At 43.5% G+C, this 72,089-nt stretch overlaps 1 protein-coding gene and 1 long non-coding RNA gene across 2 annotated transcripts; one reads left to right on the forward strand and one right to left on the reverse strand.

Moving 5' to 3' along the window:
* Positions 1 to 23,821: 23,821 nt before the first annotated feature.
* Positions 23,822 to 42,109, reverse strand: LOC136586809 (cathelicidin-related antimicrobial peptide Na_CRAMP-like). The gene is made up of 5 exons (XM_066585044.1): positions 41,947 to 42,109; positions 34,531 to 34,946; positions 33,913 to 34,008; positions 27,661 to 27,732; positions 23,822 to 24,128 (listed from the first exon to the last, which is right to left on the reverse strand). Exons 2-5 carry the CDS (start codon positions 34,717 to 34,719, stop codon positions 24,030 to 24,032), a joined length of 456 nt encoding a protein of 151 aa, XP_066441141.1. The 5' UTR covers positions 34,720 to 34,946; positions 41,947 to 42,109; the 3' UTR covers positions 23,822 to 24,029.
* A 149-nt stretch (positions 42,110 to 42,258) lies between these two features.
* Positions 42,259 to 48,194, forward strand: LOC136586810 (uncharacterized). Its single transcript, XR_010787338.1, has 3 exons — positions 42,259 to 42,273; positions 42,506 to 42,805; positions 47,370 to 48,194. It is a non-coding gene; the product is annotated as an uncharacterized lncRNA (long non-coding RNA).
* Positions 48,195 to 72,089: the final 23,895 nt, after the last annotated feature.

The following is a 72,089-nucleotide window of genomic DNA, read 5'->3' on the forward strand; positions in this document are numbered from 1 at the left end:
GGAAGAGAAAAAGTATATCCTCTCTTGTTGCCTTGCATCTCCCTCCAGCTATCCGCCAACGCCAATAGGGATAATTTGTTTCCCCAATCCCTCCTCTGAAGAGCCGAGAATCTGTCTTGATTATTATTTGACCTGTCGAGGGTCGCCGGGAAAGGGAAATTAAAGTCGCCTGCCCATACGATTTTATATTGCAAGAGTTTAAGGAGCTTTTGGGAAATCACCTGTATGGCGGAAGGAGGATTTTCTGAGGGAGCATAGCCATTGACTATGGCCATCGGTTGGGTGTATAGTTTGCCTAGCAAGATACAGAGTCTTCCTTCTTGATCAATATCCGTCTCTTCTACTTGAAAGGGGAAAGAGTTATGTAGCAGGGTAAGAACTCCTCTATGCTTTTTTGGTGCGGTGGCTGTATAATATCTGGCGTAGTGTTGGTGAAAATATCTGGGAACAGAGGTGTGAGAAAAATGGGTCTCCTGTATACAAACTGTATCAGGTTTATGTTTTAAGTACGACAGGAGAGCCATTTTTCTTTTGTTGGGAGAGTTGAATCCCCACACATTTTTGGAGATTATACATGCTATTGGATGTCTTGAGTATAACGCTCTACCTCTCTCTCTCCCTGAACCCCCGATTTAGCAGGGCTAGTTTGTCTACCATACTCCTTGCGAAATTGAAGACCTAGAATTCTAGAAAAATAAACAAAACAAACAAACATGCAAAAATTTGATGCTCCCCCATGAGGGGACATCATGTATAGGACAAAATATAAACCAGAAAAGGTCCTAGAACCAAATTCGTCAAGATTAAAGACAACTCTCCTTAAAGGCGAGCCACCCATCCTTGAACAATCAGGGCAGTTATCTGTCCCTCTCGGACTCGCATCTCTAATCTTATAGCTTACTTAGTTTTACGACCTATATCTAATACCAAACAGTCCTCGTACACTGGAAGGCTGTCATTTGCATGAGGGGCAGCAGGTGGCAGCAGAGTTCAATAAATCTGGATTGGAAGCTGTAGCTTGCTACAGCTCGCTACCCTTGCTCGCTTTGTAGAGCACTGCTCGCAGGGCTGAACTGCTAACACTCCTCCTCTCCGACCACGACTTGCTGCAGACGCCTTTCTCCTCCGACTGCTCTCCTCATTCTCCTTGCTCACTCACCTAACTCACTCTCCTAACTCCTCCTTCCCTTCCTCTGTCTCTTCCTCCACTTTTTCTTCTCTTCCTCCACTCTGCATAGGGACTCATGTTAAGGTTTCCCGCCCTGGACTCAATCACCAATCAGTGGAGGGGTGACAAACAGCTAATTGGCAACCAGATATTGTCAGCACTAAGCTCTGAGCTTAGGAAGGGGAGAAACAGGGTTTCTCTGATGTGCAGCACCTTCTATGCGTAAGAGAAGCGCATAGACAAGTGGGACAAGACAAAAGTTGATGTGACTATTGTGGAGGATCCTCCGGGCAGTTACAACTGTACTGGCATTAGGAATGAGGATACGCATGCCATATGAACTATAGTGTGGTTATCTCCATAGCATTCCATTCATTGCCAAAATGGGGACAATCGAGTCTAGAGGAGGAGACATAGGAGACTGGAATGTGCAGAAGAGTCTGGAAAGACATGTTTGTAGATGAAAGAGGAGTCAGTAGGAAAATAGAGAAATTTGAAAACGACAGGGTGGTTTGGAGGGTAACATAGTATGAATAAATACATATGTCCATATAGCTGAGCCTATTACTGCCCAGTGTTGATCCATAGGAAGGCAAACCCTCCCCACCCATACCCACCCCCCTCCCAATAAGGTAGAAGCCAATTTTTCCCATTTACGTGGAAAAAAATTCAGTCCTGGGTATAATTAGATGATGGGAGAGATCTCTGTATTGTCCCCTGATATATTTATACAGTTAGTAGGTCGCCCCTCAGCATTCTTTAACCCCTTAAGGACCAGGTCGTTTTGTACCTTAAAGACCAGACACTTTTCAGGGATTTTACCCATGTGGCAGTTTTACTGCTCCATTTTTTTTCCTTTAGCTACCAAAATTATTTTTGCTGCGTTTTTTCCCCCGTGACATATAGGCCTTTTTTAAAAATATCTTTTACACTGACTTTTTTTTCCCGTTTTTTAGTTTTATTGTGGGTAAAATGCTAAAAAAAAATGATTTTTTTTTAACATTTATAGTTTTTTTAAATATTATTTTTATATTTACACTAAAATAAAGTATAGGAATAGGTTCCTCTATTTGTTGTGGACGTTTTAATATATAGTATGTATGGTTTTGGTTTACAGGGCGCATACGGCGACGGTTTTTCTTGGCGTCTGCTTTGTGTTATTCTCTTTCTTCTGTATGTATTGTTGTTTTATTCTGTTGTTTTGTTTTACTGATGTATGTAATTGTGTATTTTACTATCTATGTCCCCCATGATGTCATATAAGACCTTTGGGGGACATTCACATATTTTTTTTTTTAACTTTATTTGACACTTTCCACTATAGCTGGGGCGTCCATAGGAGCCCTTATTATATGGGAAAGCAACCCCTGTGGTGACATTAGTCACCTGCAGAGCTGCCAGGGTCTAAGTCTGACCCTCCAGCTCTGCATAGCAGGGAATCCCGGGAGGTCACATGACCCCCCGAGGCTCCCGTAGTGAAAGTACATGTTACTTTCACTTCGCCCCGACAGTGCTCATTGAGCACTGTATATCGGGGTAGCAGAAGGCAGGAAGGGTTAAAAACCCCTCCTGCCTTCTGCTCCGGGTTATCAGCTGTCACTAACAGCTGATAACCCGTTCCTGCCTCTGACTGATTGCAGAGCCAGGAGGCTTAGAGCACCGCCGTATTTTTACTATCGGCGGTCCTCTAAGCCCAGTACCAGCCGCCGTATATATACAGTGGCTGGTCCTAAATGGGTTAAGCTAAACTTAATAATTAAACTTTTGCTAACCTCTCTGGGTATTGTAGTCAGCCAATTCTGATTATTATCTTATTTGCCAGCTTGGAACCCGCTATATATATATATATATATGGCCCAATACTGCCACCTGTGGTACCCCACTAGTAACAATGACCCAATCAGAGTATGTACCATTTATAAACACCCCCTACTTTCTATCATTGAGCCAGTTACTTACCCACTTCCACACATTCTCACCCAGACCAAGGGTTCTCATTTTATATACCAACCTTATAGACGGCACAGTATCAAATGCTTTGGAAAACTCCAGATACACAAGATCCAGTGACTCTCCCTGTCTAGAACTTACCTCCTTGTACTGAGTTATACAGCTATTTTTATTGAGGTCCTCCAGGATAGCATCTCTAAGAAACCCTTCAAACATTTTACTCACAATAGAAGTAAGACTTACTGGTCCTTTTTGAATATTGGCACCACATTAGCTATGTGCCAATCTAGTGGAACAGACCCCTTCACTATTAATTCCCTAAATATAAGGAACAATAGTCTGTCTATCACATTGCTTAATTCCCTTAGAACCCAGGAGTGTATGCCATCAGGACTCAGAGATCTGTCTATTTTATTCTTTTTAAGGCAGCTTTGTACTGCTTCCTGGGTTAAACTGGTTATATTTAGTGGAGAATTTACTTTATCACTTTGCATCTCATCTGACATTTCATTTTTCTCTGTTAATACACTGGAGAAAAAATATTTAACCCCTGGCACGTCTGGAAATTTTCCGGGACAAGCTCCACTGCCCATAGTGATATAGCCCGAAATTTCTGGGCTATGTTTTACTATGGGACCTGTAAAGCACAATGCCATAAGCTGTGGCATTAAGCTCTGCCTGCACAGTCCCACAGAGAACAGTGCAGGACTTTCAAAAAAGAAGCAGGAAGATAGAACCGATCTGCCGGCAACTTTCCGCTTCTATTTTTAAACTCCTGCACTGCTATGTTTACAGGTTGCCACTGAGACCGTCAGCTTGTCAGAAGCCGGAGGATGGTCCCTGTGGCAGGGAGAGCTGGTGCTTGGCTGTCAGAGGGAAGCCGGGCACCAGCTCTTACACAGTAGAGAATGGAGAAAACCTCCTATCTCTGCGGTTATCCCTTTACATGCCGTGGTCTATGGAATGTGATCAGGGGGTCCTGATGGGTCTCTGTGGAAGTCCCCTAAAGGGACCAAAAATTCAAAAAAGTAAAAAAAAAAATGCTAAAAAAATTATAAAAAATAAAAATAAAAAGACCTTTCTCCCTTTACTTGGAAAAAGAAATAAAAATTAAACACAAAATTACATTTGTAATATCCCTGCGTTCATAATGACCCAGAGAAGGAAGTTAGTACATTATTTAACCCCTTAATAACACGGCGCCCTTTTTTTCCTCTTTTCGTTTTTTCCTCCCTCTTTTAAAAAATCATAATTCCTTTATTTATCGACGTCGCTGTAAGAGGGCTTGTTTTTTGTGGAACGAGCTGTATTTTTTCAATGGTGCTATTCAAAGTACCATATAATGTACTACAAAACTTTTAAAACTTTATGCATTAAATAAAAATGAAGAAAGCAGGAACAGCACGACAGACTTTGTTTGATGTAGATAAAAAGTTGTGTCTTTATACAGTTTCACAAGGGTTTCAAAACATACTGTGAATCATATGAGGTTCTGGAGCACGATGAACTTTCGTCTCTTCTTGGGAACTGCATCTTCAGACTATTTTATTACAAAAGAGCCTGAGGAAGGACATTGTGTTTGCAAAAAAACCCTCCGCCAGATATACCCTGAGTGATATAGGCTTGCATCCCCAGCGAATACTGAGGAAGAGGTTCACATACCTCGAAACGCGTATTCAAGCTGGGTTTGATAATAAACTGAGTACTTTTTAGCAATACCAAATTTTAGTACATTATAATATGACTTAAGGATGCTCCACTTTCAAAAGAGAGTTTTCCTTCACTCATTTGTGGTTCTCCATAAATTGAGGGGAACATACCCACGATGAAGTCCCACCAATTTACCACCAACTCCAATGACCCTAACCTGCCAACAGCTGTCATAACACAATACATCAGACTTGCCCCACTCCCATTCACAATGTGCGAAGCAGACCCCAGTAAAATATCGTGACTGGCCTCGGGGGAAAGACAGAAACAGCAAAGCACGGAGAAGAAGGGGAAGACTTCTATCTATCATGTCCCTGTACTGAATGCTTTTCCCATTTGATATATACTGGGTCTAAAGTAACAACTCCCATTCTTTCCTCACCCGTCCTCCCTAATACTAGACTTACTCTACAATCCCAGTCATGCAGGCCTTTGCCCACAGCTTTTAGCCTGGGATCTAGCCTTTCTGTACAGAGTGATCATTCTGGCCTAGCAGGAGGAAATGAAGCAGTGGTGTGCTGCCAATGTAAGTAGACATGTGACTTCTTTGAGGCTCATGGTGCAGGGGTTCTGGGTCTGAATGGCCCTGTATCCTGATCTATCGCTGTCTCACCTCCTTCTCCTGAATATCTGGTCAGCTGGCACAGCACGAGTCTCAGAGTATTTTACATTCCTTCTGGTCTGGATGCTGCTCCTTCAGTCAGTGCAGGCCACCTTCTCCTGCAGTACTACAGTGAGAGCAGGAAGAAGAGGAAGGAGGCGGCCTGCACTGACTGAGAGAGCTACATCCAGCACAGCTACACCGTACATTACTGGGAGATTTGTGTTGTGCTGCTGGCTGGACATTCAGGACAAGGGGAGCCACAGAGGGGGGACACTAATACCTTGTGGGGCCACAGAGGGGACACTAGCATTTTATGGGGCTTCAGAAGTTTGTAGGGAAACACAGGGGATACTAGTACTGTGGGGGAGCACAGAAGGAACAGTAGTACTAAGGGGGAGTTACTGAGAGGTTCATTAAGGGAGTGACAGGATGAGGAGAATAGGCAGAGACGAGTCATTACTAGAGGATGTCTTGATGATCCTCTAGGCCCAGATAACAAAAACAAAAATGGACATCACCAATCAGAGAAGGCGTCACTAGAGGTCTCTGCACTGTAATAACTATAACTGTGTAGAGCTTGTCTCTAACTATTATATGGTGACTGCCTTATTTAGAGCTATATTAGAGCTGAGCCGCTGAATCTGAACCTACAGCATTATAAATATACTGCTTCTTATATCTTTTTTGTGGGGGAGGGGAAAGCAATTTTAGGTCTTGCGATAGGCTCATGGCTTCTATGTATGCCACTGATATAAAGAAATACAATACAAGGGCCAGGGATCCTGCGGTGGGACAGTCTAGCAGTAACGTATCTTACATAGATTACAGTCCATGCTGGGAAACCCAGCTGGTTCGTTTATTAACTCGGGTTCGCCAGTTCCCGGTTCCCCGGGGCTATAATTCATAGTGTCTTCAGATGTTCCTGGTGTCCCAGTGGTATGATCTGGAGCATCTTCAGAAGTCTTCGGTTGTGTTTCGCTATAACCGCAATAGCCATTTTCCGGTTTCCTTAAAGTCTCGAACCCCTCCAGTGAGACCTGAAGAAAGATGAAGAAGTTAAAATATTAAATGATGTTTTCCTCTTGGGTTGACATTCCATCTTAAATTTCAGATGTCACCCAAATACCGACAATGTAAACAATGTTGAGGTGCTTTCTTTGGAGTTTCAGTATTTGTTATTATTGGTCAATAGAATGAGGCAGGGGGTTAGCATTTCTTAACAGAATTGAGATTAATAATAAAGCGAAGAATCAAAATTAATAAGAAATCATAAGAAAAATGTCGCCCCCTCTTTGCCTCCTCTTCGCCCCTCTGCGCTATTTGCAATAGGGAGAGGCGGGGCGGGGCTTCTAGGAACTTAGCCCCGCCCTGTCCCACCTCCTTTCATTGCAAATAATGCGGAGGGGCGGAGAGGAGGCAGAGAGGGGGCGGTAGCTCAGTTCCTGCTCCTGGCTCTTCCATCCTCCCCCCCCCACCCCCCCGCAGATGAGGACACCGTATATCGGCTCGGTGTGAAAACCGGTCGTCTGAATGCACCCTCATACTGTACACTTCCCAAATAAAACCAGTATGACATCAATAATGCCTACACATTATACCACTACACAATGGGCAAATATTTCAGCCTTACGGCATTCAGTAACAGCAGTATTATTTTAGCAAAGCATAAAGATAAGTTGTGATATAACAAAACTGCCACAAAGTATTCAAAAATACCAAAAAATGCTGCTATAAGAGGTATTAAAATGTTACCACAAACATCTAAACGCATGCGCAGATATGGGCCCTTATTTATTAATGTTTTTCCAACAGATTTGTGTCTAAAACCTTGCCAGAATTAAGGATACATTTACAAGTAGTTTGCAACAAAAATAAGAAAAAGATCCAACTATTTGCCAATTTATTTTTCCCCGAAAGTGGGCGTGGCAAGCTTCTGTCTATCTTTCTGACGCATTTATGAAGCATTACTACAAGAAAGTGAAAAACTGGCGCCAATAAAACCTAATGAATGTTGATACAAATGAAGAGGCATTTGGTGCAAATTTTTGGTGCACACTCGTTTTGTGGTGCAAATTCAACTACATGGATAGTATTTTATTCTTGATTTTGCCTCGATTTTTTTGTTTTATCGTCATTATTTTGAGTGTTGACTAATTATTTTATATTATGGTAGTAGATGATGTAGGATAACCTGACCAAATAGACAAGGTGCATGCTGATTGTAGAAGGGTTTGGTGGGTGGGTGGGGGGTTGGCTATAGAGTTGTGATCAACAGTAGACCATGTCAGTATGGTATAATCCTCTTTACCCCTTTTCTCAAAAGGAGGCATGGTTCAGTCTGACATTATCCAATGGTTGGGCTTCCCCCGTAGTCCTCTCCTCTTTGATTGTTATATACCCTTGCCTTGCCTTGCTCTTCCTCTTCCTAGGACCTGGAGCCAAGATTTCTCACCAACCCTCCCTAAAGATATGGTAAATTAGTGGGATCTAAATTTGCAATTGTTCCAATTCATTTTTTTTCTGGTGGCTCTAGAGATTATTTTATAAAGAAGTTATGTCACGGTTGTCGGTTTTTGAAAATGGTGGAAAATGTGGCGTTGTGCAGACCAACTTGCCCGCTACTGGGTTTTGGCCTGTCTACAATCCCAGCAAAGCTGATATGCACAGGAGCTTAAAGTTGCAATGGAGTTGTGATTTTGTCAAAATTTTCTGCAAGTTTTGGATAGTCATGGCAAAAATTATATGGTTTGGTTGTGATTTTTTGCAAAACTCATGCTTTTTTCCATAATTCATAACAGCAATTTGTAGATACACCCAAATTACAGTATATACTGAGCTGGTGATTTTATCCAGCAACTCCAGGTTTCCCCATCAACAACTGCAGCACTGAGCCTCTTCATTAACTCGAATCAACCACTTCTCTTTGCAAGAAGGGAGAGCACTGATTAGTTAAGCAGCCATCTGCCGCACAGTAATAGGCTACTCATAAGTGATGGCCACTGACCACTTCGCTTAGATGTATAGAAAGTGCTCACTGGAACGCTGCTGCATAAACAGCTATAGACCCACACCTGTTCTGCCCCCTCCCATTGCAAACAGCCAACAATGGGCAGAGAGGGGGAAATAAGGGGGAGGGAGTTGAGCAGTCATGCTGCTAAACTCCCTCCCACCTCCCTTCGCTGTCAGCTGTCATAGGCTCCCATAGGAGTTTATGCAGCCGCTGCCATATTCTGGCAAGAAAGATAGTTCCAGGACTATCTTTCCTTCCCGGCGTAAAAGTGCCCGGCACGAAATTGGCCGGCTGGGCGCTTTTACACTGCAGGAATACGCCCATTTGATATGATGCATTGGAATCCAATGCATTGGATGGTAGAGTATATCGGCCAGCCGTGAAAACGGCCAGCCAATATATGCTTGTGTGAATCAGCTATAGTCACAGCGCCAGGAGGATTGACTGTAGTATTGAAGAGTACTCAGTACGCCCAACCCCACAACTCAAAAAAGCTAACACCCCGTCAAAAACACCCCAACCCACTCCCTATGTCCATATAAGACTCGGAGACTTCAGATTGGATTAAATTGGCCACAGCAGCCATTTTATTATACAGATCATTAAGATAAACATAAACTTGTTATGAAGCAAATGCAACCTTTATACCAACCAACCGTCCAGAAATTCCTGGACGATCCATAAAGCTAGGGTGTTTTTATCTAGTATGCACGAAAAAGAAATAGATGCGGCCATGATTTTTTTGAGACTGGTGGTACTTGAGGCGGTTATTATGACTGTAATTACTGGGAGTTGCCAAATGACAGTAAATGCTGGTTAGGAGTCCATATCGATTTCTGACCTATTTCTAACATTGAGCAATATTACACATCTTACACATCATGGTGATAAAACCCCGTGAATTAAGTGGAGCGTCTATTGAATTTTCTTCCGAAGTTCCTGATGTCCCACTGGTATTATCTGGAGAATCTTCAGAAGTCTTCTCTGCTTTGGCACTTAAATATAAAACTTCTTTCTCTAGTTGTTTCCATAAAGTCTCTTCCTCCTCCGGTGAGAGCTGAAGAAAGATGAAGAAGGTAAAATATCAAATCATGTCTTCATTTCGGTTTACAAATAGTGTCAAGGTGAAATTTTTTTTTTCTTAGTAATTTTTGCATTTGTCATCATTATTGGTCCATAGGACGAGGCAGAGGGTTAGCATTTCTTACCAGATCTGAAAGTGAATAAATGAAATTAACCCTTTTCCAATCCACTGTCTGACATCTGAAGACATTATGAGTTAAGGCTATACAGCTCCGATGTTGGAAGACATCTGTCGGGGTTCTTTTACTCTATATTGCCAGCCTCTCTGCTGTCAGAGCCTATCTAATGTGTCACCTCATGCAGTACTGGCTTTAGCCAGCAGATAGCGTCGTTGTATAACGGCAGAAAAAGAGTAAGCCCCCTAGGAAAACCAGGATACAAATTGGATTGGAAAGGGTTAAAGAAAACATTAAAAAAACTGTCCTAATCTAACCGATGTGAGTAGAGATGAGCGAACGTGCTCGTTTAGAGCAATTACTCGATCGAGCATCGCTTTTTTTCGATTAACTGCCCAATCGGGCGAAAAGATTCGGGGGGCGCCGGGGGTGAGCGGGGGAAAGAGAGAGAGCTCCCCCCTGCTACCCCGGCTCCACCCCGCCACCCACTGCCCCCTCCCCTGCACCCCCCGAATCTTTTCGCCCAAGTAGGCAGTTACTCGAAAAAAGCGATGCTTGATCAAGTAATTGTCCTAAACTACAGTCTACAGTGGATTGGAGAGGGTTAAAGTGCTTTTAGTTGTAACAATTATTGTTAAGAAAAAATCATTAAAAGTGAACAATAATTGTTCAGCCTAAAGGCGAGGCAACGACTGAACGACAAATTAAATCGTTTGCTTTTCATTCGTGGTTTCTTTTATGCAGGCATAAAAATCATTGTTGGCTCATTCACTTATCATTCAGGTTAAACAGCGCTCATTCAGTCCCTTTTTCGCCTATACAGGGACTGAACGTTTGAACGAACCAACAATGCATTTGCCTGTCGAAACAGGCTGCACAAGTGCAAACAAATTAGCGGTGATGTCACTCACTCATTCGCGCTTTCAAACAAGAATTGGCTCGTCTAAAAGGACCATTAGTCCTTCCCAATCTTCGATGAACCAACTGAGTAAAGCCAGCTTGTGAGAACATACGGTCACTGTTGGTTGAACAGCTGATTAGCTCAGTAGCCTTGCGGGTATACTGATGAGTTCAACACGATTCAATCTGTCGGAGACAACATGGGGCTGTGGTTCTCATGACTGCACACACTTACGAAATGTAGCTGTTCTGAGAGTTGCTACAATGTCTTCCTTACCGCTTCCGTTCCTTTATCCTGTTGAAATCTCGAAGCCTGCTGTTGGTGACCGCAATTAGGCAACTGAAGTCTCCTCCGGCACCGGCTGGATCTGTTCTCGAAGCCCGGAATGTACTTCTTGTCAAACGCTGCTTCAACCACCTGAGTCTTCCTCTCTCTTTCGGCTACACACGTCCATCTGTAGGTCAGCTCTGCTGCTGCTATCACTGGCTGAGTCTCTCTCTTTCCTGCATTCTCGGAGACTGCCGAGTTACACCAGAGACGGGGAACAGGACCCCTTTTTTAAACCCAGTCTTCAGCAACGTAACATAACATGTTAGGCTGAAAAAAGACACATGTCCATCCAGTTCATCCTATGACCACCAATGTTGATCCAGAGAAAGGCAGAGAAACCTAATGAGGTAGAAGCCAATTTTCCTCATTTAAGGGAAATAAAAATTCCTTCCAGACTCCAATCCGGCAATCGGATTAATCCCTGGGTCACTGACCCGTCTGAAGTATTTAGTGACTATAACATATAATATTGTATCACTCATGAAAGGCATCCAGGCGCCTCTTAAACCTTTTTATAGAATTTGTCATCACCACGTCCTCAGCAGAGAGTTCCTTACGCTAAATGCTCTTACAGTAAAGAACCCCCTTCTATGTTGATGTAGAAACCTTCTTTCCTCTAGACATAGAGGGTGCCCCCGTGTTACAGTCATATTCCTGGGTACAGATTGTGGGTTAAAGGGATTGTCAGAGTTGTAATATTTCAGTACGACCCCTTCCACATGAAATAGTAATATACCTCTCCCCATTCTTGCTGTGTCCCGCTCTGGTGCTCAGTTCCCTGTTCTGGGTCTGGGTTTACAGCTGCAGCCCTGTCCGGTTTAGGGTACATCACAAGCCCTGTGGGGGTTTTTTGTTGACTACAGGGCAACCTGTGAATAAACACTTCTGATGTGCCAGAAGAAGGTGATGGTTTTTACAGCTACTGACACAAAAGTTATAGTAGAACCACATTGCAAACTTTCATAATATTTGATTAGCATTCAGCAGCAACTTTGCACAACCTGAACTCCTTCACACTCCAGCATACGAATAAGGACTCTTTCACATGAGCATTTTATTGCGCCTATTTTGCTGGAATACGCAGCCGATTCCCATAGACTCTCATGAGAGCTGTCAGAAAAGGGGAGAGGGAGGTAAGTGGGAGGGAGTTTAGGTGTGGCTTGCGTTGCTAAAGTCCTTCCCCAAGCTCCCATAGGCTGGCGAGAGAGAGGAGGGAAATTAGTAAGGCAAGCGCTGCTAAAGTCCCTCCCCCTTCCTTTGCCAGCAGCTCACATAGGCTTCTATGGGAGCTTCTATTGCCACAATCAGCTGGCAAAAGAAGGTTGAAGGAGGGGAATTGAGAGGAGAGACACGATCCGGGCAGAAGAAAATCGCACCGCCCATGTAAAAGAGCTCTAAATTAATTCAATAAGTAGTTCTTCTTGTGAAATAAGGTGCGAGGTAGGAATACAATAAAGCAAACAATAAAAATAGTCCTACAAAGTAGAAGCCTGTAGATTTCAGGCACTAATATATCATCTTGCCATACCTACGGGTGTGTCTTACATGCTATAGTTAACCCTTTCCAATCCAATTTGTATTCTGGTTTTCCTAGGCGGCTTACTCTTTTTCTGCCGTTGTACAACGGCGCTATATGCTGGCTAAAGCCAGTACTGCAGAAGGTGACAAATTGGATAGGCTCCAACAGCAGAGAGGCTGGCAATATACAGTAAGAGAACCTTGACATCCTTCTAACATCGGAGCTGTAGAGCCTTAAATCATAATGTCTTCAGACGTCAGACAGTGGATTGGAAAGGGTTAAAGCTTTTGCTGTAAGTAACTTTTTATTTTTTATTTTTAATGAAGAAGTCAACCATTCAGGAAATAGTTTGTGGGAAATGCAAGAACAATCCAGATGTATTCTGCTATATATGCGGTTGTTTTCCGACACCCAGACGAAGGACAAATATATTGGAATATGTTCAAAAGATTTAGGAAGAGCATTTTAGGGTGAAATTGAGTGACCAGCACAAACCTTAAGATCCATTTACACGGAGCGATGATTTACATGGAGCTAAAAAGCGATCGTTTGAGCGATAATCATTACATCTAAACGCGCGACCATCGTGCACTTTTCGTGCACTACTAGCTGATTGTTAAATTCAGTTCCACCTAAAAATCGTCCTTCAGCCTTATCAGCAGTTCTCCGCAGGTAGTGCTGATAGCATTGTTTCCCGATGGAGAGCAAAAGAACTGAAAGCAGATAAGAGCCCTGCATTCAGGGAAGGCTTCATTTGCACACTAGATTGCTCTTAAGCAGCTGAGTAGCTAATTAATAGTTTATACAAAATGATCGCTCAAAGCTGTCAGTCAAACTGTCGCTTGAGCAATCTTTGAGCGATCATCGCTCCGTGTAAATGGGCCTTTAGCATCACATAAGGTGTAGAGGACGTGTGTAGATAGTCTCAGACAGAGGACAAAAGCTCAGCGAGAAGGTCTTCAGCTTATCTTTTTGTACTAGACCAATATTATGTGTTATTGTGTTCTTCACAAGTTTGGTAATTCCTTGATTTAAACTGAACAATGTATAAACAAACATTTCTCATTTGTAAGTTTTGATGCGTCATTTCTGACTTCATAATTGGAATCAACACTTTCAAGTTGTATGAGATCAGTACAAAAAGTTAGGTCAGCACTAAAAACATTTCATAAGCAACCAGTGTTATAGATTGTCAAGCCTCTAACTGGTGTAACCGGGGGGGTGGGGGGGGGCTGATGTATCCAAATGGACTCATGACTAGAGATGAGTGAGTATACTCTCTAAGGCACATTACTCGAGCGAGTAGTGCCTTAGCCGAGTATCTCCCCGCTCATCTCTAAAGATTCGGGGGCCGGCGGGGGGCGGGGAGCGACAGAGGGGAGATCTCTCTCTCCCTCTCTCCCCCCCCCCGCAACTCACCTGTCACCCGCGCCGGCCCCCGAATCTTTAGAGACGAGCGGGCAGATACTCGGCTAAGGCACTACTTGCTCGAGTAATGTGCCTTAGGGAGTATACTCGCTCATCTCTAATCCTGACGCATTTTATTTTCTGAAGCAATGCTTTTCATCTGCACTGATATTAGTTCCACCTGCTATCACTAAGCCAATCATTGTAGAGGTGGATGATTCAGAAATTGTGGATGTTTTTTACCTACTGACATCTGAGTGTTTTTTCAGTGTATTCCTTGTGCTTACATTGGCCTCTATACTGGGTCGGCCTGTTTTTCTAGTTGGAGTTAATCTTTTATGTTTCAAGCTTTGTCCTTGTGTAATTTATTTGTCTATGCTGTCTTGACCTGTCCTTTTATGTTTTCTTAGGCCGCCTGCAGACGGCCGGGTCGGATCCGGCTGCGAGAATTCTCACAGCAGGAAGCGACCCGAGCGTCTGCAGAGAGCAACATGACACTCACCTGCTCCCGCGGCCCCGGCTCTTTTATGTGCCAGCTGCCGGGCAGCCGATGCATGCGCAGAGCGGAGCCGGCGGCCAGTGAGTGACGTAAATAGGACATGCCGCGATTTGTTTGCCGTGCGAGATTTCGCGCGGCCAAATTGCGTCTGTCTGCATTGGATTGCATTTGTTAACGCAATCCTATGGCAGCTTCCAGGGGCGGAAATTCCACTGGAAATCCCGCCGCGGAATTTCTGCCCGTCTGCAGGCAGCCTTAGTCCATATAACAGCCAGGGACATTTAGGATTTCTATATAGGTTCCAGTCGTGGGGTTGCCTTTTTCAGGGTGGGTGTTCTTCTTTATTGACAAGATCAGTCAAGGTCTATCTATTGTTTTGCACTTCTAGCTACTTAGGCAATCCTTGTGTAACACTTCATTCAGCCTGTCCCTGATGTCTGTATCAGTATTTGTCTGAAAATTATGTTGACTGATCTGATTAGAAGTGGGAGATATTACATATAACTAAGGGCAAAGGAAGCATTGTTACTAGGAAGAAATAAGCCATAGCTGCATCAAAAAAACAAAAAAAACCCACATACATCATGTAAGAAGCGCTGTCCGGTTCCAACACGTCTTCTCCTATATTTGTCCTCTCTTTTGCAGGAATACGCCAGCCATTCCCATAGACTCTTATGGGAGCCCATGAGAGCCATCAAAATAAGGAAGGGGGAGGGAGGTTAGCAGCGACTTGCGTTGCTAAAGTCCCTCCCCTCCCCTTGTCAGCAGCTTCCATAGGCTGGGAAGGAAGGGGAAGGGAGTTTAGCATGACTAGCTCTGCTAAGTTCCTGCCCCGCCCCCTCCTCTTGCAGCCCGCAAGGGGCGAAGACGTGGAGGGAAGGGGGAGGGAGTTTAGCAGAGCTGAACTCTCTCCTCCCTGGCCTTTGGTATTCTAGGCTGCGACATATATGCACCGCAGCCTGGCCGTGTGAATGGGCAAAAAAACGGGAGAGGTAGCTGCGACTTGGTCATGCCTGCCTCTCATTCATGCGATTTATGGCTGTGATGCAGGCCGCTTAAAATTCCAGCGCCCATGTGAAGGAAACCTCACTGACAGAGTCTCTTCCAAGTAAATCGTTGTGCTGGTTGTGTCACAGTAAAGGGAAAAAGAAGAAGTCAGTTAAACTCTTATGGCCGCGGAACATCATTTAAAGGGGAAATCATAAACCGTATGTACACTACGCCGTATGCTGCGCAATCTTGTCCTCAAATCTGAATGCAATCCCAATACAATAATGTTAATGACACCATAATTCATAATTCACATTACTGTCAATAAGAAAAGATAGGGAAGAGTTAAAAGATCAGCTTGTTTTATATGTGGGGAGGGGGTGTGAATGCGGAATAGGTTAACCCTTTCCAATCCGCTCTCTGACTTCTTCCAACATTCTGATTGAAGCCTATCAGAAGACGTCCGACAAGGTATTCTTACTGTATATTACTGGCTGCTCTGTTGTCGGGGGCCTCTTCGGCATGTCACATACTGCAGTACTGGCTCTAGCCAGCAGGTGGCACCATTGCAATATGGCAGAAAGAGAAAGCCCTCTCAAACACTGAATGCAAAATTGTATTGCAAAGGGTTAATACCTACTAGGAGTTAAGAAGGCTCCTAACACTGTCTTCCTCATGGAGCCCAGACTGAGTCCAGGTGGAGTTCAGCGCCCCACAGGACATACCTAAGACAAACATAAAGGACGTGGATGGTTGACTACTTACCGATCTAGGTCACACCAGCCATACAGTAAGGAGGGTTCTGTGACCCATGCTCAGATATGGCCACAGTACGGTACAGTCAATATTTCTACCACTGGGTGTCACTATAGAACACAGCACTAAACATACCTGAATATAAATGTTTTGGGCTCTGTGTTTCTCAAAGACAGCACACCGTGTGGTCACATATGATATTGCAAGTAAAATATTTTTTAAAGGAAATCGATAGCAGAAGTTGATAGGGTTTCTTCACACAAGCGTATTTGCACGCACAATAAGGCCTCCTTCCCACGGGTGATGAAGTCGCGCGATTTTGTAGCGTTGCTACAATGTTATAAATCACATGTATGAGAAGCCCATGTTTTCCTATGGGTTACTTCACACAAGTGATGTTTTGTAGCATGCTACAAAACAACACAAAAACCTCACGGGTCCGGCGATATGCCCGTGACACGCAAGGTTTTGTAGCCCATGTTTCCCTATGGAACCTTCCTCTCTGTTGCATTGCATCGCACGAAAACACGGTTTTCGTGTGGTGAAATGCAACTTTGACAGTAGAAAATGCTACTGTCAAAGCTATAATCTAAGCTCTAACTGCAGGAAAAAAAATACACATCACCTTAGACGAGCTGTCAGCCCGGCCACAGTCTTTTCCCTAGGTCCTGGCACTGATCTTCTTCTCTTCTGGCCGGGGATTCAAAAATCCCCGCCTCCTGGAAGCACTAGCTGTGATTGGCTGACACTTAGTGCTCGATGACACAAGTGCTCGATGAATGGCACTGATTGAACCAACCACAGCCATTCTTTGAGCACAAGCTGTGATTGACTAAGCGGCAGCCAATCACAGCCAGCGCTTCCAGCAGCCGGGAATTTTTCAATTCCCGACCAGAAGATGAAGAAGATCAGTGCCGGGACCTGCGGAGAAGCTGTGGCAGGGCTGACAGCGCGTCTAGTTACAGATTATTTTCGGGGTAGGGCTTATACTTCAAGCCCCCCCCCCCCCCCCTCCGAAAATCTTTGCATGTGATGCTACAAAGTTACGCGACTTTGTAGCATCACATGCAACTTTGTGGCGCTACAAAATTGCGGTATGGCCGCGAGAAGACGCAGCGATATCGCACAGACCAGCGATGCGATATTGCTGCGTGTCACCCGTGTGAAGGAGGCCTAAACAGAGAATAGAACCCATCGATTTCAATGGGTTATCTCACATTATGAAACACATTCTACTTTAGGCCAGTTTCATAGGGCAATAAAATAGCCCGTTTTTTTGTGCAACGCGAGAGTGGATGAAAGCGCAGAATTACGAAACCCATGCGATATTGCATGAAAAATAAAACGCAGCAAGTCCTATCTTTCTGCGCTTTGCTCTTTTTTATCGCCCATGTTTCCCTATGGAGTCTTCGTTTCATCGCAAAGCACGAACTTGCAATTTTCATGTCACGTAATGCGTTTTTAACTTTAGAAACTCGGATATCTCATGAGCAAAATGGCAATATTTCTGGCCAAAAAACACAATGCCCGTGTGAATGGGGTCTAAGGGCTAGCAAAAAGTAGGGAATAAGTTTAGCACCACTTATAAACTTTTACAACAGGTCCCTTATACTGAGTTATTGCTCTTGAATGTTCCATATGTTCGTATTACAGGCTGCTGCTCACTCATAAGACTCACCTTCTTTGCTCTGCAGCGACATCCTGGGCACCCGTCTTTCTGGCAGCACATGTCCTGACTCCTCACCAACGAGGGAAGAGCTGATGCAGCAATCAGCAGAATTATAGGAAAACTTTTCATGGCTTCACAGCGGTAAATGTCCGTCTAGCAGCTGCCGGATAATGTACAGCTCTGCTACATCACTGAGTGATCGCAGCATACAGAGCCTCAAGTCACGCCCCAATGGGGAATTATGCAACTATGCTGCCTGGGAAGTGTGAGGACATAAATGTATAAGGTTGTGTAATCACAAGTATCAACTTCTAAGAAACTTTCACACGGACGGACTATTCAGCACCAGTGCTGCAGAATATGCCATGCTAACTGCAGATATTAATGCACAATTCTGTTATTTTCAATTCCGCATCAAAATCTGCACATTAGCAGTGCGGATTCTGGAGCCCAATATTCCGCAGGAGGGTATATTGCGCGACGCCGTTGTGGAGTAATCTGTGTGAAAGGTCCCTCAGGAGTCAGAGTATTCCACAGAGAGATTAAAATCTGCTTCTAATTAGTGAAATGAATGCACTGATAATAGGAGTGGTACATTGAGTATTGTGCCCATGATCATTGGTACATTGATTATATGGTCCCTGGCCATCGGTGGTACAGTGAATATCTATACCTTGCTGGGCAGTATTTGATCCCTGGCACTCAGTGGCACAGTCGGAATCTGTTCTCTAGTTTTTGGTACCGCAGTATACTGTAGTTAGCTTCTGATCCCTCGTAGTCAGTGGTACAATTAAGATTAATTTACTTGGGCCAGTGCTAAGGTTAGCTACTAGAGATGAGCGAGCATGCTTGGATAAGTCAGTTACTTGAGCTGCCCCACCCCCCCAGCACGCTCGGACAAGAATGCAGTTACTCAAGAAGAGGCTCGCTCGAGTAACTGACTTATCCGAGCGTGCTCGCTCATCTCTATTAGTTACTGATTCCTAGTAGTCAGTTGCACACTTGGCATTTAGTCCCTGGTGGCCAGTGGTGAAGTCAGAATCTTGTCCCTGGTGGTCAGTAGTACAATGAGCATCAGATTTTTGTAGGTCAGCATCCCATCTCTGCTCAGTGGTACAGCCAAGATCTGATCCCTGGTGGTTAGTGGCACAGTCTGCATTTTATCCCTTATGCAGTCAACATCTGGTCCCTGGTGGTCAGTGGTATAGTTATCCTATCATCCTTGGTGTCTTCTACCTTTGAAGCCTACACAGACTACACTAGGACTTAATTACAGAGAAGCAATTGTTTAAAAACATCTTCTAGCATTATCTGCTTGTTCAGTGTCTGTGCAGATCTTGACTTGTTCTTTGCATTCTAGGAAGTGTCAGCTCTATACCAAATATTGTGAAATCATCTGATGTTCAAAAAAGAATCAACCGAATAGTGAGTGCAGCTCTGGAGTATAATACAGGATGTAACTCAGGATCAATACTGGATAAGTAATGTAATGTATGTATAAAGTGACTCCACCAGCAGAATAGTGAGTGCAGCTCTGGAGTATAATACAGGATGTAACTCAGGATCAGTATAGGATAAGTAATGTAATGTATGTACACAGTGACTCTACCAGCAGAATAGTGAGTGCAGCTCTAGAGTATAATACAGGATGTAACTCAGGATCAGTACAGGATAAGTAATGTAATGTATGTACACAGTGACTCTACCAGCAGAATAGTGAGTGCAGCTCTGGAGTATAATACAGGATGTAACTTAGGATCAGTACAGGATAAGGTATGTAATGTATGTATGCAGTGACTCCACCAGCAGAATAGTGAGTGCAGCTCTGGAGTATAATACAGGATGTAACTCAGGATCAGTATAGGATAAGTAATGTAATGTATGTACACAGTGACTCCACCAGCAGAATAGTGAGTGCAGCTCTGGAGTATAATACAGGATGTAACTCAGGATCAGTACAGGATAAGTAATGTAATGTATGTATGCACTGGAGGAGGAGCAGGAGCATTACAGATAAGAGTTATATAAAGCAACATAAGTGTGTGTTGTATTCTAATGTATAGGCTCGGTTCACACAGGGCGGATTTGCCGCGGAAATTCCGTGTGGAATTTCGCCGCGGCAAATCCGCATGCGGCCGCTAATCCCGGGATTAGCCAGCCATGTGGACGAGATTTCCCAGAAATCTCGTCCACACGGGACGGCAAATTTGCTGCGGCTAAGCTGGCAGAAGCCGCCGCTGCGGTGCGGATTTACTGACTGCAGCATGTTTATTTATTTTTTTTCTGCTGTGCCCGCGCTCTCCTCTATGGTAGTGCCGGCCGCAGCGGAAGAGCGAGCGTCCGGGCCGCTTCAAAACCGCCGCGGGTTTTAAAGCAGCAGTTCTCCCGGCGGAAATCTCGCGGTTTTTCGCTGCGGCCAAACCACGAGATTTCTATTGGGAATCCGCCCCGTGTGGACCCAGCCTTACTGTTTCTTAAGTGCTTCTTAAGTGTTTCTTTACTGCTTATCAATTTAACTTTATATATATATATATATATATTACTTTTATCTAATCTCTCTGTATGATCCCCATTTAGAATGTGCTCCATGATTGACAATGCCATCCAGTGTACATCTTGTGCCATGTATACAGTCCTTGAAGGCCATTGGAGGGTACATATTGTTGTACAAGATGTGAGTGTGTTATGCATTTGGAAGCCCAGATCCTGGGTCTAAATAAGCAGCTTGTAACACTGAGATCCATTGGCACCATTGAAAGGACTTTGCTGCACACTGAGCGGGCACTCGCTTGAGTAGATGTGGGGGTGAATGATAGTTCGGGAAAGCAGGATGATTAGGCAGCTAGCTGGGTGACAGTTAGAAATAAGGGTAGATGGAAGGGAACCAGGGAGGCTAGTCCTGAACTGGCACACCTCAGCAAATTTGCAAAGTTGGCAGATGAGGAGATTGCCATTACAGGGTCAGCATCCTGTACAACTGGGCCACATAAATTCAGGCCAAATTCAATCCACAAGCCTTGTGTTTGGCACATGTGCCTTATAGCATTACATGGTGTGTCTGGTTTCAAGTTACAATGGTTCAGGAAAGATCATTCTATGTTGAAAATATTGTATCTTGAGGCCATTGTCAGTAGAAGGATCACTATAATGTACACACTGACTCTGCAACAGGCGACAAGTGGGAAGAGGCCTGCACTCTCTGAGTGGTTACTAAGATGGGGCTGAGGAGCCGTGTCACGGTGGCAATGAGTGCAGAACGCTCTTTGTAATCTTGTGCACCGTTGAAGGTATATAACAGGATCTGGACAACTTACGGAATTTGGTGATTGTGACGCCAGTGCCTGGATTAATAGTGCTTGGTAGCTAAATAAGACTAACACACGTATGTAGATAAATGACAGGCACACCATTTACTTTCAGACCCGTGTCTGTATTAATTAAACTGATTTACGATGGTGCCTAAACAACCTTACTACTTTAGTTTTCTGACTCTCTCTTCTCATTAAATGAAATTCAGCCTAACTACACTTTGTTAAATGAACTGGTAGTTAGAACAGTTTCTCTTTACTTGCAGGTTAAGTACTTTTATCCTGTAGTGCCAGTCCACTACAACTACACCAGCAGAATATTGAGTTCAGCTGAGGAGTTATTATACAGGATGTAACTCAGGATCAGTGTAGTGTACTGAATAAACAAAGTGATAATAGAGATTAATCCTATACGGAGCCTGGTGATGAGCAGAGGATGGGGCTTTGGGCTCAGACCTTTAGAATTAGGATGTTGTCATTTTTTATTCTGCAGTGGGAATTAATTTTATGTGGAAAGAAGGGAAATATCTGAGAATACTGAAGGGTTTGGATGAGGAAATCCCTGCATTACTACAACTGATTTATGGGTCTGATAACTTAACAGGAAATACATTACAGAAACTTAAGGCCCATTTAGACGGGACGAATGCTGGGCAAACGATGCCCGACACTCATACCTACATAAACTCGCTCACGTGCTGTTGCACTGTAGCTAATATCGTTGGCTTGCTCACAGAGCGGCCAGCAGGGGGCGGGGAGGCTGCAGGAGATTTCTCTCCCCGCTCTCTCCTGTCCCTCTCCATTGACTGTTGTACCACCTCTAGCTTGTACACAAGATGTGATACGGGCGGGAATGGAGGCACTAGTACCCTGTTGTACCGCCTCTAGTTTGAATACAAGATGTGATACGGGTGGGCATGGAGGCTCTAGTACCCTGTTGTACCGCCTCTAGCTTCGATACAAGATGTGATACAGGCGGGCATGGAGGCTCTAGTACCCTGTTGTACCACCTCTAGCTTGGATACAAGGTATAATATGGGCAACCATTAGAGATGAGCGAGCATACTCACTAAGGGCAATTGCTCGAGTGAGTATTGCCCTTAGCGAGTACCTGCCCGCTCGAGAGAAAAGGTTCGGCTGCCGGCGGCGGGCAGGGAGCGACGGGGGAGAGCGGGGAGGAATGGAGGGAGATCTCTCTCTCCCTCTTTCCCCCCGCTCCTCCTGCTCAATGCCGCAATTTACCTGTCACCCGCACGGGCAGTCGAACCTTTTCTTTCAAGCGGGCAGGTACTCGCTAAGGACAATGCTCGCTCGAGGCAGGCATGGACGCATACAGGTATGCAGCATATCATTCCACATTTGCTATAACTGAGCCTCTAAAATCATGCAAACTCATAGATTGTAGAACTTGGCATCCCAGATGGTCCCATAAATGTTCTATTGGTGATAAACCTGGCGACTGGGCAGCTACAGAAGTGTGGTAATATTGTGGAGACATTTCTGTGACCCCTTTGGTGCCGCCTGATGTAACTGCTTTTGACTATAACACTTTGTAAAAAAAAAAATTCAAGCACCACCAGAAGGTTCTAACCAGACTGTTAGGAGGTGTTGGATCAGTGGATGCATGAGGGCACACAAGGTGACCAGGCCACTAGTAGAGATCTGATCATTCGTTGCCCACCATCCAGAGACAGGTGGCACCATCGTTACATCCCTGAGTCTGTCGGAACCATTTTCAAGTGCTTGGCTGAAGGATATTTGGTCTCGCGGTGCCCATTACATGTATTACCTATGACACTGACCCACCATCATCTTCATTTGCAGAGATGTTGTGAATGATGATACTGGATGCTACAGAGCGGAATCAGGTTGTCTTCAAAGACAAATCCAGGTTTAGTCTAGGCACTGCTCGTATGATGGTTTTGGGGGCCAGCGCATACAACAGTCGGTCACCCCTAGTAGGGGTACGAGGGACAATGACAGTTCAGCGATATATTCAGGGCATCCTGCAGCCACATGTGAAAGAGAGCGCAGCGTGTCCTACGTTGGTACAAATTATGCATGTAATACGCCCATTATAGGCAATGTCTGCATTAAATATGCAATAAATGCATGTTATATGTATATTTGCAGCGTACTGCATATTATAAAATACGCACACAACATACACCTGTGTGAGTGAGCCCCCAGGATGCTAGCACATGCAGTGTTTCTCTTGGCACGTTATATTGCTTGAAATGACAAGTCCAGGTGCGGAGTCTGCCTTTACCCTTCCTGACCCACATCATAGACCTCTCACTAGCCAAGCCAGGATTCTACTGCACACTGATGAGGGGCAAAAACCCTGAAACAGCTGTCTGTGTATGGATTCTCACTTGGTTTTCAATTCCCAATCATTGCTCTACAGACTAGTATAAATGGTCAAGCATTGATTTGGATGAATGTTGCCATCCAATAGGGGGCGCTGCAGAGGTATTGTTCCATTTTCCTTATTTGCATTGGAGAAACACTGCATGTATCAGCATTCCAATCCCCATTATCATAAAATTGTTATTGAGAATCATCACCAATCATCATCAACCATCAATCATTATCATTTTCATCGACCTTTCTCATCACCATTATTGTTAAAAGCTTCCTTCATCATCAATCATCATCATCCACCATCATCTTCATCACCAGTTACCATTGGCTATAATTATCAGTCCTCATCATTCTCATCATGCTCACCAACACCATCATCATCAACCATCATTCTCCTCACCATTCCTCACAGAGATAACCCAATATGCTGTGTAAACTTTGATGCGAACATTAGATTTTAATTTGCAGATCTCCGTCAGAGTTGTGGATTTCAGGCTGATGTCATCATTTAGCCATAAGTTGTAGGACTGTCATAACTTGTTGGACTGTAGCGGAGGGAAATTCTTGAGGCGAGTTCTGCTAGATCTCCAGTTCTGGTACACAGGGACTGTAAACCAAGCAGCTTCAGCCCCACACCCAATCAGCCTAGCCTAAAAGATTGTAAGCAATTACTAGTCCAGTGATTAATTTTCTATGCTTCTTAAACCAACTTTTCCCTTTTATGCTCCTTTTGGCACGTTTTTCCTGAAAGAAACAATAAATCAAAATGTTCATTGTAAAGAATTCATAGAGAAAAGTTACTACCGTGCTTTCCCCAAAATAAGACACTGTCTTATATTATTTTTTCCCTTAAAGAGGCACAGTGTCTTATTTTCAGGGGTGAGGGCAGGGGGTTATACTCACCTGGTCCGTGGCATCCCGCTGCCTCGTGCTGCCAGTCTCCGGTGGCTATGCGGCAGTCTGCAGTGTCCTCCGCGCTGAGATATCTTCTTTTTTCTGGTGACCAGGCTTTGAATATCCCACCTGCAGAAGTGTTGTGATTGGGTCGAGCGCCAGTCAATCAGTGCCGGCGCTTGATGAACCACTCACAGCCATTCAGTGATGTCATTGAGTGCTGGCTCTGAGTGAATCACAGCGCTCGCTTTTCTGTAGGCGAGGTATTCAAAGTCCTGTCACCAGAAGGAAGAGGATATCTCAGCGCGAAAGACATGGCAGCTTGCCGCAGTGCCGGAGACCATCGCGAGGGACTCAGACACCGCTGGCTGGGTGAGTATTGCTTTTTTTGTGTCTTTTTTTTCAAGTAATTTATCTAGGGCTTATTTTTGAGGGAGGGCTTATATTTCAAGCCTCCCCTGAAAACCAGGGTAGGACTTACTTTAAGGATAGGTCTTACTTTCAGGGAAAATGGTAGTAACATTTACAAGTCATCAGAGTTGAGAGACCATGAAAAGGTGCCAAAACCCAAGGTAAATAAGCATTATCTCATCTAAACTGGTGAAGCATGATGGAATCTGGAAGAAGCCTCCCTAATGAAAACAAAGATCTGGTACCGTGTTAGCCAGTAGAGCAAAATGTGATTGTTCTCAGCAAGAGAAACGACGTAATCTTGTAGATATGATACCTTTTAATGGCTAACAAAAATACATGATGTAATAATAGCGAGCTTTCGTACCAACGCAGGGGTACTTCTTCCGGCTTAAATGGATTGGATCTGAAGAGGCATGCATATTTATACACACTTACAACATACATACTTATGACAAGGCACAGATATGGATGTGATTGTTTCGCACTTAAAAGGAATTCTGCAAACCAGAAAACAAACTTTTTTTGTCTAGGCACTGATAGCGGAGTGAAAGTTTTATGGTCCCTAAATTACTGTTGGAGGGGGGGGGGGAAGGTCAACAGGCTCGAATTGTTATAAGAGATACACAAACATTTTTAGCTAAATACTGATAAGGGAGTGAAAGTTTATGGTCCCTGAATTACTGTTGATGGGGGTCTTATCTGTGCAATCAAGTCTCACACTTCCCATTCAGGCATAAATCCTGGGGAATAGTTTAACCCCGTATTCAGCGTGTCAAAGGTTGTTATCAATTTATATTCCCAAATTCTTCTGTGGTTTTGTGACTTGAAACCACCCTTCAATATCAAAACTCTCATATCTCCTATGTTATGTCCATGGTTAGAGAAGTGTTCGGCCACAGGTAATTCTCTTCTTCTGTGTTCAATCGTGTGGCGATGAGATCTCATCCTGGCTCTCAGTTTCTGTCCTGTTTCCCCAACATAAAGACCCCCAACAGGACATTTACTGCACATGATCAGGTACACAACATCAGACGAGGAACATGTGAATGTCCCCTGGATCTTATAGTCCTGCTGTGTGTTGGGGATCCGTATCCTGTCCGCAGTCAGTACATGTGAGCAGGTCTTACAGCTCCTTACATTACAGGGATAAGTTCCTTTTTGTGTGTCAGAGGGTAATGCACTCCTGATTATAAAGTTCCTCAAGTTAGGAGGTTGCCTGTAACACAGAAGCGGAGGGTCCAGGAATATGGTTTTCAGACGGTCATCCTTGTGCAGGGTATGGTGGAGTTTTCTTGCGGTTTTCCTTAGTACCTCTAGTTGCGGATTGTAGGTCACTACTAGAGGCACACGATTGTTTCTTTCGAGCCTGTTGACCTTTCCCCCCCCCTCCAACAGTAATTTAGGGACCATAAAACTTTCACTCCGCTATCAGTGCCTAGACAAAAAAAGTTTGTTTTCTGGTTTGCAGAATTCCTTTTAAGTGCGAACCAATCACATCCATATCTGTGCCTTGTCATAAGTATGTATGTTATAAGTGTGTATAAATATGCATGCCTCTTCAGATCCAATCCATTTAAGCCGGAAGAAGTACCCTGCGTTGGTACGAAAGCTCGCTATTATTACATCATGTATTTTTGTTAGCCATTAAAAGGTATCATATCTACAAGATTACGTCGTTTCTCTTGCTGAGAACAATCACAAGCCTCCCTAAGGAACATTAGACAGATTTCATCTACACTGGGGGAGCAGACTAGAGCCTGTAAGAGGCAGAGGAAGTGGAAAAAAGGGGGCAGAACCCCTATAATTTGCGTGACTCAAGGACGGAAAAAGAGGCCGGTGGAAAAAATGCGTATAAAAGTAATCAGCAAATGATTAGATGCTTTCAAGCTAGTATGCTGGCTGACCATGATTCATATTAACACAACGATATGGAACGAGAGGTGAAAACGAACTAAGACTTTTGTGTGATCTGTAGATATACATCAACTGTAGGAGGAAATCAAGTTGATGGAATGGATCCTTTCAAAGTATGATTCATTCAAAACCAGTAGGTAACATGTTTCGAGGTCCACAAACCTCTTCATCAGACAGCTGGATTATATATTAGTTTGAAGGTAATACAAAATCCTTAGGGTTCAGTTTGTGTGAATATGACCATTCGTGGCCAGCGGTATCACGCAGAACCAGCCAGGAGTGCTGAGACAAGAAGCTGTATGCAAAGCTGTACTGTAATATATAGAAATGTCTATATAAATACACTGACATCTTTTAGGGCAGACCTGCGGTATGACAGAGGCTTATACTGGACAGCTTTAAAGACATTTGTTACACCTTATGCTGACTGTATAAGGTCATCCTTAGACCCAGTGATCACAATCAGCAGAGGGGTAATTTGAAGGTCCTGGACCCCAGTGCAAAGCATGGAACAGGTGACTGCAATCTTTGCACCCCCTCTAGATATATCCCTGGAGATAAGTGGAAAAGAGAAAGGCAACAAGATGGATGGAGGCAACCTGAGATTTTATGAAGACACATCTTGGAGAAATTCTAAATAGAAGACAGGATTTTCATAGCTTTGTGTGGCGCAGAGTGCGAAGAGAGCAGAAATGCTGAAGGTTGCGAGTTCAATCCCCGCTTGTTTCAGGTAGCCGCCTCAAGGTTGACTCAGGCTTCCATCCTTCTGAGGTCAGTAAAATGAGTACCCAGCTTGGAATAAGTTGGCACTATACAAATAACAAGATATTTTTTTGCTAGATGAACAGTAGTCACAGGGTTGTCAGGAAGTAACTAGAAATCTAGATCCATCTTCACCAACATGAGCACTATAAGGAATGGGGGGCATAAAAAGGGAGGAGCCTCTCAGTAGTATTGATACTTTTCAGCAGCTGATACATTGTATACTTCTCCATCCAAAGAGTAGCATTGCTCCACATTACAGGAGGTGAATGAGTTTCTATGGTTGTCTTACCTTGGGCACTCTGGCGCACATCATGTTCTCAGGATCCTCGTCCTTAAGATCACAATCACAAAGTGTTATATCCTGCAAAATCCAAAAACATGAATTATCAACTACTGGAATGAGAAACCAATAATCATCTCATAACCTGAGTCCACATATGAATGACCCACCACAAGAAGATGAATGACTCATCACAAGAAGATGAATGATGATATCACACAACTCTTAAACGGATGACGCAGAAGAAAGTGTTGTATATAAGGTGCTTATATATGACACATGAGGGCTGAAGCTGAAAAGTGCCATAGATATGACCGACTCAAATACCACCATAATCACACTCCTTTACTGCCCCCTACTGGCTTCACACCTTGGAGAACATTGACCAGAGCCTACAAAAAACTACTAGTATTGCAAAAGCCAAACCAATGATCACCTAGAGATATTAAAGTCCTATGAATACATAATTCACGACAATTGAAGGTGGTATTAACCCATTCACGACAAGCCTATTTTGGGCCTTATGGACCACAGTAATTGTTTTTATTGCAATACCGCATTCATTTGTATGTGGGCTGCTTTTTGAGAGCTCCGTTTTATTTTCAATGTCACCATTGTGGGAATTTTCCCTTATCAACGCGATAGGAGATAACATGCTTATCGGTGGGAATCTGACTCCACATGCATGCTACCTCCTTCCTTTACGATGGGTGTGCAGAACATAGACGAGTATGAGAATTCTCTCTGTACCCCTGTACTACCATACATAGAGTTGAGCTGCTGTAAGCAGGCTCTAAGCCATAGGGGGCAGTAATACACTAGTTATATTCTTGTACATAGGGGGCAGTATTATAGTAGTTATATTCTTCTACATAGGGGCAGTATTATAGTAGTTATATTAGTGTACATAGGGGGCAGTATTATAGTAGTTATATTCTTGTACATAGGGGGCAGTATTATAGTAGTTATATTCTTGTACATAGGGGGCAGTATTATAGTAGTTATATTCATGAACATAGAGGGCAGTATTATAGTAGTTATATTCGTGTACATAGGGGGCAGTATTATAGTAGTTATATTCTTGTACATAGAGAGCAGTATTATAGTAGTTATATTCTTGTACATAGGGGCAGTATTATAGTAGTTATATTCATGTACATAGAGGGCAGTATTATAGTAGTTATATTCGTGTACATAGGGGGCAGTATTATAGTAGTTATATTCTTGTACATAGGGGCAGTATTATAGTAGTTATATTCTTGTACATAGGAGGCAGTATTATAGTAGTTATATTCTTGTACATAGGGGGCAGTATTATAGTAGTTATATTCTTGTACATAGGGGCAGTATTATAGTAGTTATATTCTTGTACATAGGGGCAGTATTATAGTAGTTATATTCTTGTACATAGGGGCAGTATTATAGTAGTTATATTCGTGTACATAGGGGGCAGTATTATAGTAGTTATATGCTTGTACATAGGGGCAGTATTATAGTAGTTATATTCTTGTACATAGGAGGGCAGTATCATAGTCGTTATATTCTTGTACATAGGAGCAGTATTATAGTAGTTATATTCTTGTACATAAGGGGGCAGTATTATAGTAGTTATATTCTTGTACATAGGGGGCAGTATTATAGTAGTTATATTCTTGTACATAGGGGGCAGTATTATAGTAGTTATATTCTTGTATATCGGGGGCAGTATTATAGTAGTTATGTTCTTGTACATAGGGGGCAGTATTATAGTAGTTATATTCTTGTACATAGGGGGCAGTATTATAGTAGTTATATTCTTGTACATAGGGGGCAGTATTATAGTAGTTATATTTTTGTACATAGGGGGGCAGTATTATAGTAGTTATATCCTTGTACATAGGGGCAGTATTATAGTAGTTATATTCGTGTACATAGGAGCAGTATTATAGTAGTTATATTCTTGTACATAGGGGCAGTATTATAGTAGTTATATTCTTGTACATAGGGGGCAGTATTATAGTAGTTATATGCTTGTACATAGGGGCAGTATTATAGTAGTTATATTCTTGTACATAGGAGGGCAGTATCATAGTCGTTATATTCTTGTACATAGGAGCAGTATTATAGTAGTTATATTCTTGTACATAGGGGCAGTATTATAGTAGTTATATACTTGTACATAGGGGGGCAGTATTATAGTAGTTATATTCTTGTACATAAGGGGCAGTATTATAGTAGTTATATTCTTGTACATATGAGGCAGTATTATAGTAGTTATATTCTTGTACATAGGGGCAGTATTATAGTAGTTATATTCTTGTACATAGGAGCAGTATTATAGTAGTTATATTCCCTTCACAGATATAGATAAAAATTAATAACGTTTATTAAATTACTTAAAAGACATTGGTTTACATTGACAAAAAACACCACATACATCAAGACGGAACAGGGAAGAGAACCCAGAGAGAGTACCCTGGTTCGGAGTTAGGTGGGGAATTCAACACCTCAATAGTACATAGAGGTAAGTATATTCATCCCTTATAGTCTATATAGGAATAGTCCATAGGTGTTAGTGCAGACAAGTTTTGTCCAAGGATAGATGGTGCAGAGCACGTCAAATCTAAATATATGAATCGTGCTGGGATGTATTCGGACAAGGTGTGTATAAATCCTTATATAATCCTCTGATGAATCCCCAGTGGTACCACCATTATTGTTCGAAACTAGAGTTATTGTTTTCTGGGTCTGGTCAAAGAGTTATTTCGATATTAACCAGAACCCACGGAAACAGGCTCTTTGTACCTTGGTAGTATTAAATCTACCAGTAAGAGGCCGAAATTGGCCCGGTCATGCAGCAAGTAGGAGTCTACAAGCTCACAGCTTGCTGTTATGCCAAGAGTATATTCGTGCTCAAAAGTAGGCTTTTGTACCTTGGTAGTATTAAATCTACCAGTAAGAGGCCGAAGTTGGCCCGGCATGCAGCAAGTAGGAGTCTACAAGCTCACAGCTTGCTGTTATGCCAAGAGTATATTCGTGCTCAAAGGTAGGCTCGACGCGTTTCCCTATCCGATTTTTTGGATAGTTCCTCAGGAGCAAAAGGTACGTATACCGTCAGTTCATATATAGTCCTTTTTGCTGTGGACCAATCAGCACCAAGGTAGGTGAAGAACTGTAGACCAATCAACACCAGGATAGGTGAAGAAACCAGTGTCTAAGTAGAAAGTTTTTTGGTGGATTTATCATTTAACCACCCGTTCCTTAATTGAGAAATACCGTGAGATACGGTTATGTTTTATTTCTCGTGCTCTCAATAAGCGCTAAATCGCGTATCCACATTGACTGTCAGACCGACTGGTGTTAAAATATAGCTGTCGGTACTATTGAAAGATCAGTCATTAGTGAGATAAGCTGGAGCCAAGTAGCCCTTAAAGGAGATGTCCCGCGCCGAAACGGGTTTTTTTTTTTTTTAAACCCCCCCCCCGTTCGGCGCGAGACAACCCCGATGCAGGGGTTAAAAAAACCACCCGCACAGCGCTTACCTGAATCCCGGCGGTCCGGCGTCTTCATACTCACCTGCTGAAGATGGCCGCCGGGATCCTCTGTCTCCATGGACCGCAGGGCTTCTGTGCGGTCCATTGCCGATTCCAGCCTCCTGATTGGCTGGAATCGGCACGTGACGGGGCGGAGCTACACGGAGCTACACGGAGCCCCATAGAGAAGAGGAGAAGACCCGGACTGCGCAAGCGCGGCTAATTTGGCCATCGGAGGGCGAAAATTAGTCGGCACCATGGAGACGGGGACGCTAGCAACGGAGCAGGTAAGTATAAAACTTTTTATAACTTCTGTATGGCTCATAATTAATGCACAATGTACATTACAAAGTGCATTATCATGGCCATACAGAAGTGTATAGACCCACTTGCTGCCTCGGGACATCTCCTTTAATATGTGGCAGTTACTACACAAGAGATTGTGTCCGTGTAGGCAATCTCTATTGTGAGTCCGCCTCTTCGTATTAATATCCTATGTTCATTATTTTTATGCATCTATTATATGCATAAACTTACTCCGAGCGGCGATTGAATTAGCGTTGTCTATCAGTCGGTCACTTACATCTATCGCTCCTCCCATGGCTGTGAGGCATGTCACAGTCACACAGCGCTATCCAATTGCGAGGGTCAGCGGCAGACGTCTGACCACGCCCACGATGACGCGGCACGCTATACACGTCACCACGCTGTACCTGGGGGCGCTTCACTAACGTGATGACGCAGTGGTACATCGCGCTATGCGTTCCAGCATGGAACGCGGAAGTAACAGCATTAATGGCGCCGTCATCGATCAACAAGCGCTGGTAGCGATCAGCTGTGGCGACTGTGTAGCTCCGCACAATGCGAGCCAGCCTTGAGTATACAGATGCTGGATAACGGGGGTGACACTGGTAATAAACTTGGCAGGGTATACTAATGTGTAAGGAACCGCCTCCCGATGACCCGGATAGGCCATTGGATCTTCACTCCTCCCACCTAGAGGAGGAGTTACTCATTTAAAACCCCTGTCACTAGCCTCAACACTTCATAGCCGGCCGCTCACCATCAGAGCCGCAGGCACTATCTCTTGCTCTCCTCACCTTGACCACACACCCGAGCCCCATCTGACTGTGGATGGGACTATCTGTAGGGGTGTTGTTGTCTCTTTGTTTAGGCTCTCTCTGTATATGCTCTGCCGGGATTTAACCCTGTAAGCTGCCATTTGGGTTACCTTTTCCATCCTTTTAAACCTAACAGAGCAACCACTGAATGGTATATGGAGTACCTACTCCGGCTGGTAGATTTAATACTACCAAGGTACAAAAGCCTACTTTTGAGCACGAATATACTCTTGGCATAACAGCAAGCTGTGAGCTTGTAGACTCCTACTTGCTGCATGACCGGGCCAATTTCGGCCTCTTACTGGTAGATTTAATACTACCAAGGTACAAAGAGCCTGTTTCCGTGGGTTCTGGTTAATATCGAAATAACTCTTTGACCAGACCCAGAAAACAATAACTCTAGTTTCGAACAATAATGGTGGTACCACTGGGGATTCATCAGAGGATTATATAAGGATTTATACACACCTTGTCCGAATACATCCCAGCACGATTCATATATTTAGATTTGACGTGCTCTGCACCATCTATCCTTGGACAAAACTTGTCTGCACTAACACCTATGGACTATTCCTATATAGACTATAAGGGATGAATATACTTACCTCTATGTACTATTGAGGTGTTGAATTCCCCACCTAACTCCGAACCAGGGTACTCTCTCTGGGTTCTCTTCCCTGTTCCGTCTTGATGTATGTGGTGTTTTTTGTCAATGTAAACCAATGTCTTTTAAGTAATTTAATAAACGTTATTAATTTTTATCTATATCTGTGAAGGGTTTCAAAAAGTACATATAGATTCTCATACCACTGTGACTTCTTATAGTAGTTATATTCTTGTATATCGGGGGCAGTATTATAGTAGTTATGTTCTTGTATATAGGGGACAGTATTATAGTAGTTATATTCTTGTACATAGGAGCAGTATTATAGTAGTTATGTTCTTGTACATAGGAGGCAGTATTATAGTAGTTATATTCTTGTACATAGGGGTCAGTATTATAGTAGTTATATTTTTGTACATAGGGGGGCAGTATTATAGTAGTTATATTCTTATACATAAGAGGCAGTATTATAGTAGTTATATTCTTGTACATAGGAGCAGTATTATAGTAGTTATGTTCTTGTACATAGGGGGCAGTATTATAGTAGTTATATTCTTGTACATAGGGGGCAGTATTATAGTAGTTATATTCTTGTACATAGGGGGCAGTATTATAGTAGTTATATTCTTATACATAAGAGGCAGTATTATAGTAGTTATATTCTTGTACATAGGGGGCAGTATTATAGTAGTTATATTCTTGTACATAGGGGGCAGTATTATAGTAGTTATGTTCTTGTACATAGGGGGCAGTATTATAGTAGTTATGTTCTTGTACATAGGGGGCAGTATTATAGTAGTTATATTCTTGTACATAGGGGGCAGTATTATAGTAGTTATATTCTTATACATAAGAGGCAGTATTATAGTAGTTATATTCCTGCAAGATAGATATTCAGAGCACTTGACACCTCCTTTTGTTGATGTCTTACATAGTATATATCAAAGGAGAACATATATATATGATTAACAACATTTCTTTTGTATTCATGATGCACATTTGCTGCAGTGTGTCGGGTACTTACTCCGTCTGGCTTGAAATCACATTGAGATAAATCACGATTCTCAGATTTCTGGCACTCCGTCTCTTTAAGGATGTAGCCGTTGTTGTTTCCATCCTCCTGTCATTATGAGAGGGATAAACATATAAATTATCGGCTCTACATCGATATACTTAGTTAGTCATGCACCATTTACCTGGTGAAGAGAACACTGAAGCCTCAAGAGCTTCCAATTACAATGTATTATAGTCTTCACACATAATTCTCCATTTACGGTTTCTTCTGTAGCTTTCATAGGACAACAATTCAGTTATTGCGAAAGTAGAAAAAAAATGTCACCAAACCTTGTAAATTATCATTTCTATTAATTTTGCGTCTTCCACTCCAGTCACATTCAGAGCTGTATTCACACTTCTTCAGGTATCCTGTTACCAGATAGGAGTACATTTTCAGAGCTCGGGTAATACAGTAATTCTGCACCCAGAGTTCAGCTTTCTCATGACTTCCCAGCAGCAAACAGCAGAAGATTTGCTTTGAATGTGAATGGAGCATAAATAAAGCTTCTATATGCAGTTATCTAATATACATAATAACTATTAAATGAAATGCATTCTGGGTACGATCCCTTGCTATGTGCTTTACCTGCAGTGGAACAGAGGGGAGCTCGTCCAATGACCTATATAAGTTTGTGCCCCCTTCCCTCTGGTTGTAGAGATTGGTGATGTGTCTTATACAGCGTTCATCCTGGTCCTCAGGCTCTGCAGCATCAGAGAGACAGCCGTGTAATGTGACCGCAGAGAAGAACAGCAGAGACAGCTTCCAGCTCATCATCTTGGCTTCTCTTGGAGGGAATGTCCTCTGTCCGCTCGCTCCCCTCTTTTATTCTGCTTCTATTTCATCATAGTCCTGAGTGATGGCGAAATTCTTATTGTCCCCCTTCGGGAGACCGGGAAGGACTAGATGTCTTGAGTTAAGATTTTACTGCTGAAAGATTTTCTTTATCTGGCATTGCGGTGAGGTTGTTGAACTTGGCGTTATCTTTCTGCCCCGACGGAGCCCTGCGATTGGTTTACATTGGAATTAGTTCTATAAAGATTTTATAGACAATTTAGACTGAAGCCTTTTTTTGCAGGTAACATGGCTGACGTCTGATGTGCTCTATTCGTGCAGTGACCGACCCAGACGTAGGAGGTATTGAGCAGCAGGCCTAAATTAGATGGCGCTCACGGAGGCTCTGCCGCTCCTCCTGGCAGAGTATAAAGATACCTGTCTTCGGGCTCATGCCCACGTGCGAGGATGTACCACGATTAAAAACAAAAAAGGGCCTGCTGGTGATCGCGGATTTCCATGGTCTCCATTAATGCTCTATTAATGGAGACTTTCCACGGTATTCCATAGAACCTAATAGCTGCGGAATTCACATGCGTTTTTCCACAGCGGGAAACACGTAGCGATTCTGTTCATGGGCATTCACCCTTAGGGTCAGACACATTCCGGCCAACACAGATTACTGGGTTGTTCATCCTTCTCGACCCACGGTATAAGGAGAACCTTTCTACTCTCATTCCCGAAGAGGAAAGGAGTAAGACAGTGATGCAATACCACAAGGCCCTGGTGGAAAAGCTGATACTAAAGTTCCCATCTGACAACGCTAGGGGTAGAGGACATAGTTCAGTGGGCCAACTAGCAGGGGAGATGTGGGGAAGAGGCAACATGCCCAGCGCAGGCAGGGGAACACTCTCCAAGGCCTTTGCCAGTTTTATGGCACCCCAGCCAGACTGTGTCACTACTCCCCAGTCTAGGCTGAGTAGGAGGGAACACTGTAAAAAGATGATGAGGGAGTACATAGCCGACCGTACCAACATCCTCTGTGATCCCTCTGCTCCATACAACTATTGGGTGTCAAAGCTGGACACATGGCACGAACTTACGCTGTATGCATTGGAGGTGCTGGCCTGCCCAGCCGCTAGCGTGTTATCAGTGAGAGTGTTTAGTGATGCGGGGGGAATTATCATGGATAAGCATACCCGCCTGTCAACTGACAGCACCGACAGGCTAACAATTATTTAGATGAACAAGGCCAGGATTTCCCCTGACGTCTCTTCTCCCCTGGTGGAAAACAGCGTAACATAAAGATTCTTTAAGCTGGAACAGGAGAACCATGCACCCTCTATCACCCCAAAAATAGGGGAGAAGTAGCTTGGTCTATCCTTTTCTGATCTTTTTCTTCCTCCTCCTAAACCAGCATGTCAGCATGCGGAACAGCCAATTCTTCAGAGGGCCAAAATGCTGTGTAAAAACTAATTTTTTCTGAGGGCTGCCTCCAGGCTCTGTTAGCAAATTAAGCAACTACGAGCTCTATCTTAAAAAGTTTTTTCAGGGTTTCACCTGCACTCTGGGTAAACAAATTTTTCAGGGGTACACCTATACTCTTGGTACACAATTTTTTCCGGGGTTCCCCTATACATGTTGTACACTCATTTTTAAGGGGTTCCCCTATACTCTTGGTATACAAATTTTTCTGGGGTTTGCCTATACTCGTACATAAATTTTTCAGGGGTTCGCCTATTCTCATTGTACACAAAACTGCTGGACACTGCACTGGGAAATATTTTCAGCATGCTGTGGACGAAGCCTAGTGCCTGTATCCTGGGGCGATTGGACAGCAATGCCAGCATGTAGCACAGGAGAAGAGGCAGTGGTGTCGCCCGCAGGCAGTGATTGGCCTTCGTTGCACCTAGTGTGGTGCTTAGCTAAGATGTGCCAGCATGTGTGTCTTGCTGATTATGGTCTGGCCCAACTAAATTGTTAGGGGGGTGACCACCAGGCTCTTGCCCACAATTTGGCTTAATAGTGCGACCTGGGAGCCTCAGATGCATCCATGCATGCTATCCTGCTGTTCCCTATCCATTTCTGTGGTGTTTCCATGACTTTCTGATGTTTTCAGGTGATTCACACAACCTCCCCTATGCGGAGCATGGGTCACCTTGAAAAATGCTCAAGTCTCCCATTGACTTCAATGGGGTTCGTTACTCGAAACGAGCTCTTGAGCATCGCGGAAAGTTCGACTCGAGCAACGAGCACCCGAGCATTTTGGTGCTCACTCATCTCTAATCACTATACATCTCTATTTATTATCAAAGAGGTTTTGAGGCTGTCGGTGAGGCACCTTCTGGCTCAGGCTGTGATGGGGTCCATTGTGGTCTCTTATGTACAGTAACATCTGCATGGCAAGTATGTGTGTGGAACGTTTTATATGGGGCACATACTGTGCTGGTGGCACTTCATAAATGATATTTTTACTATGTTGAAGGAGTTTCATAGTTTTCTGAGTAGGCAGGCACTGAATATAACTTTTACTAAAACAGTCTGAACATTTCTTACAATTTCTGGGTACTTTATATTGCGCAGGGCTGGATTATATCAGAGGTATTTGTAAGATCTAAAGATAGAAACAATCTATTGTACTATTCCAGTCACCATCCAAGGCAAATGTTACACTCCCAGCCATGGAGACTGTTATTAAGACTTATATGGGTGGTATGAGATAACCAAAGAGCTGGATGGAGGGTTGAAGAAGTCTTTGAAAAATTTTTGGAGAGGGCAGTCAGGACTCAAACCCAGGGGCTCCTGTACTCTAAGCAGCAGCTCTACCTGCTGAGCTATGCACCACTTTGCATAGCTTCCCTGCATAATCTCGTTCATGTCCCTAGCTTCTGCTCCTGGTTTCCGATTGTCTCCTCCCTGTTCCTTCCTACAAAAGCCTGGCCCTTCCTTAAGTTCTTTGTGAGATTCTGGTGCTTCCAGCCAGTACTCAAGGTCTTCCACGCCACCTCTGGCTTCCCTGACTACGCTACCTGCCTGCTCCTTTGTACCGCAAACTGATACCAACCCTTTCACGTAGACAAGTGATACCAACCCTTTCATGCAGACAACTGTTGCACGGGAGCTAGTATCATTAGCTCACAGCAGGGCGGCTGGAGGAGAGTTTTCTTCTTGCTCTCCCCTGCCCCTCTCCATTGACTTAACATAGTGGCCGTTCAATACTAAACAGTATTGAATGGCTGCTATGTTAAGTCAATAGAGAGGGGCAGGAAAGTGAGAGGAGAGAAATCTCCTGCAACCGTCCCACCCCCCTGCTGGCCGCTCTGTGAGTGAGCCAGCGATACTAGCTCCCGTGCAGGAGCACGGGAGCGAGGACACACGGCGACGAGTGTCGGGCGTTGTTTGCCCAACATTCATCCCATCTAAATGGACCCTAAAACTTCATTAACAAATGCATGGTCAATACAACTCAGTATCTTCATGCTAATACTACCCAACATATACAGGTGGGAGAGAGAAAATAGGGGTTATTTATATTACAGCACAGCTCTTATCCATGCCAGGTGAGACAATGCCTTTCTGCAAATATCAACAGGCAGGTGGGAGCTGGGAAACTTCTAGAACAGCATTCCAGCTATTCCAGGGATAATACAGTGGACAAAAAAATCAGTGGGTGCTGAATATAGGTTCTAAGGCCAGAAACACAGAAAAAAATGTCTGACGGCCTAACAGTCTCTATATCACATACCCATGTACCGACCTCTGGCTTTCCCTGACTACGCTACCAATCTTCACCTGTTGCAACAAGAGACTCCAACCCTGTTGTCTTGCAGTGCAGAAATCCTGATTTCACATCTGATCAAGGAAAACACCGGCATGATGTTTGTAATTTGTGTTTCTCCTGTATATTATTTGTCTTTTGTTTTACATAACTTCCCTCATATCTGTTTTATGTCTTCTGTGACTGTGACTTTTTTGTCCAGTTGATTACTGCACAAGTAGACAAACACTTGCACTCTGAGGTATATGCAAATAAGGGAGATGGAACAATACCTCTGCAGCGCCATCTATTGGATGGCAACCTACCTGCAAATCAATGTCAGACCCTTTTATACAGGCCTTTGTAACAATGATTGGGAATTATTAGGACATTATAGTAGCAGTGTTTCTGGTGGCACACACACTCACAGTAGCTTAATTACCACAAAAGACAAACACAGCTTGGTTCCTTCCACAGCAGTGACATCACCACAGGTCCTTCAGCCCAATGGATCTCTGTGGAGGAGGTAGGTCAGTGTGTTCTGCCAGGACTGCTGAGTAACATAGTAACATAGTAACATAGTATGTAAGGCTGAATGAAGACAATGTCCATCTAGTCCAGCCTGTCTATCCTACTGTGTTGATCCAGAGTTGTGTAGGAAATTATAGTACCAGTATTTCTGGTGGTTCACGCGCGTATGAATAGGTCCTTCCTGTGCAAAACATATAGCACTATGTGCAGACGCGTGCAAATCAACCTCGCTCACTGCGCAAATACATTGTGCTGAAACGTTTGTATTTGCAAATACGTCCATCTGAAGCTGCCCTTACATTTACATTTAGATTTCCGTGTGGATGTCGACACGGATTTCTCCCCATCTGAGGGGGAAGTATGGCTATTGTGGTATTTGAATACATTTGATTCCCTTTCAGAAATTTGCATAATTATTTAACCATAATTTACAAGACTGTAGTACTGTAAAGTATGGGGAGCCCCTCAGGCAGGTAGACAAAGAAATAGATCATTGTCGTAAACAGTAACAGTCTTTACTTGGCAGCAGAATTAATGGTACCGTCTCTTTAACTTGGCACACAATTTCAAAACATTGCAGAACTATTTCAGAACTTGGCAATACTGACTCGGCTTGTCAGCCCTTGCAGGATTAAGTCACAGTCTCCTTATATATACAGCAGGCCTGTCGTGGCTTTGGGATACACTCAGTCACATGGGTATTCACTCACAGTCTCTATGGTGTGTGACTAATACTTTCAACTGCCTGGTTATTCTCAGTGCCAATCACGAGGCTCCAGGTTTTCCTCTCAGCACACACCTTCAGGCTGTACCCAACCTCTCAACAGGCTTGAGGGCTCTCCAGCGGCTCATGACTTCAGGCCACAACCAACATTGCACAGACTCACTGTACTTGCTTGTGCACTTCTGTAGTGTACAGAAGTTAATGTGCACATGTTCTGGAAGTTTCTGGATGGTCTATGTTGTCTTGTGTGTATGTGTATTACCACTGTTTTCTATGTGTATGAATATAATGTGCATTGCACCCTTGCAGCACTGAATGGGTTACTGTCTGGGATATGTCTGGAAATGTATCTATTTGTTTGTCATTTGACCATGTTTTATATATGTGGGTGCAAGGTGTGTGAGGTGGTGGTTCTTTTTCTTTGGGGACTCAGAGAGAGAGACAGAGTGAAAAGGAGAGAAATAGAGTCTGGCTTGTACTCAGACATCTTCAGTCTGAGTACAGGAAGTGATGGAAGAGGCTGAGTGGATAGCCTGTTAATTCCATGAACCCCCTTCTTCTTATTCCCCCCCCTCATACCATTTTTTGTGGAGTAGAGTACAAGTGGAGTTTGCCACCATGCGTTGTGGGATGCTGTGCTGCAGAGAACCATGAGATTGGACCAGTAGAGTGTTGGTATAGTTCTTCAAGAGTTGGTGTCCGGGACCAGGGAACCACAGATAACTAGGCCTGTGTAAGTCACCCTGTTCTCCCTTGTTTCCTCCCTGTCACTTCACGTGTTCTGATAGCTCACTGTATTGCCGGCGGATGTAAAGAGGACTGTAAACTGTTGGAACCTTTTTCCAAGTTGATTTTCAGTAAACGGCTTCACCGACCGTTCCCGGTTTGGCCTTTAAATTCTACTCCGAGTGTGAACTCTTATTTATTTCCTGAAGAAATCACTACGGAGGAAGGAATGATGGCATCACCCATGGCAGAAAGGACTAAGGTAATCCACAAGGGGGTTTTCCTATTTGATATTGATTGCCCTCACCCCTTGGACATGTCCCTGGTTGCCCTCCAGGTGGGAGATGGTAGAGCCACCGTGACAAGTAAACTACTCTACCACGCTGTCTCCTAGGCTTTGGCCCACTCCTCGGATGCTGCACTTCCCCATAGAGGCAACAACACCCCATGACTTACGCCACATATAGGAATCACCTTGTAGGTCAAGACATGTCCTACCATTCATCGAACAGACTCACATGTCCCTCGCAGCATACATGAAAACTTTAGAATGATCACCAGACTGGAAACTAGACAACAGATACAATGCCCACGGAGGCCACGACAGTGTCTGTTACAACTTTCAGACAACACATTTGCATAATAAAACATTAGCAGTTATACAACAAACATTAGCGACTTTAGCATTTACTTGACTACACCAAGCTAACATTTACATTCTCGTTACAGGAGTGAAATATTAGATGCAGTGGTCTGGAAAGTTGAGAGGAGTCTGGAGGGAATAGAGAAGCCTAGAGGGGACAGAATGGTCTGGAAGGTTGAGGAGTCTGGGGAGGACAGAAAAGTTTAGAGGGCTCTGTAGGGGACACAGGTGTCAGGAGGGGACAGAGGGATTTGGAGGGTGCAGAGGGGACTTCAGGGGATGGAAGAGTTAGGAGAGGACAGAAGGGGTCTAGATGAGACAGAGGGGTCTGGAGGGAAAGAGGCATCTGGAGATGACAGAAGAAAAGGGAGGAGATAGAGGGGTCCTGAGGGGACAGTCGAGTCTGGAGGAAGAGACATAAGAGTCTGGGGGGAAAGGGGGGACAGAGGATTCTAACAGAGGATAGAGAAGTCTTGAGAGGACATAAGAGTCTGGAGAGACCGTGAAGTTTGGAGAGGACAGAGGAGTCGACAAATCCAGCGGTGACTCAACCATCCCTTCCAATATGAGGCTCAGATGCGGAGACTAAAGGTTTATCTAATTCTACACTTATTAGAAGAGAACCTGACTCAAGAGACAACGAAAAAAATGTTCAGAAGAGAAGAAGAGGATGCAGAACGAGAAGATGGTGACAGTCATGAAAATTATGAAACAGAAGCCTTGAAGGGTTTTTGTCAACTGCCGGACAGTTCAAGTGCTCAACCATGTCTGGCAATCTTACTGAAATAAACAATGTGGCTGTCTGCATGATCGATTGCTGGTCCATTAATTCTGAGAACTTTGGTATACCTGTTCTTGGGATTGGTGGGAGTTCCTGCTTTCTTTATTCCATTTATATCTGGTCTCCTAGCAACATGTGAGTGAATCCACATCCGTATGCAATGTGATTGCATATGCACTGCGGATGGAATGCATCCATAGACATCAATGGAGCTCATACTCACAGAATGCCATGACTTTTCTTCCGCTTGCAGAATCCGCAATTCCTATCCGCAAGTGTGAACGAAACGCTGAAAGTCAGTGCATTTGATTGACCGCCTATTACCGCTTATCATACACGCGGACAGCGATCACAGAATCCACAAGTCAAATCTGTTTGTGTGAGACCAGCATACTGTAAGTATACACAGTGACTCCACCAGCAGAACACTGATACTATGATATAATATATCATGTACACCACACAATGTATTATTACTTAGTGACATCTGGCTTCTCTGGTCCTCCCTGCTCTAGATGAGATTATGAATCACAATTATTACATCAGCCTGGAATTCATTATAATTAATTATACAGAAACTTCAGATTTATACTTTGGTAACACTTCTATTTCCTCTTATGTTATTAGCGTCCTCAGCCCTGCCTTTATTAGTCATCATCACCTCCAGAGTCCTTCAACTGGTCAGAATATAAGGAGACGATGGCAGAACGTCCAAGATTAAAGGGAACAATGAGCCAATCTGGAGGTGCCCAGTGCAGAAGAGGCTCAGCTCTGTCTGTCATCCTGGTCCTACTGTATCTGGTCCCTTCCATTAGTGCGGCATTGATTCCAACCAAATGTCAGAATCTGGAGAACAAAAACAGTCCGGAATATATGGAACTTTGTGAAGAGCAAGGGCAAAAACACCCGCTCCCTACTCATCATAAGGTAAGTGGGAGGGAGGGTTGTTCTTACAATGGATCTACAGCAGTGCCTCCATGACCCCCAATTATTTGGAGGAATTTTCCTGGAGTTGGGATAGGTTATAAATATCAGAGTGGAGGGGGTCTAGCACACAGATCAATCAGCATACTAAAAACACCATGGAATTCCAATGACTGCTATGTTCCCTTCATTGTTTACGAGGCACAGCGCCATACATTTATTAGCTGCTGTGTCTGGTACTGCAGCTCAGTTGCATTCCCATGAACAGAGAAATAAGTGTTCACATCTGCAAGATGGCTTCCATTTTTAATGGAAGTCATGACGCTTTGCCAGATCCATCACATGACAGATTCCAATGGCACCTGATTGGCCCAGTAGACTTATAAAGGTTGAGTTAGTGACCGGTAGAGTATATGTTGTTTTGATTCTACAAATTGTACTGCATTCAGTGCTTTTTTCCACCCATCAGATATGATGCAATCTGCGACAGTCACACCTGTGAATATATTGCAACCTGAAACTGTTAAACTGGGTTTCCAAGAGTAATAGAAGGCATAGCTCCCATTGAAATGGGAGCTATGCCTTCTATTACACTTCCAGCTCTGGCTACATTAAGGATGGAGCAGTCAGCATCCTGCTGCAATGTGTGTGAGGGCTGAGATCAGCTGATCGCCGAGGGTCCTGAGAAGCAGATGCTCACCGATCAACTATTGATGACTTTTCCTGAGGACAGGTCATCGTACCGTCCCAGAATACCCCTCTAAAATACCCAGCTGTACTACTAATCTCAGGAAGGGGGACATCATTCTGATTTGTGTGAAGATCTTAGGCTTTAAAGGTCACTAACCGTATGGTCTGGATCCAGTGGGCTGAGCAGCTAAGACATTGATCCTGTTGTGTCAGGTATTGCAGTAAGGGGGCTAGGAATACTCCCAACATATGTCCCCAATGGAAGAGAAAAATGACATGTGATGAAAGACTAAGGGCTCATTCCAATCAGTATTTTAATTTCCATTTTGAATGAATCCGTTTTTTGTTTTAAGTGGAATGGATAGCAAAATGGAATTCAAACGGAAACAAGTGAAAACCATCATTTCAGTTTTTTTTAACTGATCCAGTAGATGGATCATTTAAGGACTGCACAGGTTCCATCAGTTTGTTTCCATTTGCTTCTGTTTACATCCATTTTTAAGGGATCCGTTTTTTAAAATACTTTTGTCTTTCTCAATTAAAAATGCATCTGTTAAACAGACATAAAAAACAGGACCGAAAAGAAGCTTTTCTGTTTAGTTTTGTCACCTATTGACTATAAACTTAAAAAAATTGATCTATTTAATTTCCGTTTTTTAACCCTTTTCAATCCACTGTCTGACATCTGAAGACATTCTCCTTGAAGGCTGTACAGCTCCGATGTCGGAAGACGTCCGGCAGAGTATTCTTACTGTATATTACTGGCCACTCTGTTGTTGGGGGTCTCTCCAGCATGTCCCATACTGCAGTGCTGGCTCTAGCCAGCAGATGGCACCATCTTATAATGGCAGAAAGGGAAAACCCCCTAGGAAACCCTGAATCCAAAATTGGATTGCAAAGGGTTAAACTGCTGGGCTATGGTTTCCACTGGGGGAAAAAAAAACGGAAATCTAACAGAACGGAATTGAACGGAGCATAACTGGAGCTCATAAAATCCCATTGAAATAAATGGGACTTAAGATGGAACCGCTTTTTAGTTATGCTGCTCCTCTGATGGAAAAGTAAAACAGAAACCAAAAACAGTTTAAGCTAATGAGGCCTTAATTACTTGGTGACTAATAGTATCTGAACTCATACTTTCTGTTACATAATTATTAATAGTGACATAACCACTAATTATGCAAATAACACTATAACATGATGCTTCGTAGTTACCAGCAGTGTAAGCAGTTAGTATATGACTCAGCTGTTATAGTTGGGGGCCCCGTTAATGTAGGGGTAAGGGTACACTTGGGGTGGTTTCACATCCAGGCTTGGGGTTCCACTCTCCTCTTCCATTTGGGGAGCGGGAAAGGGGAATCCTCATGGATCTACGGCTCCGTCTTAGGGTAGAATCGAGCAATATTGAACAGACCCCATATAATGAAGTCCATTCGCCTCTTGCCTTTAACTCAGCTGCCCGGCTTTTAGCCGGAAGAAAAAGTGCTACTTTAAATGTACAGTATATCAACTGAATCCACTGATTACAATGGGTCGAGCAGATCATCGGATTTATATGGAGACCCCCTATTCCCCTGTTTCCTTCATGGCAGATGGCAGAAAGGATAAGGATCAGATACTTGGATTCCAACTGCCTGATCCTTTTGTTCTTGCAAAGATAAGCCACCACAAGATGAGTCCGGAGGGGACAGAAGTGTTTGGCAGCGGCTATCTCTGTAGAGTTAGTATACATGTACGCTCAACTGAGCCGATCATTCACATGCATAGGAGGGTTGGAAAGATAGAGGTCATCAAGATGATCCTTTGGCTGACAGCTATCTGGTATGTATGGCCACCATTAAAGGGGTTGTCCCGCGGCAGCAAGTGGGTCTATACACTTCTGTATGGCCATATTAATGCACTTTGTAATGTACATTGTGCATTAATTATGAGCCATACAGAAGTTATAAAAAGTTTTATACTTACCTGCTCCGTTGCTAGCGTCCTAGTCTCCATGGTGCCGACTAATTTTCGCCCTCCGATGGCCAAATTAGCCGCGCTTGCGCAGTCCTGGTCTTCTGCTCTCTTCAATGGAGCCGCTCGTGCAGAATGCAGGCTCCGTGTAGCTCCGCCCCGTCACGTGCCGATTCCAGCCAATCAGGAGGCTGGAATCGGCAATGGACCGCACAGAAGAGCTGCGGTCCACGGAGGAAGAGGATTCCGGCGGCCATCTTCACAGGTAAGTATAGAAGTCACCGGAGCGCGGGGATTAAGGTAAGCGCTCCGGTAAGCTTTCTGTACGTCCCTGCATCGGGGTTGTCTCGCGCCGAACGGGGGGGGGGGGGGGTTGAAAAAAAAAAAAAACGTTTCGGCGCGGGACAACCCCTTTAAGGTGTTCCATTTATTCCTATAGTGCAGTTGACATTTGCAAATTATGGGTGAATTTATTAAGCCAGTTTTCTGGAATATACAAGTTGCAAATTTCGTCCCACTTTGTGACAATTGCGACCTTTTCTCAAGGATTGAAAAGGGGCGTGGCTGAATGGGAGGGCATGTGTCTGGTTTACTATAATTTATGCCAGAAAGTAGGAGAAATCATATCTGAAATCTGTGAAGTTTGTAACTGGCATAGATTTCAGATTGGTGCATCTTTAGGCCGTCCATGCACCATATATATAGGGACTGTTGTCTCTTAATACATTTGTCCCCCGGCACTCTAGCGGACTGTTCACTTAAGAATGGTGTATAACACTCCAGTCTAAGTAATTCTCCCTTGATGTCTTGTAAGCTAAGACTTCCTCCATATTCACTCCTTATGGGACTGTTCTCTCAGTAATAGAAATGTAGCAAAAGTGAGTATGCAATACAATAGCAGATATGTCAGGAAGATACTCTAACAAGCCAGACCTTTGTAACAGTTATGCAGCAGATCCAAGTATGCGATACTGTAGTAGCTAGTTCAGGAGGGTAGTCAGACAAGCCAAGGTTTAGTAACACATATGTGGCGAGCTGAATATGCAGTATAGTGTAAAAAAAGCAGAAGAGGAATCCAATAAAGTAGGGTCAAATGTGAATGAACCCTTTCCAATCAACTGTCTGACGTCTAAAAACATTCTGATTGAAGGCTGTACAGCTCCGATGTCGGAAAACATCCGGCAGGGTATTCTTACTCTAGATTACTGGTCGCTCTGTTGTGGGGGGCCACTTTGGCATGTCACATACCGCAGTACTGGCTCTAGCCAGCAGATGGCGCCATTGTATAATGGCAGAAAGAGAAATGCCCCTAGGAAACCCTGAATCAAAAATTGGATTGCAAAGGGTTAAATACTAAGTATCAGTACAATAGACAAATAAGTTTAGCTAGGAGATAACATCCAATAATTGGCACTCAAGCCAAAGTGTTTCCGTATTACTATTAAGTACAACTCATAGTTTTCTAATCACCTATGGGCATGTTCCACCTGGCATATATGTGAGCCGACCACTAGACTCACTTGTATGTGATAAGCCATAAATGAATGATAGGTCATTGTGATGTCTTTCTAAATCAACAGCTCTGCTTATAAAATCCAGTGGAGAGGTCTCATACTTGCACGCGGTCCTATCAATTAAAGTCTTTGGGAGTCATAGAAAGAGCCGAGCTTGGCTTGCCAGAATTCCTGTGGCTGTCTTAAGTCACTTTTTCACCTTAGATGGAAATATTGCAGTTGTGCAAGAGTAGCAGCAATGCCACAAATGTACCCTGACACAATGTCTCCATGGAGCGTTAGCATAATGTAGTGCCTACAAACAATCCTCATCATATATTCTAGCTTTTGCTAAAACTTTGATATTATTACTGTAACATCAACTCAAAAAATGATACATCTATAACATGAATCATGTCTTCTTCTTACAGGAATCCAAGACCGCATTGAGCCGCAGGTCTTCTGATGTCCAACCTAGAGCCGCCAGTAACAATGTCAATGAAAATCTAACATCAATATCATTTATTATGAAATGTCTTCTAGTTCCAAAGGACAAGCCTAAACCACCAGAATGTAAAAAATCAATCTAGAAAAAGATTTACAGCGACAGAGAACAGATGTAATGTGTATCAGGCAGTATTTGGCCTTCTACCCAAATAGGGGCACTTCTGGAGCATCCCCAAGTGGTGATTATGGATTTCATCTTTCTGTAAAGACGAGACATATTGTTCCCAAATTCGATCCATCCGTATACATGATAGTGATGTGAGAGAACATCCTTACGATGGTCTCTTATACATACTGTAAGAGGATCCACTCTTCCCAATAATATACAATTCTTGGCATTGACCTTTTCTGACATTTTTCCAAAAATAATGTGACATTTGGCTCCTGAGACCGGTTTCTGCTCATTACTTATATTAACAGGAATCAGTGAGCTTGGAGACTCCACTGAAGATCTGTGACACCGTATAGAAACCAGAAATTCATGGCATGTTACTTAACCCCTTAAAGACTACAATGTTTCGGTCCTAAATTACCATGCACTTTTTATGTTCAAAAGGCTTTTATTAAACCTTCATATGAAAATCACAATCAGAATTAAAATATAGAATATTGAATTTTGAACTGTGTGAAATAACAGGGGAACATTTTTTTCACAAGCGTATCTAACATTACTGGATTTGATGTCTTATTTCGTCACAGCAAATGTTTCACTTTCCTGTATATGTATATATAAAAAAATAAACATTTCACCACTATTCTGTGCTCCATCCAATGAACTCCTATCCGACAGGCGCCCCAGCTACGGGGCTGTTGGGACTCCCCGGAGAGTGCCCCGCGAGTACAACCCTGTCCCTTTCCAGTTGCTTTTTCAATTTATGAGTATACCAAAGAATTTATATAAAGAAAGGAAAAAAATGGGTAGCGCTCCAAGAAATGGGTAGAGAGTGTGGTATTATATATTCAGTCTAGAAAACTGTGAAGAGAAGACTCACCCCGTGACGCCGGGCCCGTGTAATGCGCTCCGGTGCGTCAAGATCCGGAATGGCAGATCAACCCACAGTATGAAGAAAGCTTTCTTACGCTGGTCATAAGAGACATCCTGAAGAGAGCGTCATGGTTGTTCCCAGAGGCGAAAAATACACCACGGGATGAGCAAAGCAAATAAGTAGGAATATATATAAAAATTTATATAATTAGAGAGGAAAGCCAAAGTGAGAAAGGAAAGAAGTAAAGAAAAAGGGGGTCAAAAAAAGAATTTAGAGGGGGAAGGTACCCTGAAATCATAGATCATGTTCATTTATGGAGGTTTTTTCAAATTTCTGTTCAAAGCCATTTGGATTATCTCTCACGAGACCGATCCACTCCTCAGCCAAGACAAGAGAGACGGTGAGTCTCGGAAATCCACCCACACAGCCTAGGTAGAATAAATTTTTGAGTATTCTGTTTCGAGGTCATTACATTTGAGCTCCTCCATGTAATTCAAGGAGTCCATGGTCTCCAGCCACACTATTCTTGGGATGGCGTCACTCTGTCTCCAATATCTGGGAATGATCTGTTGCCTTACCATAATAAATTGCGGCAGCAGACCCTGTTTGAGTTATGAGATTTGAGTTATGACCAGGGGGAATAGACAGAAGTGCCAGTTCCGGTGACAAATATAGTTTGGTATAATCAGGATATATTTTGCCATAGGAGGGCCATGAGAGGACAGTCCTACCATATGTGCAGCATGGAACCTATGTCAGACATATACCTCCAACACTGCTCAGAAACTGAGGGGCATATCTTGTGGAGTCTGAGTTTCTGTAATCTGAGTGATATATTTAGTGTGAGATAGCATAGGACTTGGACCAGAGCTTCGCAGGAAGAGGTCTCCCTAACGCCTCCTCCCATTTTCTGATCCAGCTAGGGTCGAACTTCCATGTCTGTTCATCCAACAGGATCGCATACACTAGAGAAATCACATGCATAGGTGCCTCTTCCACAGTGCATAATTGTTCAAATGGTTCAAATTCCCTTGGTAATCTGTGTTCTTCTTTTAAGTCTATGAGAGTTCTTATACCCCGGACCTCATGACATCTCTCACACAGGGAAACCCTCTCCTTGACAAGTATGTGATGTTGTAGGCACTATTTCAGGGTTTTCCACCAGTGAGGTAAGTGGCCCCTGGTCTTGACACCACCAAACTCTGTCTAGTGTGTTTATGCCAAGAGTGGCAAGGGCCAATTCTTCCCCAGTCCACTCCACTGGGAATTCTGAATGCTCCCCTAACCAGAAAGGGGTTTAGAGCCTGCTCCACCACTAACCACAACTTGGAAGCAGAATATTAACAGAGATCTATGATGCAGTTACCGATTGTGGCCTTATGGTAGAACTCCAGGTTGGGTAATCCCACTCTTCCTGTGGATTTACACCTTGTTAGAGTTTTATATTAGACTAGCTGATATACCCGGCTTCGCCCGAGTTAATTTGCTACTGGTGTTTATCTGGTGTTCACACGGAAAACCTTATGAAGTCGTGGTTACTTTAGAGATACCGGGGAAAAAAATATGTTCACCATTTTGCATGGTTCTTTGCGTTACCCAGGAAACACCATGTGGAGGTAACCATGCGACATTTCCTTTATATAAAATGACATCAGGAAGTGAGAGAATTAGATTCCGTACGTAAAATTTGGACGCTAATTCTTTTGGGCTAGAATTGAATAATCGAGTTGGAACCCATTAACTTTTCCTATTTTGGAAATAATCAATGCTCGTGCCAAATTTCATGTTTCTATGACATCAGGAAGCGAGAGAATTAGATTCCGTACGTAAAATTTGGATGCTAGTTCTTTTGTGTTAGAATTGAATAATTGAGTTGGAACCCATTAACTTTTCCTATTTTGGACATAATCTATGCTTATGCCCATTTTCATGTTTCTACGACATCGGGAAGTTGGAGAATTAGTGGCGAGTCAGTCAGTCAGTCAGTGAATCAGTCAGTGAGTCAGTCAGTGAGGGCTTTTGTCTTTATATATATATATATATATATATAGATATACTTTGATCAGTTGCACCAGACAAATTTAGTTACCAGTTTCTTAAGCTTCGCAAAATAGTACCTAGGTATATTTCAAGGTACCATTTGAAAAATGTATAGAATTTTTGGTAGAATGTTAATTTTTAGTACATTAATCCCACCAAACCATGAAAGTGATCGATTTTGCCAATTCTTTAATTCTGTCTCAAGGAGGGGAATGAAGGGCATATAGTTTAATTCAAAGATTAGTTTAGGGCTCGCTGGGAGGTGGATTCCTAAGTATTTTAAGGAAGAGTTCTTCCATTTAAAGGGAAGGAGTTCCCAGAGATGTTTCGCTTCACCCACTGGAATACATATGTTTAATATTTCAGACTTTTGTATGTTAATTTTGAAATGACTAATCCTACTATACTTAGAGAATTCTTGTAAAAGCATGGGGATATCTACTGTCAGGGATGTAATAAAGAGCAGCATGTCATCTACATATAATGCAAGTTTGTGGGTCTGGCCACCAATGTGAATCCCTCCCCTTTAGGTGTACTAAAAACACAGCAAAACATTGTCAAAAATGCATGACAATGCTGCTGAAACCGCAGTGAGGGCAACGTTGAAAAACGCTGCGTTCTGCAAACGCCTGAAAGAGGGGGCAACCCTGTCACAAATAAAGAGGGGGCAACCCTGTCACGTTCCATTTCTAATTTCTACCTGCGCTGAAGAGCTGTGGTATAAGGCATAATCCAAGAAATTAATCTGGAACCCAAACCTAGCTTTTTTAATGTCACCTCCATGAACTGCCTTTTCTGAGTCAATAGAGATTAGGCACAGATGATCTCCTAATTGATGGGACCTTGCAATCGGTGACATCGTCCTAATAGTGTTGTCTCAGGATTCTCTTCCAGGGACAAAACCGACCTGTTCCTTATTGATAAGATTGGGGTTTAATCTAGTAGCTACTAGAGATGAGCGAGTATACTCACTAAGGCACATTACTCGAGCGAGTAGTGCCTTAGCCGAGTATCTCCCCGCTCGTCTCTAAAGATTCGGGGGGCAGCGGTGACCAGGGAGCGGTGGGGGAGAGCGGGGAGGAACGGAGGGGAGATCTCTCTCTCCCTCTCTCCCCGCCGCAACTCACCTGTCACCCGCGCCGGCCCGCAAATCTTTAGAGACAAGCGGGGAGATACTCGGCTAAGGCACTACTCGCTCATCTCTAGTAGCTATCATTCTAGAAAACAATTTTATTTTGTTATTAATTAGTGAAATGGGCCTTTACCCAGTTTAGGGATCATGGTTATGTGCGCCTGTAGAGCCTGCGGAGGGAAGGGCTAACCCCTGGATACAGTATTGAATGTGTTCAAGTAACATGACAGATAATATTTTTCCGAATATTTAAAAGATCTGGGGTAAAGCCGTCTGGCCCCCGGGCTCTTATACATTTTTAATGTCTGTAGGACCTGCTTAAACTCTTCTTCCGCAAAATCCCGATCAGGGACCTCTGTTTCTTCTAATGGGATAAGATTAGGAGAATCGTTTTCTAGGTAATCAAAAATGTCTTTCTGTCTATTACCTTCCGTTTAGTAACTTGGGCCTGTACATTATAAAGTTTACAGTAATAGGAGCGAGACTCCTTTAGGATTTCCTGGGGGTAATGTACCACTCTGGCTATGGGAGAGTTCACGGAAAACATGTGTGGTAGGGATGTGCTAGGATGAAGTGTCCTCGCCAACCATTTCCCGCACTTATCACTATATTCATAGCACTCGGCTCTCATATCATCTCTGTGACAGAGTGTTTTCTGATCTCATTTCTAAGGATGGAGATCTCTGCCAGAAAGGTGTCAAAAGGATGTAATTTGTTGGCTACCTTTTTCGAACCAAGCCCTGTAAATAGTTGCCATAGCTTGTACGCTCTAGCTTTTTTTGAACCTTGCTCCGTGGGAAATAAAAACATCCGTCTTAAAACACATTTCAATGCTTCCCCTTTCAAAGGTGCAGGTTCTATGAAGTTAGTAAGATACAAGTGGCGTCCTTTAGTAAGTTGTCATTTAGACGCCAGTTTGGGTCCCTTCTTTCCCTGCCTCATTCCCAGGATCCAAATACATGTGCATGATCTGACCACAAGAATGAATCTATAGAACATTCTGGGTCGTCGTCCAATAAGCCATGTGAGATAAATACATGATATAATCTGCTGTATGTATTGTGAGCTGAAGAGTGAAAGGTATAATCTTTTTTCACTGGGTGTAGGGTACATCTCGTGTCAATCAGTTGCACTTCTAGATATCGATGAATGGCCTGCCGAAGTATCCATCGTTGCCCCGAATGTCTTATTAAAACCACCACCCAAGATAACTTTAGACCCCTCTGCAAACTCGGCCAGTTCCCGGAGAGCTCCAATCCTAAAGAGAATCTTCTCCTGATTGGGAAAGTAAAGGTTCGCAATGGTATAAACAGCGTTAGATATTTGGAATTTTAGGAAGGTAAATCTACCGCTTTTATTTTGACGATAGAACAACAGGGTTAAAGGAGTTATGGGGTATGGAACCGGCATTGGGGATCCCAGAGGTCATAAAGTAGGTCTCCTGAAACACAGCTATTAACATTCTTTTTTTATGGAGTCTATATAAAATTTTTGACCGTTTCTTGGGTATAGTAAGACCTCTGGTGTTGTATGTACAGAACATTAGTAATGCCATTCTATTATGCAGAGCATAATACATATTTAAATGTGCAATCTCTCAAACCTATCAATAGACTTTTGTTGTTGCAACACTATATTTGTAGGCCCTATGTGGGGAGAGAGATAGCCAATAACTAAAACGCCATCTCCCTCTCACCCTGGCCTATATATGTATCCAAATAAGGCTATGTATATAGCCCTATGTATATTTAAATATGGATCTTTCCTGCAAAGACAGGGGAAGTCACGAGGTCCCAGTGGATTGGACCATCCCAAAAGCATCGAGCAATCCCAACTAACAATCAATATGGATAAACCATATGGAAATATAGTAGCTATCAAAGGAAACTAATCTTATGCATAACATTAATTGTGTCCCTAAATGGGACAAATTAGTTAGACCCTGCACAGGCATATACAAGGAACAAATGGAAGTTTCACGACAGCATGCATCTAACAATTATGATATTTGGTTGTGTGGGTTGTCATGGGTCCCACTGGTAACATACTGTGTATGCCCGAAAAAAGGGGGCAGTATTATAGTAGTTATATTCTTGTACATAGGGGACAGTATTATAGTAGTTATATTCTTGTACATAGGAGGCAGTATTATAGTAGTTATATTCTTGTACATAGGAGGCAGTATTATAGTAGTTATATTCTTGTACATAGGGGGCAGTATTATAGTAGTTATATTCTTGTACATAGGGGACAGTATTATAGTAGTTATATTCTTATACATAGGGGGCAGTATTATAGTAGTTATATTCTTGTACATAGGGGGCAGTATTATAGTAGTTATATTCTTGTACATAGGGGGCAGTATTATAGTAGTTATATTCTTGTACATAGGAGGCTGTATTATAGTATATTCTTATACATAGGGGGCAGTATTATAGTAGTTATATTCTTGTACATAGGGGACAGTATAGTAGTTATATTCTTATACATAGGGGGCAGTATTATAGTAGTTATATTCTTGTACATAGGGGGCAGTATTATAGTAGTTATATTCTTGTACATAGGGGACAGTATTATAGTAGTTATATTCTTATACATAGGAGGCAGTATTAGTTATATTCTTGTACATAGGAGCAGTATTATAGTAGTTATAGTCTTGTACATAGGGGGCAATATTATAGTAGTTATATTATTGTACATAGGAGCAGTATTATAGTAGTTATAGTCTTGTACATAGGGGTCAGTATTATAGTAGTTATATTATTGTACATAGGAGCAGTATTATAGTAGTTATATTCTTGTACATAGGGGGCAGTACTATAGTAGTTATATTCTTGTACATAGGGGACAGTATAGTAGTTATATTCTTATACATAGGAGGCAGTATTATAGTAGTTATATTCTTGTACATAGGGGGCAGTATTATAGTAGTTATATTCTTGTACATAGGAGGCAGTATTATAGTAGTTATATTCTTGTACATAGGGGGCAGTATTATAGTAGTTATATTCTTGTACATAGGGGCAGTATTATAGTAGTTATATTCTTGTACATAGAGGGCAGTATTATAGTAGTTATATTCTTGTACATAGGGGGCAGTATTATAGTAGTTATATTCTTGTACATAGGGGGCAGTATTATAGTAGTTATATTCTTGTACATAGGAGGCAGTATTATAGTAGTTATATTCTTATACATAGGAGGCAGTATTAGTTATATTCTTGTACATAGGAGCAGTATTATAGTAGTTATAGTCTTGTACATAGGGGGCAATATTATAGTAGTTATATTATTGTACTTAGGAGCAGTATTATAGTAGTTATAGTCTTGTACATAGGGGTCAGTATTATAGTAGTTATATTATTGTACATAGGAGCAGTATTATAGTAGCTATATTCTTGTACATAGGGGGCAGTACTATAGTAGTTATATTCTTGTACATAGGGGACAGTATAGTAGTTATATTCTTATACATAGGAGGCAGTATTATAGTAGTTATATTCTTGTACATAGGGGGCAGTATTATAGTAGTTATATTCTTGTACATAGGAGGCAGTATTATAGTAGTTATATTCTTGTACATAGGGGGCAGTATTATAGTAGTTATATTCTTGTACATAGGGGCAGTATTATAGTAGTTATATTCTTGTACATAGAGGGCAGTATTATAGTAGTTATATTCTTGTACATAGGGGACAGTATTATAGTAGTTATATTCTTATACATAGGAGGCAGTATTATAGTAGTTATATTCCTGTACATAGGAGCAGAATTATAGTAGTTATATTATTGTACATAGGAGCAGTATTATAGTAGTTATAGTCTTGTACATAGGGGTCAGTATTATAGTAGTTATATTATTGTACATAGGAGGCAGTATTATAGTAGTTATATTCCTGTACATAGGAGCAGAATTATAGTAGTTATATTATTGTACATAGGAGCAGTATTATAGTAGTTATATTCTTGTACATAGGGGGCAGTATTATAGTAGTTATATTATTGTACATAGGGGGCAGTATTATAGTAGTTATATTCTTGTACATGGGGGGCAGTATTATAGTAGTTATATTCTTGTACATAGGGGAAGTATTATAGTAGTTATAGTCTTGTACATGGGGGGCAGTATTATAGTAGTTATATTCTTGTACATAGGGGGCAGTATTATAGTAGTTATATTATTGTACATAGGGGGCAGTATTATAGTAGTTATATTCTTGTACATGGGGGGCAGTATTATAGTAGTTATATTCTTGCACATAGGGGCAGTATTATAGTAGTTATATGCTTGTACATAGGGGTCAGTATTATAGTAGTTATATTCTTGTACATAGGGGGCAGTATTATAGCAGTTATATTCTTGTACATAGGGGGCAGTATTATAGTAGTTATATTCTTCTACATAGGAGGTAGTATTATAGTAGTTATATTCTTGTATATAGTGGGCAGTATTATAGTAGTTATATTCTTGTACATATAAGCAGTATTATAGTAGTTATATTCTTGTACATAGGGGTAGTATTATAGTAGTTATATTCTTGTACATAGGGGGCAGTATTATAGTATATTCTTGGACATAGGGGCAGCATTATAGTTGTCATATTCTTGGACATAGGGGGCAATATTATAGTACTGTGTTTTCAGGGGAATTAATATACTGTCTTATATTAATTTTTGCCCCAAAGGAGGCACAGTGTCTTATCTTCAGAGTGGTCTTATACTTACCTGACCTGAGGCATCCCTCGCATTGGTCTCTGGCACTGCAGCAGGCTGCCGTATCCTCAGCGTCAACACAGCACTCTCTTTCTGGTGATGGGGCTTTGAATACCTCACCTCCAATGAGCGAGTGCTGTGATTGGATCATGAGTGCAATTGCTCAGCCAATCAGAGCCAGCGCTTGATGAACCAATTACAGCCATTCAGTGATGTCATTCACTAAATGGCTGTGAATGATCAAGTGCCGGCTCTGATTAGCTGATTAGGTGAAAAAAGACACATGTCCATCCAGTTAAGCCTGTTACATTCTATTTATTACTTTAGTTGCCCACCTTTGTACCCGCTCAAGCTCTAATATGTCCTTCCTTAATACCAGTGGCCCAAACTGTACATAATATTCCATGTGTGGCATGACCATTGACTTGTAAAGACCATTGACTAGTCATGCTCCTCTAGACCTCTTTTGATGCACCTCATGATCCTATTTGCCTGTGAACAGAAGACTGGAAAGACACATATGTAGTTATAAAGCCCAGGAGAGGCTGCAGACTGCACCCAATGCAGCAGCATGCCAGAAGCAATGAGTAAACTCCAACACCCTTTGCATGGAGGGCGTAGAGGATTGGTGGGTAATGGTCTTAGCTCATCTACAGAAATCAGCCTACTGGGGATTCAGTGACAACAGAATATACAGGATTGAAATTGGTGGTTGTCACTCAGTGTAGACCTAGATTTTTGCTATGCAATTGTCCAAATAGAGAAAGAGATGATTACTGGAATTTCGGACAGTAAGTGTTATGCTCTAGCATGTTACCCTTCTGTACTGTAATGGAATTAATCTGTTCTTCTCTTGTGTAATAGTGATTGTATTATTTTCTTATTTTGAATGTGAATCCCTTCCACTCTTATTATCTGAAAACAATTACCATTTCTGGAGTTAGTTAGTTGATAAGTAGTATTATTTACGGTTTTACGTCACGATCACATACCGTACATGCCGGCACCGTCCTCATATCGCCTAATCTCATTCTGTTATAGATTGTTAACACAAATAAACATTCAGCTCTTTAACTTCGTTGTTCCACTCATCTCCTGTAACCTGTGCCGCTCGGCCATACCGTCAACACATAATCAGACCTGCAGATGTATCTTTCCTTAAAGGGGTTGTCCCGCGCCGAAACGGGTTTTTTTTTTTTTCAACCCCCCCCCCGTTTGGCGCGAGACAACCCCGATGCAGGGAGGTAAAGAAAGCTCACCGGAGCGCTTACCTGAATCCCCGCGCTCCGGTGACTTCTCTACTCACCGCTGAAGATGGCCTCTTCCTCCGTGGACCGCAGCTCTTCTGTGCGGTCCACTGCCGATTCCAGCCTCCTGATTGGCTGGAATCGGCACGTGACGGGGCGGAGCTACACGGAGCTACACGGAGCCCCATAGAAGACTGCAGAAGACCCGGACTGCGCAAGCGCGGCTAATTTGGCCATCGGAGGGCGAAAATTAGTCGGCACCATGGAGACGAGGACGCCAGCAACGGAACAGGTAAGTATAAAACTTTTTATAACTTCTGCATGGCTCATAATTAATGCACAATGTACATTACAAAGTGCATTATTATGGCCATGCAGAAGTGTACAGACCCACTTGCTGCCTCGGGACAACCCCTTTAATTCTATAGTCTTTTATTTTGTTTGAATGGTACTTAATGGTAGTTATCTCTCATGTACAAAAAAGTTATACAGCTATAGCAAATTCAATGTTGTAGAAAATGGGTCAAATATTTAAGTTTAAGTTAAAGGGGTTGTCCCGCGCCGAAACGGGTTTTTTTTTTTTCAACAGCCCCCCCGTTCGGCGCGAGACAACCCCGATGCAGGGGTTAAACAAGAACACCGGACAGCGCTTACCTGAATCCCCGCGCCCCGGTGACTTCTTACTTACCTGCTGAAGATGGCCGCCGGGATCTTCTCCCTCGGTGGACCGCAGGGCTTCTGTGCGGTCCATTGCCGATTCCAGCCTCCTGATTGGCTGGAATCGGCACGTGACGGGGCGGAGCTACACGGAGCCCCATTGAGAAAAGAAGAAGACCCGGACTGCGCAAGCGCGTCTAATTTGTCCATTAGACGCCGAAAATTAGACGGCTCCATGGAAACGAGGACGCTAGCAACGGAGCAGGTAAGTGAAAAACTTCTTATAACTTCTGTATGGCTCATAATTAATGCACAATGTACATTACAAAGTGCATTAATATGGCCATACAGAAGTGTATAGACCCACTTTGTTTCGCGGGACAACCCCTTTAAGTAGCAGAAATACATCAAACATTTAATGTAGAAACAGAAAGGTAAATAAGTAGTTAAAAGGTTACAAGAAAATTATTATAGTTAAAGCTCTGAGTATCTGTTATAGTGGAGAAGGAATTTGCATTCATGCTGATACACAATGACTACTGGATGTCCAAGCTTTCCATATATGGTGAAAATTAAAAAGTGTAACGGGATTACATGCAATCATTATTTCTTATTAACATGTCTGGTTGACCAAAGTAATAGTTTCTCCTATATTGGGGGTGTCTGCACTTTGCCAGTGTCTCAGTAGGACAAGCTTTGATAGTGTCTACATGTAAACATCCCAATATTCGCAATTTCTGTGAAATTGTGTGTAAGCCAATGTTCATCAAGGCTAAGGATGGAGTTTTTGGGACCACGTATCTAACCAAAGAGGATAATAGCTAAAATTCAGAGTCCCAGTATTGCTGAGGAAGAGGGCAGCTCCACAATATATGTAAGGGTGGTTTCACATCTGCACTGGCGATTCCGCTTCCCTGCTCAATCTCTCGATGGAACCGAATTGACAATAATAGGGTCCACCCGCTTTCCATCCAGCTGCCTGGATTTTGGTGTTTCTTTTAGCATTTTCTGCCAGATCTGCAACATACATAAAACTGGCCTAACTGCAACTCATCACCTACTCTCTATAATAAGGGCTTGCCGAGCTGGCCGGCTTTTGGACAGGAGAAGGAGCGCTGCGTGTACCACTTTTTCTTCTGGTATGTTCAGCCACATCTGTGATAGAACCTCCAGCCGGACGTTTCAATACACAAGTAAAACCATCCTAATAGTAGTTCCCCTACTACCGCAACTCCTCCAGCAACGAGCCATACAATTGGGGTACATATGAACCAAACGGACTGCTGTATGATACCATCACAATGTAGTTCTCATTATTGTTTCCAAGCGTGAGCTACATCTGAGTGCTTTATGTGTCAAGTGAAAAGCTTTCCTCCACTCTTCATCACTGAATTCCTGGGCTAACTCCCTCTCCCATTCTCTAAGCTGATATGTTTACCAGTTTGCATGATCATGTAGTGAAGTATGTATGGGCTTTAACCCTCTGATTCCCCTTGAAAATATTTTAAATATATTCAAGTTACCTACACTATATAATGCAGGCATGTTGTAGATGTTTTTATGCTTGAGAAAGGCCGATATAACGGCCGAAACGCGTCGCAATAAAAAGGAATTACTATATATACCTTCTGAATTCTGCCTGCTACCTTGGATTCAGGGGTGCTTAACCACTAGCACCCCTGCGAAGTAAGTAACATCCACATCATATACACCTCGTTTGCACTACCTTGCATCATCTGCCATTTTCCAAAGCACCGGAGCGCTGGTTAATTTTCTGTTTTTCACATTGATCTATCTCCATCCCGTGGTGGTTTTTTCATCGCCGGGAGCAACCAAGACGCTCTCCTCAGGATGTCTCGTGAGACCGGTGCGAGGAATTTCTTTCTGGATTGACACGCCATCTTGGATATTGACGCACGGGCACCCCACAGACGGGCCCGGCGTCACGGGGTGAGTTACCTTCTGCACACGATTGCCCCATATTTATTTACGTATATTCTCTGTATTTTTTGACAACCACGTCTTATCCATTTCTTGGAGCGCTATCCATCTTTATCTTCTATTTGTAGGTATTTGTAATAGTCCAATAAAGCCAGATGATATAGAAATGATAATTGCTCATATGGCACAAGAGATTCTCCATATAACAGTTGGGTAAAGGTAGAAATACCTACTGAGATCTACCTAGAGATATTTAAATAGGTGATCAAATCCAAAAAAATGTAGTTCTTCGTAAGGGCACCCTGAGGTTTTACATGATTATACATTTTTTATCCATGCCTTTAAATATATATATATAAATATATGTATGTGTATCTATCTATACCTACACACACATATATATATATATATCAGTGGTAGAGATGAGTGAGCACGCTCGGATAAAGCAGTTACTCGAGCGAGCATCGCTCTTCTCGAGTAACTGTTTACTGGTCCAAGCGTGCTCAGGGGGGGGGGGGGGGGGGGTCGGCGGGGGTGAGCGTGAGAGAGATCTCTCTCTCCCCACTCGCTGCCACCTGCCGCTCACCCCCACCGCCCCCCCCAAGCCTGCTCAGACCAGTAAACAGTTACTCGAGAAGAGCAATGCTCGCTCGAGTAACTGCTTCATCCGAGCGTGCTCGCTCATCTCTAATCAGTGGGGAGAGATAGGAGGATAAAGGTAAATTCCACAAAGGGATTAGAAGTAAGGATTTGATTGAGACAGGAGATGCTAGATAATTCTCTATATGGACCCAATGTTTCTGTGTCTCAGACCTCCACCATGGAGCTAGTTGGGGGACATAGTGATCATAGATATCTGGGAGGCCTGAACCTCCTGCCCATCTGTCCTTTGTATTAGAAACTCAGGGGACCAGACCATTCATCTAATCACATCACAACTCTATTCATCTGCAAATCTGCCTGAGATGTACCTACATGCCGAGTTTTGCTGCAAAACAACAATAACTTCTTCTAGGGGCTGGATTTTCTTTTGACAGTGAGTGTGATATATATATGTATATATCACACATACACACCAACTGGATACCTGCATGCTCATATACACCCACACAGATTTGCACATTCACTGCATGTACACAAGCACATATACATCCATCGACTACATAACTGTATGCATACATGCATGCACACATATACAAGCTCACCACACATATGTAATAGGGGTACCCTAATAGGGTGTTAACCCTTTCCTATCCATTTATTTTTTCTCATCCATTCTCCCCAGCTCCAATTTATTTGGAGCTGGGGAGAATGGATGAGAAAAAATACATTTTCCCTGCACCATGGAGGGACCTGCTTACCTGTCCGGCGGTCACATGATCCGCTGGGCCGGGAGGCAGAAGGGAGAATGCGGAAGACTCCGGACAGGTAAGCAGGTCCCCCCACGGTGCAGGCTCCCGACTCAGCGTTCATGTGACCGCTGGGGGTCAGGTAACACCGGCGGTCACATGATTGCCGGACGGAATCTCCTGCATTACATAGCGCTAATTGAGCACTATGTAATGTGTAAATGAGAAGGCAGAAAGGGTTAAAAACCCTTTCTGCCTTCTCCTTGGGGGTCCTCGATGGGGACCAATGCAGGAGTGCATCTGTACCCGATGTGTCTGATGATCGGGTGCAGATGCACTCCTGCACTGCAGTGTCGGGCCTGTCCCGACATCGGAGCTGTGGAGGGAAATGATGATGTCGGGGCAGGCCCGACATTGGATTGGAAAGGGTTAAAATATATATATTTTTCAAATGTTAAGAAACGTTTATTTTATTGTTCAATTGTTTGTTGCCCTTTAGGAGGCCCGAGCTGTGATTCATGGGTACTACCGTTTCGGGATAGCCAGTTGTTGCTAAGCAATGCTCAAAAGATTTAAAAAGGTGAAACCCGGAAGTGACATGGCTTTTGTAATAATAGAGAAGGGAAGTGTGTTCGGCTCACCGTGATGCCCATTGTGGAGTTGGCCTGATGTCCTCTGGAACGCTGCATTTCCCGTTCTGTGGGAAGAAAATCCTGTTTCTGCCCTTTACACATACACAGTGTGGCATAACTGGAGTCCTATGGGCTCAAGTCCCAAAGTGAATTTTAGCCCTGGGTCCCCTAGAGTACCATACTCATATGCACTGGCGTAACTATAGGGGATGCAGGGGATGTGCTTGCACCTGGGCCAAGGAGTCTTTGGGAGCCCATAAGGTCTCTCTTCTCCATATAGGGAGCCCAGTACTATGAATAAAGCATTATAGTTGGGGGCCCTTTACAGATTTTGCATCGGGGACCAGCAGCTTCAGGTTACGTATCTGTGTTGAGGGGTTAAGAGAAGTTGGTGTGCCCCAAGATCAGCTTTTGCACCTGGGCCCATGAGCCTTTAGCTACGCCCCTGTCTGTGAGCGTTATGTTACCCTTCTGTACTGTAGTGCTAATGAATTAATCTGTTCTTCTCTTGTGGGATACTGATTGTATTTTTCTCTTATTTTGAATGTGAATCCCTTCCACTCTTATTATATGCAAACAATTACCATTTCTAGATTTAGTTAGTTGATAAGTAGTATTATTTACGGTTTTACGTCACGATAACATACCGTACATGCCGGCACCGTCCTCATATTGCTTAATCTCATTCTGTTACAGATTCTTAACACAAATAAACATTCAGTTTTTGTAACTTTGTTGTTCCAATCATCTCCTGTAACCTGTGTCACTCGGCCATACCGTCAACACATAATCAGACCTACAGATGTATCTTTCCTTAAAGGGGTTGTCCGGCGGCAGCAAGTGGGTCTATACACTTCTGTATGGCCATATTAATGCACTTTGTAATGTACATTGTGCATTAATTATGAGCCATACAGAAGTTATAAGAAGTTTTTCACTTACCTGCTCCGTTGCTAGCGTCCTCGTTTCCATGGAGCCGACTAATTTTCGCCGTCTAATGGCCAAATTAGCCGCGCTTGCGCAGTCCGGGTCTTCTGCTTTTCTGAATGGGGCTCCGTGTAGCTCCGCCCCGTCACGTGCCGATTCCAGCCAATCAGGAGGCTGGAATCGGCAATGGACCGCACAGAAGCCCTGCGGTCCACCGAGTGAGAAGATCCCCGCGGCCATCTTCATCAGGTAAGTAAGAAGTCACCGGAGCGCGGGGATTCAGGTAAGCACTCTCCGGTGTTCTTTTTTAACCCCTGCATCGGAGTTGTCTCGCGCCGAACGGGGGGGGGGGGGGGGTTGAAAAAAAAAATTGTTTGAGTTATGCCACATAAATATATGAAACATGAGGACACGGCTCCATCGCGCCTGCTACCCACATGGCAGAATGATGTAACCTGCCTGTTCCTGGCCCCACAAGGCTCAATACAGAGTCACCGCAGCCTCCTCCAGCCCAGGTCAGCGCTCCGGGAGAGCAACTTGCAGCCTACTGAAGCCTAAGTGCTGCAAAGTGGGAAGAGAGAGCTTTTGCTCACCACAAACTACAGCTGATTTGGCCCCCGCAGGAATAATAGGTGAATAACCGCCCCCCACGCCTGCAGCTGGGATCCTAATAACGGGCCCTACAACCCCTGGAGCCGCCATCTTGAAAACTCGCTAGTTCCACATATACAGTGGCCTCCATACTGCTGGTCTGAAAGGAAGAAAGAGAAAGCCACCACATAGCGATCATTCTTCTTTTTAGGCGAGAGTTCTGCCAAAACTTCATTTACCCATCCATCACAGTTCCCAAGAAAATGACCAGAGCCAAAAAGAACAGAAATAAATATAGTGATAAAAATTCCCACATATAGAAGTTAAATAAGACTCACCTGATGCCAAGCGGAAGGTCCCAAAATACACTGGCAGGCTTTGGTGTAGGAGGTACACTTGAAATCCCACAATGGATCCATGGTCATGGAGAGCAGCACACGAACACCCTTAGTTTCTCCTTAAGAAAAATGGGTATGTAACCCTGGTTGGAGGAGGGTATGAATAATGACCCTTCCCAACAGTATCTGGCGCTACCCTGTATGGGACAGGGGAACCTGGCACCTTCGCTTAATAGAAGAATGGACATAATACAGAGTCTCTCTAATCAGTGCCTCCTCCCAGGATAGAGCCTTCAATGAAACAAGGGTCTCTTCCTGGGAATGAATAAATATACATGTGAAATACTACTTGTCTGCGAAGAAGGAATTATACCAAGATAACGGTAAAGGAATAACACTTATTTAATATGGGAATGAGAATTACAATAAGTATACATATAGATATACATATATGGTATATCACATAGTTTAGTTATTATAGCAGTGCCAATAGTATTTAACCGCAGTCACTATGTACCCGTGTATATGTATATATAGAAGTGCATGGCGTCCCATGCATGATACCTCAGACATCATAGACAAAGAACAGTCATGTTGCAAGGGAGCCCCTCTGTGGTTGATTGTAGATGCAGGAATCTGCAGGGTGTGAGCAGCGTTCTGATGGAGATCCGGATAGGAATGATGATAAGTAGTGCAGCAGCTCTTCTGGTCTAACGATTCCACACAAGAGTTGAATCCAGGAACAAGCCTGACTATTTAAACACAGTCAGTCATTGTTTCCCATACCCCCTCGAGGAAGCAGATGCGAAACATGCGTTGGGGCTCAGGATACAGGCCTTGACTAGGATGCGGTAACAGCTTTGCATTTCTATTTTGTGTGATCTGACAGTCTTAATGTATTGCCTTGCTTGTCTGGCTTGTATTATATATGACTTAGTAGATCCACTATTGTATTTATTGCTATCCTATTTATACCATGAATATATTTTTATTCTATTGTTTAAGTCCTGTTCCTGTGATCCAGATACTCATTTTCTCCCACTATATATATGTTTTTAATTACTATTTTGTTTTGTAATAAAGTTTATCTATTTTAATTACTTTAAGCTCTATGTGTGGATTCATTTTGAGTTTTCAAAACTGGGGACTGGTCACAAAACTCGCTAGTAGGTGAACTCAGAAACAGCGGACATACCTCACAGACAGATATAACACACTGACTGACAAATGCTCAAAACACTCACCTGCATAGCTGCACACATAGCCAATGGAATAACTATACAATGGAGAAGGTATTAGTTCGTATTTTGGCTAAACTACTTAAGCCCACAAGCCCAACTTCAAGGGTTCTCATTGTCTCGTGGGTCTCTACACTAACAAGACAACTAACCCCAGGAAACCTGCCTGTAATTTTGGGGCAATCATCCCGATAGGGACAACCCCATGTTGGAACCTAGAGACCTACCTTGTTCTAGATGATAAGGTAAGTAAACTCTTTCCTCACAAAGAGACACAACTTTTGCTGGACTAAGGAAGCTCTTTCCCACTTAGGCATAAAATTAACCTCTCCTTTGTCCAAATTATTTGACTAAACGTTAAATCCCTTCTACCATCCATCAAATTGGAACTCAATAAATTAAAAACATATAGGATTTCCTGGTTGGGCAGAGTATAGGCCACAAAAATGATAATCCTCCCTAAAATGTTATATTTCTTCCGCAATGCCCCTATCTTCCTCCGAAAATTTTATCTTAAAGATATCAAATCTGCACTTATGGCCTTTATCTGGGGGAAAAGGAAACCTAGGGTTAGAAAAGACATCCTGTATACTCACATGAAAAATGGTGGCCTTGGGGCCCCTTCCATTATATATTATTACAGAGCGACCATATTAGACCCATATTAGACCAACTTAGATTCTCGTGGCTTAATGACCTTATGAAAGAGTGGGTATTTATTAAGAACTATAGACTTAACAACCATTCCCTAAAGCACCACCTATTAGCTCAATTTTACTTCAGCTCTAAACCCTCCACTCCTCGGCCACTCTCCTGGCAGCCATCAATGTCTGGAACATGGTGACCCAAAAACTAAGGTTAACTTCCTTCCCTCTGCACAAAGCTAAAATAACCATATTGGAAATCGCCACTGAGAATCTCTCCTTTTCTAGATGGAAACATTTAGGCTTAAAGGGGTTGTCCCGCGCCGAAACGTTTTTTTTTTTTTTTTAACCCCCCCCCCCCCCCCCGTTCGGCGCGAGACAACCCCGATGCAGGGGTTAAAAAAACAAACCGCTCAGCGCTTACCTGAATCCCGGCGGTCCGGCGTCTTCATACTTACCTGCTGAAGATGGCCGCCGGAGTCTGCTCCCTCCGTGGACCGCAGCTCTTCTGTGCGGTCCATTGCCGATTCCAGCCTCCTGATTGGCTGGAATCGACACGTGACGGGGCGGAGCTACACGGAGCCGGCATTCTGCACGAGCGGCTCCATTGAAGAGAGCAGAAGACCCGGACTGCGCAAGCGCGGCTAATTTGGCCATCGGAGGGCGAAAATTAGTCGGCTCCATGGGAACGAGGACGCCAGCAACGGAGCAGGTAAGTAAAAAACTTTTTATAACTTCTGTATGGCTCATAATTAATGCACAATGTACATTACAAAGTGCATTATTATGGCCATACAGAAGTGTATAGACCCACTTGCTGCCGCGGGACAACCCCTTTAACCCATATAGGCCAACTTGGGGAGGACGGCATCTTCTAACATTCTCAGAATTATCAAACAGATTCTGTATCCCCAAACTTGATTTCTTTAAACACTTGCAGATCAGTCATCTTCTAAAAACATCCCCTCCACTCCTGGACACCGTAACGCGGAGGCGTAACTTGAAGCTTCCGGGCCCCAATGCAAAACCTGTAACAGGGCCCCCAACTATAATGCTTTATTCATAGTACAGGGTTCCCTATATAGAGAAGAGAGACCTTATGGGCCCCCTAAGGCTCCTGGGCCCGGGTGCAACCGCATCCCCTGCATCCTCTATAGTTATGCCCCTGCCGTAACGTGCTTCTTCATACTGCCAGTCAACAGGTCCAGCCATTCCTAGGCAGTCCACTAGATTAATAGCCACCACTTTGTGAGTACGGTGGCCATCTCTGATTTATAAAATTACAGCACCTGCAGGGCATAAACTCAGGATTACTAGCCCGGATATTCCATTCAGCACTAACCAGGCAAAATAGAGACTCTGCATCTAGTGGTTAAATCTGTATCTCCATAGTAGACTGTCAAGCTAGAACTATCAATCTATTCTACTATTGCTAACGCTTTACTGCCACTCAGTGGCTGGATACGGTACTACAGCCTCCTTAATGTAATACAATATTGATGGGACTGTTCTCCTCCTCTACCGAACAACGTGATTAAGGAAGAGCTGTCTTCTTGATTCTTCGCATGCTAGTAGATAAGTCTTAATCTACACAATTTTTGCTACACTATCAATTTAATATATTGAACTTCAGTGGAATATCCTGGACCATTCCATGACCGGCAGGCAAAAATGATGTTCTAGCAGATTCATGCCCACAACCAGTGCCCACTAGAGGACATAATTGGGAGAAGACTATTTTCACTATTCTGATCTTTTCGCCTCTCCAGACCAATTATATTCGACAGCTTGTGAGGGTTATGAACATACTAATTTATATATGTATGTATCTTTGATATACGTTTCCGGAGGCTTTAGGCCTAAATTGTACACTCTATTCTGTGTCCTATGAAAAGCTCTGATAAATGCTTGTACATTTAGGTTAGTACTTAATTACATTAAGTAGAGGTGTAATCTTAAATGTCCATCATGTCTCCAAGATCTTGTTAATCTCGTTACAATGATCAAAGGATAATGGAATGCTTCGATCCTTAACTGCTGTCTAGGGCATGTGATTAAAATGTAGATTGTGATAAAGAATCAAGGTACTAGACAGTCAGTCTACATTCCAACAAAAGAAGCCATGTTTATTGAGAAAACGCAATTATTCACCACCTTAGTACTTTGACCTCAGTATAACAGATTGAACTTTGTAACACTAGCCTTTGCACTGATACGCCTACTGATACTCCTTCTATTTTTTGTATAAGAAATGACAATGTACAGAATAAACACAGATTGCTTCTAGACACAGGCCTGATCTCTGTGTTTCATTGCTTTCTCACGGCGGCCGCCATAACCACCTCTGATTTAGAGCCTCACAGCATATTGACGGAACATTGAATTCCTTAACAAGCTCAAAACATGCTTCCTATTCAGACAAAAGCAGTTAAACAAGACCAAAGTCACCATTCCACTGCTAAACTACCGGCACAGCAACCATGACCACCGCTTCCTTCGGTCGATTCATCTAATTCATCAGTGAATGAGCGATCCCTCCTCATCGGTTCAGCCCCCACAAACATACCTGCTACCCAACAGGAAACACTTTTATGAACTCTCCAAAACTTCAACAGATATAATGACAAGAATATCCAAGGATATGGAACATCTGAGTTGGAGGAGCGCTTGGATAATACCACAACAGTGTTGGACTCTCCCGAAAAGGAGGTGGAGCATCTCCATGAAGAGGTGCCATTCCTCCATAACAGACTGGAGGACGCGGAAAATAGAGCCCGCAGGGATAATTTGAGTATACGCCGTCTTCCAGAGACTGTCCGAGGCCTACCATCTACAATCACCGATTTCAGGAACTCTGCCCAAACATCCCAGTAGAAAGGCTAGAAATGGACAGAGTCCATAGAGCACTATATCCCACCATGGGATATTGTATTAAAGCTTCATTACCATCACACCAAGGAACAAATATTACAGGCAGCCCAATCGTCCTCCAGTCTATTATTTCAAGGCCATGATTACCAGCTCTTCCCTGACCTGGCCCCTTCAACTCTTGCCAAATCTAAAGCTCTGAAGCCATACCTTGAAATCGTACGACAAAAAAAAAATCCAATATAGATGCATCTTCTTGTTCAAATTGATGTCCTCCCATCAAGACAAAACCCACACTATCCTGTCAGCAGGAGGAGCTAGTTGGTGTTTCGAAGATCTACAATTTCAGCTACCATCCCTACAGCCAAACACCTCTACTCATGCACCGACTACCAGATCAGCGAGGGGATCACCCAAAAATACAAGCCCATGAGTTGGACAAGCTGACACCACTAATCATCCTTGGAGAATTCAAATTACCGCCCTTACCTGGTCCACATATTCCAATATGGCTGAAATAGGACAATGAAAGGACAGGCGAAAGAGTCAATGTTCTTTCCCCCCCGCCCTTTTTTTTTCTTTCCTTCTCCCTCCCCCTTATTGAGTAGCCTCTTCCATACTGAGACATCCTGGGTTGTTCAGATTCACATTTATTAATGATTTATTAGCACTGACATTTGCAACATTATGAAAAACGTCAAGTATAGCGCAGGTAGAATCTCCTGCTTGGAGGCTAGGTGGCTTATATTCTGATTATTCTAAAAACCGAGGACTGAATTCTTCCTCCTTGGGGTGGGGGGGACTTGCCCTCCTTTTTTTTGTCTTTTCTTCTCTCTCTCCTTATTGAATCTTTTCTCCTCTTTCAACTCTGATTTACAGTTTGCGCTGCATTTCTCTTTGGTGCTGATGTAGCAAACCATCCTGCTGGTTGACAAGACATGACCGTATCGTCAACTGAAATAATTGATGCCACTTGCTTTATATTCAAAGTTGTTCTCATTGTTATCCTAACTGGTTGGCCATTCTCTTCCATCACTCTCCCCCCCCCCACCTCTTGCAGATTCCTGACCCTAAAATAAAAATGTAATATTATCTTTTTTATAACTCCTTATGGTGTTAAATGTGCAGGGATTTAACGTTCCCCAGAAACACTCTAAGGCCTAATGTCCACGGGGACAGATCCGCAGCGGGTCAGCCGCACATGTGATCCGCGCCCCATAGGGATGCATTGGACACCCGCAGGTATTTAAATACCTGCGGATGTCATTTTTCCCTGAGGTGCGGATTGCGTGTGCGGGAAAACACCCGCAGCATGCTCCATTTTCGTGCGGGTCTCCCGCGGGGACGGCTTCCGCAGGCTTCTATCGCAGCCTATGGAAGCCGTCCGCATCCGCGGCACACCCGCAGCTGACATCCTGCTCTCCGGTGCGGGAGAGCAGGAGTAAAAAAAAATAAAGAGAGTGCACGGCGCATGCGCGCGGCACGCCGCCGGAGTGCCAAGCACTTCCGCCGGGCCGAAGAAAGAAGATACGGCCGCAAGGGAGGGCAGATTCACAGCGTCCTTTTTAGCCTCATGTCCGCGGGAAAGGAGGGACCCGCTGCGGGATTCTGCATGAAGAATCCACGGTGGGCCTGATTTTCCCCGTGGACATGAGGCCTAAAGTTTTTAGGTGCTGCAAATGCATACATGCAGATATCCTATGTGTGCAAGAAACCCATTTCTCTAGTAATTCCTAGCCCTTAAAGGGGTTGTCCCGCGGCAGCAAGTGGGGGTATACACTTCTGTATGGCCATATTAATGCACTTTGTAATGTACATTGTGCATTAATTATGAGCCATACAGAAGTTATTCACTTACCTGTTCTGTTGCTGGCGTCCTCGTCTCCATGGTGCCGTCTAATTTCTGTATCTTCTGCCTTCTTTAGACGCGCTTGCGCTGTCTTTACTTGTTCTTTGTGGACGAGCCGCTTCAGCGTGCTCGCGCGATACAGCTCGTCTGCGCATGCGCAGACGAGCTGTCACTTCTCGGGAGGCATATTAGCATCTTCTGCTTAGGTTAAGCATGGTGCCGATTCCAGCCAATGAGGTGGCTGGAATCGGCACCACATGACTTCCCATCATGCACGCGGATCGCCTTCAGCAGCCGTGCACTACACACTACAGTTAGGCTGGGTTCACACAGGGCGGATTTGCTGCGGTTTTGCCGCGCGGCATTTGGCCGCGGCAAATCCGCCCGCGGCCGCTAATCTCGGGATTAGTCAGCCATGTGGACGAGATTTCTCAGAAACCTCGTCCACACGGGACGGCCAATCCGCTGCGGTAAGACCGGCTGAAACCGCGGCTGCGGCCGCCGCGGTTTCAGAAGATGCAGCATGTCTATTTAGGCTGGGTTCACACAGGGCGGATTCCCGTCGGAAATCTCGCGGTTTGGCCGCTTGCTTTTCCGTTGCGGCCGGCGCTCCCATAGAGAAGAGTGCGGCCGCGACAAAAATAAACAAAAGAAAAAAAGGAAATAGACATGCTGCATATCCTGAAACCGCGGCTGCGGCGGCCGCAGACGCGGTTTCAGCCGAATTTACCGCAGCGGATTGGCTGTCCCGTGTGGACGAGATTTCTGAGAAATCTCGTCCACATGGCTGGCTAATCCTGAGATTAGCGGCTGCAGGAGGATTTGCCGCGGCCAAATGCCGCGCGGCAAAACCGCCCTGTGTGAACCCAGCCTTACCTTTCTTTTTTTGTTTATTTTCAGCGCGGCCGCGCTCTCCTCTATGGGAGCGCCGGCCGCAAAGGAAAAGCAAGCAGCCCGGGTCGCTTCAAAGCTTAAACCGCCGCGGTTCTCTTGGCGAAAATCTTGCGGTTTTTGCTGCGGCCAAACCGTGAGATTTCCGACGGGAATCCGCCCTGTGTGAAACCTGCCCTTAAGCAGACGTGCACTACACACTACACTTAAGCAGCACGGGGTTAGGGTTTAGGGTTAGGTGTAGGTAACTCTAACCCTAAACATAACCCTAAACCTAACCCTAAAGCTAAACCAGGGGCGTACCTAAAGGCTCAGGGGCCCGGGTGCAAAAGTTCAGCTTGGGGCCCCCCCCTGGGCCTCCACCCCACACTCCCCCGTACCCATACCTAGATTGTGCTGCATACATGATCTGTCCCTTGGCATAATCTTGTAGCCCCCCAGGCCACTCTCACACACACCGCTTTTTACCGCTATTAGCACAGCGCCCCGAGTGCCGTACTAACCGCAGTACAACACTCCCATAGAGTTTAATGAACTTACTCAAATTTGCGCTGGAACACGGTGTCCCTAACGCTGTGATTTTTGAGAGCTGTCTGTTCTA

Source organism: Eleutherodactylus coqui, chromosome 12 (assembly GCF_035609145.1).
Source record: "Eleutherodactylus coqui strain aEleCoq1 chromosome 12, aEleCoq1.hap1, whole genome shotgun sequence".
In the NCBI taxonomy this organism is placed as follows: domain Eukaryota; kingdom Metazoa; phylum Chordata; class Amphibia; order Anura; family Eleutherodactylidae; genus Eleutherodactylus; species Eleutherodactylus coqui.

Bases quoted from the DNA above. Each gene is read 5' to 3' on its own strand.
- LOC136586809 (XM_066585044.1), bottom strand. From the start codon at position 34,719: ATGATGAGCTGGAAGCTGTCTCTGCTGTTCTTCTCTGCGGTCACATTA. The intron at 34,009-34,530 runs GTAAAGCACATA...TCATAATGACAG, and splicing joins TCCCCTCTGTTCCACTGCAG to GAGGATGGAAACAACAACGG. The intron at 27,733-33,912 runs GTAAGTACCCGA...TGGATTTTGCAG, and splicing joins GTGATTTCAAGCCAGACGGA to GATATAACACTTTGTGATTG.